This window comes from Pseudochaenichthys georgianus, chromosome 15, assembly GCF_902827115.2.
Source record: "Pseudochaenichthys georgianus chromosome 15, fPseGeo1.2, whole genome shotgun sequence".
NCBI classification, from domain to species: domain Eukaryota; kingdom Metazoa; phylum Chordata; class Actinopteri; order Perciformes; family Channichthyidae; genus Pseudochaenichthys; species Pseudochaenichthys georgianus.
The window spans coordinates 28,534,580-28,606,668 of NC_047517.1; the positions used below are offsets into that span (position 1 = coordinate 28,534,580).

Here is a 72,089-nt window from a genome sequence, read left to right on the forward strand (position 1 = left end):
ACTGAACATACATATGAATATGGATTCATTTTTTACTAATTCTTCAGACTATGGAGTAGAAAGTCCTCATGAATATCCTCTATCATCTTATAAACATGTACATGTAATGGGAGGAGAAAATGGGGATCACATTATGAAAAGCGGGAGTCAAAGAATCTAAAATTAGTAACAGCAAATACAAGTTTTTGTTGCAAAAGAGGAGAAAAATAAACAATTTCTCAAGCATGTCTTGATATGAAATCTAAATTTGCATCATTGTCTTCTGTTTCTCCAGCCCAGTTTGGAAACAGCCATGAGTGTATTTATCTGAATCACAGAGAGCCAGGCTCGGGAATTCACTGTGACAGGAGCACCACCAACTGGTCAAAACATGCCTCCTCAACACTAAATACCTGCCTACTCTCTCCTCTGATGTGCATTGAAAGATTAGTCACATGCATCCAGTTGCAACCTCTACATTTAAACAGTCTTGATTTATTCTTAGTGTGATCTGAAAAACAAGCAAGGTTTTTTTTCCACCTTAAAAACCCCCTCGGAGAGGTTGACTTCATGGTATCCATCATCATGCATCTTTAATGACGTCAGGCCAGGAGCATGGGGTAAAATCACAGTAGTGGCCCGAGGCTAAAACCAGCTAAAATGAGGTTCCTCTTACCCCTTCCCACGCAGAGAGAGCTGCACACAGGCCTTGGAGGGAGGGTACATCGCACCCATCGATCGCTGAGGAGGCTTGGCGGATGGTGGCCACTCGGTGGGGTTGATGGATACATTTGTGCTGTAAAAAAACTCAGAGTTGTAACGCGGTGGGCCAGAGCCACGAGCTGAGAGACATAGGTGTGACAAACGATGGATTCCTTGATTTATAGATCCTTCTGTGAGACCGGGGAAAGGACAATCTCTCACCTAATTTGGTTTAACTGTAAAGGGCCTTTGGAGACCAACCGCACAAAGCCTAAAAGAGTGAAGAAACTTTACTCGATTCAAAACACATGTCAGAAACTGGAGCAGCGGTGTAACACTGTGCTTTTGTCCCAGTCAAAACTCTGTTGCACAAACCTCCACATTTCCCATCATCTATAATTCTATTAGTCACGGCACATCCATGGACTGAACAAATACTGTTTTTCACATTATAGAGATGAGAAATGGACTTGAGCTCAACTCAATTACATACAGTAACCCTCAAACAAATAAGTCAAATATAGCTCAGGGCGAAAATGCATTTTATGTCACAGAGTAAAACAAAAGAGCAAGCAATAAAAAGATCTCAGCATACAGTATTTCTGAGCTATTTCCTGTAGAACTCTATGATGGTCTGAGTGTGGCTTGGAAACATCTTTCAGTTGCCGAGCCCCCAGCCTTGACCTCGGGGGTCAAAGTCAGTCAGGCTCTTCCTGTCTGTGGCTTTTCCCAGGATCCCCTGCCTGTCGGCATGTCAGCACCTCTCCTGTCTCCTCACCAACTCAGGATGTTGCTTTTGCCTTCCAAGAGTTTCCTGAAACCGGAGGAAAAAAAAAAGGATCGGTTTCCATGCAGGGGTCACTTAGTGTGAAAAAGAAAGCCATTAAATATTGCTGTTTTGTATATTTGACTCAATTTTACAAACTCGCTGCCCTTTGACTCGTGCCTATTTGTGGATGTGAGGAAGCCTCAGCCTGTGGGGAATGAAAAGTGCATAGAGAGAATCGTTTTTACGAAGGGTAAATACGAGACCCACCTTCCCCATTTTCCATCAATTTCTTTCCACACAGTAGCAACTCCTTCAGTTATGCTTCAACTCAGCATTATGCATTGCAAATTAATTATTTGCCACCCTTTTTGTTTTCCAGACAAGATGCTTTTGACATTTAATATAGTTTCCTAATAAAGGCAATGCAGAAACTCTAAGTCCAAGGCAGCTTTTATTGCTCTTCACAAAGATAATTAAAACTGGGTCATGTTCTTAATGGTCTGATTAGAGGACATGTTGGACAATTAACCGGTGACGTTGCTTATAAAACGGACTGCTTTTGAGGTGAGGTGACTGGAAATGGGGCACATCATTAAATGGCATGTAGGTGCCTCTCTATTTCTTCCTTTCTTTCTTTCTTTCTCCAGGTACTAAAGGAAAAATGAGCGCTAAATGACAAGGTTGCACCCCTGGCAACAGACGTCCTGATTACTTTTTGTCTCAAGCCTCACAGAAGCCTCAAATAAACTAAATGCTCTCAAGCTATTCACTCAATTAACCGCTATGTTTATGATGCAGAAGTTATATATACGCACCTTTGTCTAAACTTTGGTATTAAGTCTGTCATGGATGCTTAACAATTCTTCCTAGCCTCTGCAGTACCCGTAACTCTTATTCCCTTGTTGAGCAGCCCAAAGAGTATGTGTGTATAAATGGAAGGCCTGTCTTTTCACATTCATTAAAAGTGAAGTTCCAAAATTAATAATGTAAAAATATGGGTTTTAATTAGTCTTCTATTCTGCCCAATGTACTTAAATTGGATCATCTGGTCCCCGATGCCCTTTCACTTAATAAAGAATTAGCCTGTGATGTTCTGAGCTTGACAGGTAGGATAAAGTGGAGAAAATCACTGCTGTTATATAAAGGATATATCCGTTTGTACGTAATTTGCAGCTTAGTCAATTTGACAGGGGGGAGGTTCCCAGCCATGGATCCCGTGCAGGTTTCCATTTAATGCATTTCTATCATGTTATGCCGTGACCACACCATTGCCTTCACTGCTCATTTCTGTCATATAATTAGTGACATTAATACAATTTGATTGGATATCTGCCTCACTTTGGTTCAAGCAATACTTTTGAGTAAAATCTGCACCTACATAGACACGGTATGTGCTACTCTTAGTGTGATCAACTCCACTGGAGTTAATAAGTGTTATTTAAAATGTACATTTCCATTTCTTTTTTTTCATGCTATATAATTACCTGATAATTTAAACTTTCACATGATATGAAATTACATTTGTGTCTAATGTGCGGTGGAGACTTGCACACCACTTTGCATTTGTGCTTTGAACTGGTACAGATAAAACAGCTTTGACTCATGATCGTCCAAAGCTCGAAGCTCGTTCTATCTTAGAGGTTAAATAGGGGGGTTTAAAAGGAGGCTTTAGTTGAAAGCATATGGCATCCATGAGTGATCCTTTACATTCGGTGGCCATATACTGGTGTTTGTGTGCGGTTGAGTGGGTGTTGTCGCACTATTCTCAGGCAACGAGCCCAGACAGCCCTCACCCTCTCCCCTCTCTCACTCTCTCTCTCTCTCTCTCTCTCTCTCTCTCTCTCTCTCTCTCTCTCTCTCTCTCTCTCTCTCTCTCACTCCCTCGCGCGGGACAGGCACAGCTGTCAGATCAAAATCAATCGCATTTTAAAGGACGTGCGAGCTAAATATTTCATTCTTGCCTTGGGAACCAATTAAGTGCTACATATGAAGTCAGAAGGACTGGTTGAGCCGGAGTCGTACTGGTGCGTACCAGCTGCTCCATTGCTTACACCAACCCCCCTTTACTCCATGCAAATGTGTCAGTGTGAACGTTCGAGTTCAATTACCTAGTGATGTTTTAAAAATGCACCAAAGCCAGACTGGCAGTCCGGAATTGGAGGGGATCCACCCCAGGTATGTTGTTTATTTAGTTGTTGTCTGTTGTGCTGGCTGTAACCCATTTGCCCTGATTGCAGATGTAAAGGATCTCAGGGATAGGAGGGACTGGGGCCTTCAAAGCGCCATGTGTCAGAAAACACCTCACACCGGATGGCAGGGACAACTGGCATATATTTCTCAAACTATGACCCCTGATTCCAGCTCTCATTACACTGCATCACTCACACAAAAATAAATGTAAAAAGTTATTTTCAAACTTGATCTTTGAGGATGTTTCCTCTGGGTGTCCTCTCTATTTCTTTTTGCTGAGGCTGGTTTTTGTCCTTTTTATTTGCTCTCTTCTCCATGTCTCTATATCTTTTGCACTTTAATCAGATTCCCTGGGTATGATAAATCACGGTCTATGTATTCCTTTTGGAGTTGGACCCAGGTATCGCATCCTTCTAGCAGCATCTGCTCTGTCAATCTAAAGGACAAGTAAAAAAAAACATTTTATACTCAAAGTATGCTCTTACACTGAAGTGTGTGAAACAAGTTAGAGATTTGAGGAAAGAAAAACAGTCACATTAGGAAGGTTAAAGTCTGTATATACGTATAAGCTGAAGGTGAGTAGAGTGTGCCACTGAAAATGAAAGAACTGGAAGTGGAAAAGAGGATATATGAGGGAGAGAAAAATAAAAAGTGTAGAGAAAACAAAAGCAGAGAATGCCATAAAGTGATAGACAAAAAGGAAACAGTGTGAAAGAGAGAGTGAGAGAAAGAAAAAGTGGGAGAAAAAGAGAGAGAGAGACAGGGAGGGAGTATGATTGATAACGGTGCTGACAGAACCCCTCTGGCCATGCTCTCTGTGGCAGTTTGGGGAGACAGGGCCTCCCCGCGTGAGACCGAGCTGCCCCTCGCCACTGTCCCAGCACACACTCCACATCTGGTGGGATCGCCCACGCTAGGTCAGGGGTCACGGCACCATGGGGCCACTTTCGGACTCACATCCCCAGAATGCTCAGAGAAAAACACAGGCCTGTCGGGGTCCACACAATAATCAGCATTTTGAAAGTACAAGCATGAGCCTAATCACTCCCCGGGAATATTTTCGCTTTACACTGACCTAGGGAAAAGGGAGGAGGAAAAAAGAAAAAGAACATTTGATTTTTTTAGCTAAACGGTGATGACATGGAGTATCAGAAAAACAAAAGCTCTGTTCAAGGTAAGCAGAGATTAATGTGCTGATGTGCAATGTGTGTCCTGTGAGTGTGTTCACAATCAGGGAATGTGTGTGCATTACTGCCCGTGTGCGAGGAGACAACACTGATGAATTAGAGATAAATAATGAAGTAGCTCAGGGACTGATTTGTGATAGCAAGAGGGCCCATCAACAGAGAACACTAATACTTTTGAATGCAATGCTGTTTGATGTTGATCAAGTTCAACTCGGTTGACAGGGCTGTGAAGACTGTAGGGAGCACAGGGACCGTACTAGAGAACCTACTCAGACAGGTGAAAGAGGAGAGGGACAATACCACTCAGACACACTCACGTAGGCAGCCAGTCACACATATGAACACACACTAAATCACACACACACACACTCGCCCAGGAACCCTGATCAAGTCCACAGAGTTATTTAAACATTTTACCTTTAAATGAGAGTAGGTGAAGACTTTGTTTGTATACTCTAAGGTATTTTATTCAATTTAAAAACCAACTTTTTCGATAATGAATTGGGTGGAATTCATAAGAAACAGACATTTAATGACATACTGCCCTTCCAAATTCTGTCTATAGACATTCATGACATGCCTCTGTTCCTCCATTGCTTGGGGCATGGGTCATTTTGAAAGTGTCACCATTTAACCGGGGGGAGGGTTGGGTCTCCATACCTCCAGCATCAGCCATGTGGGCAGAGTTCGGGTGTGTGGAGAGCGTGGCCTCATTATGAAGGAGATAAAGACCGTTAAGGCTGTTTGGTCTTGGGCCGGCTCCAGCCCCTATGGTGAAACACACCTGCTCCCCTCTTTAAAAAGCCCTGCTCCAGTTTAGCTCTTGGCCACGGACGAGTAATGACCTATCCAGGGGGCCGTAACGCCCGCTTCGTTTAGCCTGTCGTTAAGACCCAGAGTCAGCAGCATACTGCGGCACAGTACCGTGCCAAAACTCAGTACAGGGTGTCCTTGCCAAAGATCTAACATCAAGCCTACTATGTTAGAATATGGATAACTAACTAGCTAACCACATTAATGAAATGGCGGAATACATTTGGCAACATTGCTCTCCACTTGAAGAATTTCTTTTAGACATATTGTCAGTTGGGTTTGATACTTTGATAATTCCACTGAATCATCAACATGAATTTATATCAAAAAATAAACCCTTGTATCTCAGCCAATAGGAGCACACTCAAGAATACAGTATCCACTTAGTAATTAGAGAACATAAAGTTGCAGCTTGACACTGCTTGGTTTCCTATTGTTGTCCTGTCTTTGTTGTTACACACACACAAGCACTCACAGACATGTACAGACACACTCAGTGAAGACACCGACACACGCGTGCCTGCACAAACGCGCACGTACGCACCATGCACGTGCGCACGCAAACACATACAGAGGTACGCACACGCATTCACACACACAAACGCTCTCACACACATATAAAGATTTCCCAGTTTCCCAGTTATGTTTTCATCAAAGCTTTTCTTTGGCACTACAGAGCAGCGTCAGTATGGTAATGTGTTGTGCTGCCTGGAAAGCTGTCAAAAAGCTCCCACCTTGGATGAGAGACCACGGTAATTCGACTGGGCTCCTGTCTTCTGTGTGTTCAGGTCTCCTCATTATTCCGCTTTGCAGGGTAATGGCGTCTTGCGCTGTTTTATCTGTCAGCTCACAGCAAACTATAGTTTTTTAGCCCTGTATATTAGATGCTAACATCAAAAGCAGCTGTCTTGACACAGGAGAGAAAGAAAAAAAAATTGTTGCGTAAAAAAATGGAAACACTCCCGGTAGGCGAAAATTGAATCTCTTTACGTCTGGGGTGATGTGTGTATTGAGAATAGATTTGCTGGTTGGCGTCTATGTGTTTGTTCTCGAGTAAACAGCAAGGCTTGTTTGGGTGTAACTGTCAGGTATATGCGTGTGCCCCGTGTGAAAATGGGTTTGTTCGCAAAGTGGGAGTTAGAAAAAAAACAGCAACACAAATTCACTCTAGCTGTCTGATCAATGGGGATTTAAGTTACCAGTGACAACTGCATAGCAGATGTCAAGAGACATAGACCCCTCACACAACGTAGCACTGCTAGCCCCATATTCTATCAGCAGGTTTTAAGACTTGTCTCTTTTTACCCAGCTGAACGCCTCTGAGAAGTGATTTGTACATGCACCAGTTAGTGCATGTGAGTTAGCTTGGAGTTTTTTTCAAGTTGGAAGAAAAGTGTGCTTCCAAAACTAAAGTCTGGCACTATCCAGATCGCCCCTCCCCTGCACTCACCTCTATGTGGGCATGTTGGGTTTCTTCCCCCTTGGGTGGTGTGGTGGCAGATTTGTATACAGTATGAGTGTGTTTATTGTAGGTGTGGGTTTGGAAGGTAAATCTGTGTTTATAGGAGTAGATGAATGTGTGTGTGTGTGTGTGTGTGTTGGGGGGGTTAGGGTTCTTCAGAAGACGCGGGTAGAGCAAATTAAAACTCACCGCAGGAAATGAGCGCCCTTGGCACTCCTCTTCCCAAGCAGCTGCACACACCCCAACCATCATCTGCCATTTTGACACATCCACGGGGCGTAGCAGGCAGCGACAAGGGGGGAGCGAGGGGTGCCAACGCGACACCCACGGCTGCGAGCATCGCCGGGCCGCAGCCTCCAGCCAAACAGGTGTGTGACATCATGCCGCTGGTTCCTCTTCAGGGGCCCGGGGAGCAGGCTGGGGGACTGGAGCAGAGAGGGGGGTGGAGGAGGAAACAAAGGGAGGTTAGGTCTCTACCTGACAAGCTCATTGATAACGTTTGGGACACGAGCCCTGAAGTCGATGGCAAATTGCCTCTAATGTCTCCCGGAGATCACGGGCCAAAGTCAGGTGCTGGGCGCTAAATGGGCTCATTAGTTATGATTTTTTCATTCCTTTTTTGGACTTGCGAGGAGTTTTACACACATAAACACACGCACACGAACAACATGTCAGAGATAGTTGACGCCAGAGGGCTTTTGCAAACTTGGGACGTCATCATAACTCAAGACAGGGTTATAGAGGAGCCCAAGTGTTGAGACCTTTTCCTCCCAGCTCTTGTAGCTCACACAAAACTGGACATATTTGGTTTCTTGTTTGACTATTTCAACAACTGATACGTGCAGAGTTATCAAGGGGATACACAAGTCAAATCGGAATGATCTGAAATCAATCCTAAAACGACAATGAACACTGCAATATTTTTTTCCTCAAACCTGTAACAAGAACTAAACTTAACAGAGAGACAACAAATGAAATAAGCACGTACATATTGAGAATTCTCTGCACGTCTCCCACATACACCCTCTTCACACTTCAGTCGAATCCCCCAGCGACAGATCCTGTAACAGAGGAGAGGGAGGCTGTGAGTAGCCTGGGGGGTTCCTAAAGGCACCCGTCTGGGACCTGCTTCATAATCAGTGGACAGAGAGGATAGTGGTGGTACGGCTTCCCAGAGCCACTCTCTCCCCCTGGCTGCCCGAACTCTGGTAAGCACCCCAGGGCTACCTGTTAAGGTGCTCCCCCCGGTCCAGTCTCTCTTCCTGGGCAAAAAACTCACATGCAGTCTGCCGTCTACACACTGCAGTGAACAAGATCTGGGTGTTGATTGGATGGAGGTGACATGGAGTATGTTTGCGTTTTGTTTATGTGAATTTGTATACAAATTGATGTTGATGCACACATGCTTAAGCACGTGTGGGCACATTATGCATGTGTAAGCAATATGTGTGTACAAATGTTGTTCATTATTTCACATCTTACTAAGAGGAGGTATATTATTGTTAGTTGTCAAGGAGATATTGCTAGGGATCTGGAATTACTCACCCGCATGGACATAATCACATGCCAAGTAACAGCCTGGACAATACGAGTCTCTCTGCAGACCTCTCTGGCCCTTATCAACAATAATGCTTGTTAATAATGTGAAATGCCTCTAATTAGTCTGCAGTGAAATTAACTGCTGTAGCCTAATAAAAATGATCCTCCTGATAATGAAACATTCAAAAGAGAGCAGCCCAGAGACAAGGAACACTCAAGTTGAAATAAGGCAACGGATGTGTGTTGTCGGCTTTTCTGGCTTTTTCGAATAAAATACATTATGACATGTTGTCTAGGATCTGTTTTATCTGTCTGACTTTTTATTGTAGTTACTGTAGGTATATGTAACATCGGCTGTGTTCCTGTTTCCATAGTCAGGAACAATATTCCCTTGACTGCGCCTCGGGGTATATCTCCTCCTTTCCGCTGTTCAACAGCAGACCTCAACATCACCACCGCTCTTGTAGATTCAGGAAACACTGTAGTGGTAAGCAAGGAGGCAGGTTGGGGGCTGCGGTCGTGGACTGTCTAATTCTGGGCCTGGCCGAGGGATCGGGGAGACATAGTAGACTTTAACAAACACACTGGCCATTTCCAAATCTGCCGTGTGCTCAGTCGTCCATGGTTCTCCAAGATATCTGGAGGAGAGGGAGGGTTGGTGGGAGGCTTTGGGGAGGTTGGGGTGTACAAGGCGGAGAGAGCCAGGACTGTGCCGTCTTTCCAGTTTGGTTTGGTCCGAGCACAGAGCCAGCTGGCCTCATTAGGACTTGATGGGAGGCGGGCTGGCATGAGACGTGCACATGCATGCACACATCAACAAATGTAGTGTGAAGCGTGGCCTGATGCCCGTGAAAGACCCACACGAAAGTTATTTTTTTTCTTCATTTTTTTTCTTTTTCTATTGAGTGCACTGTGGCTTATGGGCAGAGGGAGTGTATGATGTGGGAAAACATGATCATTAGTTTATGTCTCTCTTTAAGGTGCTGTCTTTACCTGGCTCACCTGAGCTACTTCAGTGCGCTCGAGTGCTTGTGTGAAGAAAGAGCGAACCATGAACAGGGGCAATGAGGGTCGGGGTTGGTTGGAGTGGAGTGGGTATAAAGGGACGAGAGAATATGATTCATGGTAAGGTGGGTTCATCACGAGAGACGGCCGCTGACCTACAGTCTGAGGGCCATTGGACCGGAACCAAGGCCTTGTTCCGACAGAGCGAGTGTAGCGTGAGCTGTGACGGATGGCGCCGGTCTGTTTGAGAGCCCCTGAGCAGGTGTGTGTCTCGCTCACATCTGCAGGCAAGCACAGTGAACCGAGACCAAATGGCAGACGCACGGGGCCCATCGGGTACCTGTGCACTGAGACACACTAATGATTATGGATGCAGGCCTATTAACGGTCACATCTGTAAGGGAGAACAACAACCAGCGCACTGGGATTGAGTCAGCAGTTTTAACTCCCCTTTGGAACATAGACATGCTGGTGTCAATGTTGGGATAAAAACTCAAGTCAATATGCTGCCTTTCCCCCGGTTCAGGTCCAGCTCTGGAACTCGCCTCTGCTCAGGCTACATGGAAAATTATGAGGTGCTCTGCGCTCATGAAGGGAAGACTTGAGGAAGTTTACTTGTTGAACTTGAAAACCGACACACACTTGTTCTGGATTTCAACACAGAAAGTAAAGGGCACTGAGTGGAGAAACAAAAACCTGCTACACGCTAAATTATCTAATGAATTCATCAACTTAAAAACAGCGTTAAATATTCATTCTAAGAGTATAGGTACTAAATTAAATATTACTCATTGACTTATTATTTAAAAATGCATAATATAATTTGCATAGTTTTATCCTGATAGGAAATAATAATGAGTAGTTGTCTTGTATCGTCTTTCATGACGGATGAAGGCTGTGTCTTTTTGTTCCCTCATCATCCCTCTCTCCTACTTGGTTCTCATTAAAGTTTTAACAGAGGCTGTTTTAATTGTCAATCCTTTGACAGGTTGATAAAAGCAACTTGACAATTAAGTTCATTGGCTCTGCTATGCATATTAATTAGGTCTTATTTGGGTTTCTATTGTTATTGGAAGGAGCACTCATGGTGTAGCAAAATGTCATCCATTAACTTCCCTCTTCTCAGAACTTAATGTAATTAAGCGTGCTATTGTATGACTACGAGAGCAGACTCAAGAGAGAGGAACTTTTAGTATTCATTGTATAAATGAGTAATGCCTGTGACAACGCTACTTCTCTAAAATCAGCCATTCACAACTTTATTATCTGTAACAAGTGCTGCCTTCTCTTGTTTGGTTAACAGACAAAGGAAGCTTGCTTTCATGTCATTGTGTGCACACACATGTGCATTTATGCGTGTTAGTGTGTGTGTGTTTGTGTCTGGGTTTGTTTATGTATGTGTGAAGCAGAGATGAAGCGAGGGAGGGATTGTGGGTCAGAGGGGAACACGAAGCAGGACATAAAAGGTGCAGAGAGACTCTGCATTGGGAGGGAGGGGTAAGAAAAACGAAGGAGTGGTGGGGGTGTTTTAGCAGATTACCCAGTGCACCTTGCTCAACTCTGCAGGCCCACACACTCACATCAAAGTAGTACCCCCTATCTGCCCGAGGCTTAGTCGGCCCCTGTCCACCCCCCATGTCACTCCATACATCCTCCCGTTCATGTTGAATAATTGACAGTTCTGTTTTACATGCTCAGCATTTGCCAGGACATGGAAGTGTGACTCCAAACAGGGCATGACTCTGAGAGGTGCTGTGCGTTGGGTTGACTTCATTATTGTGCCCTACTAATGCTCCGTGCACACCCTGAGCTGAACACCATCAAGCATAATACATGGAGGAATCGCCTGTTGAAACAGAGCGGTGGTTGCGGTAATAAAGATGCTTTTTTGCTGCGGTTTTATCGAAACTTAATTATCCACGTAGTTTAAAGAGTTTCCCTTCCCACATGTGAGCTGACAGCAGGTTGCATTTGCTAGTTGGGTTTATGAAGGGAGCAACAACTCCCTTCATTACAATGAGACTTTTGCAGTTCCTTATTTGAAGACACTACTGTCTGGTGTGCACTTACACTCTGAATCTGCTGAACTTGTTGGATGTCACTCAAGTCTGCCAGAATGGCCGTGCATAGCAAAGGACAATGACTGCCAGGGGTATGTGAAGGGGCTGCAGTGTTTGTGCCAGGGCGATCTCTGAAGTCATATAAGCCATTATCAGTCTGTCACGCCAGGTCTCATTTGAGGTCTCTTAATAACAGTTAGGCAGTTTGGTGAAGACTCCATCTATGCCCCGGTAATAGCTTTTTAGAACTACTGTAGAGAAATTAGACAAATAACTGAAGTGATAAAGTAAGGTTGCAACAGGGTGTTGAGTTTCTCTCATAAAGCACCCTCGGGTATATGCACTTAAATAATTTAAATATCAAAATATGTCTGGTGTCTTTGCATCACACAGGTTTGTATGGATATTTAATCTTTACTGTAGGACGGTATAGTCCTTAACGCAAGGGAAATAAAGGCCTGGCTGTTCATTTGATGGTTTACCTTGACCCCTGAAGTGTGTCGCTCGCACCCTGAGGGCTTGGGCTGGCAAAACCTTTCTCAGTCCCCCCTGGGAATGATAATCTCAACGTGGGCGTTTACTATGGACACCAGACACAACACCATTAGCCACAGCTCCGCTGCTGCTCATTAGGGCCCCCGATCGATATAGGCGGCCACAGAAATCACCAGTGCTGCGGAACCAGCTATCACCCTTCAGAGTTATTATCGTAAACAGCACAGGCCTAGGTTTAGGGCAGTACCACACTTTTGCTGTTTCAACTGGAGATGGAGGGGTGGGAGGGCAATAACTGAATGACTGACTTCAAAGGACGTTATATTGTATCACTTGTTCTGAAACTTTGTGCAGCGTGGAGTCATTGCATTGCTATAACGTTAGACACAGTCAGGAAGCATTACTGTGTATGCGGCTCTGTTCTCTAGGGTTTGGTATTATGACATGGTCGGAGCAGAAAACCCTGACACAGAGGAAGCTTACTCATTACTGTGGAGATATTTGAGCGCTGATGTCTCCCTTATTGAGTGTCAAAAACAAATGAGTAGGTTTAAGCACAACTACAACATGTGCTGAGTTTGCAAAGCTACTCTGTGCACAACAAAATGGTGTAATGGAAAATAATCTAGAAATCTATGAGGTTAAAATGGGAGCAACTAAATGCAGAATGACCACACTGTTTTTAAAACGCCCAGCGCTCTGTGGGACCTCTGCTTGATATCACCATGACAAGATAATTTAATTATTTTCCAATTTTTCCCCTCCAAAACATGAGGTGTGGAGACATAAGTCATAGGAAATTGTAGATGAAAAGACCAAAAAAAAGGATAGTCCATTGGTTTCTGGCAGAGAAGAGAATAATATTGAGGCAAAATTGTGAAAATAAGAAAAAGGGGAGATGTATTGATTTTTGGTGGAGCCGGGGAAAGAAAAGAGAGGGAATAAAGAAGTGCTCTTTGGCCGATGTGTCCAAATGATGTCTCAGGGGAGGTTCTTAATGGTAGGGGGAGGGGTGGAGGGGGGTTAAGGGGGTGAGGTGGGGGTGACGGGGGCAGGTGCCTACCCTGACTAAGGCATGGAACTGCCCTTAGGCTAGGGCTAATGGTATTGGCTGAGCTTACTTTAAGCAGCTCTTTCCTAATGGCCAACTATGAGTGTGCCACAGGATAGACAGGTATTGATTGGTTCAAATGCTCTTGAGTTGACAAGAACTGAAAGTCCCTCAAGCATATACAATCTTGCAGCAAATTATGTCACACGGAAAGGTGATTAAAAACAGAAGCTTGGGGCAGGCACACTCATTAAAAGTGTATATGATATTTCTCTTGTTGTCCTTGTATTGCTCACTACTCTTTGTGTTTACTCCTCTTTCTGCCAAAGCCTTTGTCTCTCTGGTGGTTGTTTGTTTTTTCAGTTTTCTCTGAGTGAGAAATGTCTGTTTATACATTGTGAAATTGTAGCAGCAACACAGCCTTCAAACCTTATTTTCCATAATAAAGATGTGGCGCATTGACTGTTGGGCCTCCATTGCATCACTTAAAGTGGTGCACATGGTGTAGTTATGCACTTCATCAGCGGTGTAGGATTGCCATTTGAATAGAGTCAAATGGTCTGACATTTTTGAAAAATGAATACAGGTGTGATGGTTATATTCTCTTTAAAATAGGTGCAGCATAGGGCTATAGTATACAGAGAACAATGCCATATATTTGCTTTGTTGTCATGCCCCCCTTCCTCATACACACATACAAAAAATGCTGTGTACAAGATTTTCTCTTATTCACATGGGGCGCTTTCTAGACTGCTTGAGGCATCTGCTTTGATTGCATAATTCCCAAGAGACGAACAACACAAAACAAAAATACTGACTGAATTCAGACTTATAATATACCGAACAAATAACATACCAGCTCCACTCTTCAAAACCATAGTTCTCTAAAGAAAAGGAATTGGAGAGTAAATTCAAAGTTGAAAGCTTAGCTGTTTCTCAGTGAATGCAGGGATGCGGGTGAAAGATGAAACAAACTTTTTCCTGGCTGGAAATGTGCAGCATTACTAAAACAAATAGGCAATAGCATACACACTTACGTACACTTTAACTTAAGTGGCACATATCAGAGATACCATAAAACATTTTTTTGCCGTAAATGCTGTAGATATTTCAGGAGTGACTGTGAGGAAACGTTTTATTATGCAGGAGTAATACAACAGGTCCCCCACGTCATCTGCTGCTTTGCCAAGTGTAGCATGACAGTTTCAGGCAAAGTTAACAGTGTTGAACAAATGAAAGTTAAATGAAATGACGGGTCCTTTTTCCTTAGGAAAACTAAAAAACAAAAAGGAGAGAAGAATTTTCTGCATCCAAATGATACGGCTGCACTCAAAGCTCACAGTTTTCTTCTCTTTCGATTAAATGCTCTTTCTCTGGCTGTTTGTGCTTTACAGTGGAGTGTGCTACATCGCTACTTTCTTCTCTACAGGGGCCCCTGGGCTCCCCAAGCAATAGGAGTAAATTAGAGTGCACCTGTTCCAGCTCCAAGATAAGCCATCTCCAGAGGATTTCCTCTGAGTAAAATGAAGTGAGTGAAGAATAAACAGAATATCACAGCATTACTCCGCCAAGGTGAAGTTGCTGCTGCTCAGGGGACACGGTTCGTTTTGCACAACACCCAGCAAAATATCCTCTATAAACCTCTGTATGTGAGACTGTAGGAATGGTCTCTGCTCACAGTGGAGAGAATAGGCGCTGCACTTTGTGTTCAGACCAAGGCAGTGAATCTGCTGCTCGACTGTATCTACTCACAGCCTTGACTTGAAATGCTCCTATTTGTGGTCTGGGTGTTGTGGTTTGTTTCCAGCATGTTTGGACTCTGTGTCAACACATCTGCGATAGTCAAACATCAAACCGCATATTTCCCCTCGTTTTTTCCATTCCTGTACTGCTGCCAAATATTTTTAAAAGTATCTAATTAAGTCAACTAAGAATATTGTCAGTACATTTCTCCCCCTCTTCCCATCGGCTTAGCCACATGAGTAACTCCTTGTATGTTTCTTAGCGGAAATGAAAGGTGCAACCCCAGTGTGATGCCCAAAGACCACTGACCGTAGATGTCTAGAATGCAAAATTCACTCAGTTGGTTTACACATAAAAGGCAAGGATAATTAGAGGAAAAATGTAATTCATCATACGTTTGATAATCAGACTGATTTGGTCTCCTATCTGCACCAGAGCATTCAAATAACCCCCCTACTATTAGCACCCCACTCTCCCTCACACCAGTAGTCTGTTTTACCCTCTCTTTGTTCCCCTACAACACATTATCATTATTGTAGCTAATTGCATGGTTTGCCTTGAAGTTGTGCAGGAGACTCGTGATCTGGGGTTGAAACGTGGACAGGGATCCAGTCTTCTCCACAGCTTGCTTTACACTGCTAATTGCCGTTACCACAGGATAAGGCATGCTCCTCGCTGTGGCCAGCCGGACGAGGCTGGAACAGGCACGGGGCGGGTTGGGTGGGGGGAAACTATCACACAAGGGTGGTAAGACGTGGGAGGGAGAGCCAAGGGTGGCATAACTGAAGTGGGATGGGTAGGCCAGATTGGGGAGGGAAAGGATAGCGGTTGGGGGTAAGCTTGTGGGATGGAACCGGCGTTAGATGTGGGTCAGCGGGAGTGGAGTACCCTAAAGATTACAGTTGGTTAGTGCGACCCCTCTCTGACAGGATCTGAGCCCTTACTCCCAGCAGAGGTGGACCGTGGCATTTGGGAAACCCAGCTATTAGTGAGGCTAATAAAGCCTGGGCAGGAAGTTTTGAACCTTCCGTAGTCAAGAGACATTGTCCTGCCACATGTCCAAACGCTGAATCTTAGTTAATATATGACTGCAGAGGGTCTTTAAATTATAGTTAATAAGACAGAGGAGCTGTGATGGGGTGTAAAAGATATCTATAGGCACCAATTTCCATTTTACAATCTCTCATAATAATTGTGTTTTTATGAGCGTATCTTTTTATTATCTTTGTTTATTAAAGGAGTGTAATGTGAGAGATGAGTTCATCTAACTCTGCAAATCTGAGATTTGTGCGAGCTCTGATAGTTTCTTAATTCAGATGGGAACGTTAGTTTTACACTACAGTATCAACTTCCAACTTCAAAATGAGTCACAGCTCCCCGATGGGGTTTTAGAAAAGGAAATGGAATCACAGACATAACTAGTGACAAAGCCTCCATCACCTCATAGAAGATCTCGCTCCATCTGTGAGAACTTTGGGTCTACCCCAGAAAAATAATAAATATCCTTCTCTCATGGCTGGCGCTTTTCGATCAAAAGGTGGTTTCAAGACCAAACAAAGGAAATGGTGTCATTAATGATATATATTATGAACTAGGGCCTCTTAGAACAGTTTCCTACAAATGCATGGATAAGGGGTTGATCTCTCTCCTAACAAAGGATCTCTAGAATATGAAGTGAAAAGCTACCCAAGATGAAGCTGGTAAAGAAAAGGCGAGGAAGAGCCTATTTCCACAACACAAACAGATTTCCTGGCCTTTAGCAGTCTCTTACTGGGATACTTTGAGACATATCCATCAAAACACAGCTGTATTCATTCATATTTCATACCTCCTCCTTCTCCCAGTGCTTTAACACTGTTCTTTGATCAAAGGAGAGAAGTCGGATCACAACAGGAAGGTTCCCTGCCAGCCAAGACTGTACATGCTACCGTATAGCTGACTTTAACTTCACTCACCAAAAATAATGGAATAATACAAATCAATGCCTTGCACATGCAAAACTAAAAACACTTAAGAAATTCATGAATTTCTACATATCAAATGTTTTAATCTGAATTGTTTCACATTTCACAATGAGCTTGGTTTCAGGCCTGTGCAGTTCTGCTGCAAAATTGTACAAAATACTTATATTATAAGTACTATATAGTTTATACTTTGTTATAAACACAAACTCCATCAGTCAGCGTGCAGGAAAATTAACATTTTGTTTCCCAGAGTTAAAGATGATTGATTGAAGTCTTTGTTAGATTTAGAGGAATAACAGTTTTTGAAAACTTAAATGAAGGAATTGCTGATAGACTCGACAGCCAGAAGCAGATTCAAACCACGCAGCTCAAGAGTGTCACCATGTGGAGACGAGAGGATATGACACAGCAGTTACTGAGCAGCGCTGAGAGAAAACACTTTACATCAGAAAGCAGAAGAGCAGTCCTATTTTGATTTCTTCCCTGACCCTCTACTTAGTTTGTTTTACATATTTTTTCCAATTAAATTTCATGTCAACCGCTTTACATTAAGCCTTCTGCGTCCCTCTTTAGCTCACCTCCACCATATCAATTCCAAGACATAGCTCTTCCAAAGAGTCTGTTCAGTAAGGCTCTGCGATAAAAAGTGTTTGAAGACCTCCCTGACATTTAGACTCTCTCTGAAGATGACTTTGCCTTCTACTATAGCCTGCGGGAACATAGTAAGACCCACACTAAACTTCAATTGATATGCAGGGCCAGATTCCTCCAGGGGAAATTATCATTCTGTTCATAATAAGAGCCACAACAAGCACCTGGAAAATGACTTTATTATACACACTGCTACAATAAAAGTTTCCTATGACCCATCAGAAACACACACATGGCGCACAGAGCATAATCGTGATGAAATGAAAACTATATTATGCATATGATAGAATGCTTATTTGATGGTGGGCTGTGCGAGGATGCACATCTGCTCGCTTCGTTTGATTGGCAGGTGTGTTAACGCAGCGCTGTGGCCTTGGATGGAGGTGCTCGGAGACCCCCTTTTTCCTGAAGTCATTATCCGAATATGTTCTGTTTTTCAAACAAATGAATGGCATAAAAATCAAAGTATCAAATATGTATTGCCCTTCATAATGGAATTCCCTCTGAGCAAGGACACGTAACAATGGGCCATTCTCGGCTTCCTGTGCTTTCCCTCTCTATATGCCAGTGGACGTGACCTCCACAGATTTAACAATGGGGCATCCAGGAGCACGAGCACTTGGCTTCTCGCCACAGCCACTACGTGCACTAAGGTTGCTTTCATCTATTTTGTTATATTTAAGGATGACATCTTAGCCTAGTCGGCCTCTACCATTGTCTTCACCGTGATTATTTTCTACCGTTGTTTAGCCCCAGTTGTGGCTCTTTGATGAAAAGGTCGCCACTCAATTGGAAAACAGTCATTAAAATGCGGTGGGTACTATTCACCAGTGTGCATGGGGGAACCAACTCAACTGAGCTGGTTAATCAAAAGTTAATTATATAATTTTCATGCAGATGAGGGAAACATTCAAATGAATCCCAACTCTACAATCATTACAGAAAATAAATAAATAATTCTAAAATGCTATAAAATGTTCAGGGACCTGGAGGCTGTAAACAATATGAAGTTTAATTTGAGGTAAACAAAGTGAATATCCACCAGGGGGTCCGGGAAGGAGAAAGTGAGGTTAAATCAAATTTGGAAACATAGATACCAGCAGGTTTTGTTGTCCTGATATACGTGCAATTAGGAAGGTCCTTGATGAGGACACTGGGAGGCAGAAAGTTGGCTTTCATAGCAAACACTTAGGGATTATTTAAAGGGAATTCATGGGATGTAATGCTCTATCTGTAAACATTAATTATTCTCACACTCTAGTATACCAAATTGAATTAAAACTATATTTTAAGAAATGTAATAAAAGCACAATTATCCTTTATGAGGATGATGCAATATTGAAAACCCCATTAAGATAAGGAATACATCTATTCCTTTTCACTTTCAGAAGAAAATAACCAAGACAAGATGTTATTCTTCAACTTTGTCAAGTAGAAATATAGTACTTTTAAAAAAAAGTCTTTCCTCATCAAAGGAAATGATTGTGTTATGCAAATTACAACCATGAATATTAAACCAACGATGTGAAGTATCACAAATGAACAAGCATTGTTCTGGAAGTGCAATGGAATGTGGTTTAATTTCTTTTTAATTCTATGTGCTTTTATAATGTTCACCTTTTCCCAGTTGTGCCAGCGGGTTTGGGTTCATTGGCGTGCATTACAACCACGCTCGAACAATGCAGGGCCTCCACGGTGTCAGCACAGTTCATGAATCCTGGCCCCTTATGCACCAGGCGATTAGTATGGTGCTCTGTCTGTGGGGCTTTGCCAGAAAATGAGTTCTCTTTAAAACATATGCCCCCTGCTGATTCCTTTCCTTTCCTGATATGAAATTCCAATTTTTATAATGAACACCAATTTCTTTTACGGAGTGGAGGGAGGGGGAAAAAAGTTCTATTCCCTTTCTGTTTTGGATTGCTGCAGTTCTCCTAAATTATAGAAAGCTGTTGTGGACATCACAAGCCGAACATGTTTTGTCTTTCATGTAGGGGGGGCTAATCAACATTCAGGTAGCAACACAAAAAATCATCTGGTGTAATTTTCCACATCACATATGCACATGACTGGTGTGGCAGAAAATGGAATTAGCAAAACTGTAACAAATTCAATTAAGTCATTGATTTCTAATAAATTGGCCTTAATCACCAGCTGTTGTCATGCTAAGATTGTTGTGTCACAAGTTTGTCATGCTTGTCGGTCGTGCCTGCTTTACAAAGGCAATTTAATCTATTAAAAAGCTCTTTTTTTAAATTGCATTTTATATTTCAATAGCATCATTTCAGTTCTTATGACCAGATATACAGGGTTAGATTACAATGTAAATAAATAGAAAAGATTTGATCATTTCATCAGAGTCCAAAATCTTTATTACAATTTTAAATGTAAATCTTACAGACATAGATTTCAATTCATCTGTGCAATATGTTTTTTTAAAGTCAGTCTCCTGCGATCCTTCACCCGTGTTGATGAAGATGCAAATACAGTCCGTGTTTCTCTTCCCTCTTTTTTTTGTAGCTCTTCAATTATTAGGGAACTTTCTCTTTCGGTCAAAATGACTGTAATCGTCATTCATCTGAAGAGGTTGGAATTAAATCACAGTTAACGGTTTCATCGGCTGCTTAAATATTTAATCCAACAAATGCTTCAATCTTCATTTGTACATAGGACAGCAAACAAGGAAATACGCATCACATCTGCCATCATTCAAAAACATAAAATTAGGCATTCACATTTTCACTCATGCAAAAAGGGGGGAATAAAAACAGTCTTTGGAGCAGTTTGTATATTGTCATTGCTGCTTGGGAACACAATGGCCCACAGTGGTGTACTGTACATTCATATTGTACAATTGAAGTAGACATTGGTGATAAATTATGTATAATAAGCACTTACTACATTGTATGGTCGAAGCCTCTCTTGGGTCTGGGCACTCGCCTCATCGGGAAGAGATACCACTCCTCCTGTACCCATCATCTGAACACAATGAAACCAAGGTGGGTTAGAAATCTGAATCCAAAAGAACATTTACAAAAAAGAAGCTAAACTGAAACATTTTAGAGATGTTCCCTTCAAGACACCACATTTGCTCAAACTGTTAGACTCATCCACATTAAAAACCACTCACCCTGATGGTGGCCTCCAGCTCTCCCACACTCCTCTTTCCACCTGGTAGCCACCCATAGGACCAGTGCTGGGACAGGGTGACCTGCACCACCAACGCCAACATCAACACCTGCACCATCACTCTGCTGCTCGCTTCCATTACAGCTGCAGAGGGACACACATTAGTAATAAAAACAATAATGTCACAGCCGCTTCTCTCAGACCGGGGGTTACAAAGCAATGACCAACATTAGCAAAGAGTACTTCAGACAGTAATTACCAAGAGGAGCGAGTCTAACTTGATAAACATTGAACACACTTCATTGTGGATTGACTCACCTCTGTATTGGCTTTGTTTGCATGTGGCGCATTAGCCAGAGGGGGATTTTTATAGGTGTTGTAGGAGACGCCGTCAGGATTATAATCCCCCTCTCCGCAGGTGTGACACATTTACCGACTAATGGAACACAAAATACTGCTAATGGACCTGGCTAAGTGCTCCAATATGCTGGCGTCACCATGAGGGTTCAGAAAGCATGAAATATATATCAGAAACATCATTGTGTTTGTATCGAACGCCTCTGTGTATGGAGCAGATGAAAAGACAACATTAGGATTAAATCTGGCATTTCTCTCCATCTATAATTTATTGGGATCAGCTTTTATCAAACAAATAGTATCCATACAGATTCAAAAAGGCAGACACATCACTGAAACAAGGTGCCCATGCATTTATGTTTCATCAGCTGCAAGGCCTCACTGTCATTCCCCTTATTTCTTGTTCTTTCAGCATGGACATTTAATACAATGAAGTTAACAATGCAGTTAACATTGGTGATGGATAATAATCACAACGATACATTATGTACAGTAAATAAACAAAACGATCAGTGTTTCATGTATAAACAGTAGAAAGTCGTTCACCCAAACCAAGCTTACTGTTTTATAAAGAAGTAAGCAGAAGCCTTGCAAAAATATATGCTTCTGATTTAGCAGCAATGTTGGGGCTTCCTTAAATACCAAACGTACTACCACTCAAAACATTTTGAGTGGCATCATAATGCCCGTGCATGCATACTTCCTATTTTAGCTCTACACTGGCTCTTTCATTATACTTGTCCAGACAAGGTTCAACTACATCTCTTATTTAAATAAAACTCAAATGTTCTGTTTTTCTTCATATCTTTCACACTTTAACTTAAGCTATGGTACATTTAATTTTCTGAGAAGTGTTTGTACAAATAATGAATTCATGATTCATACAGTAAACCATTATTTGAAAACAATGCATTTTTAAAAGTGTGTCTAATAAAACAAAAATCATCTGGCTTGTTTGTATTAAAATTGCGTCACTTGGTGACAAGTTTTGCATGATTAGAAATGTCTCTCTAATCCATATGGCTTAATGCAAACATGCAAGTGGAAATGTAAATGTGTATAAAAAGGGAAGGATGTCATGATTGGCTGTAAAACATTACGTACGTAGAAAGATACGTTGGGATGTTATAATCCATTTTTTTCTGCCTGTTCCAATGTGGGCTAATTGCATTTTGCAGCGTCAGGCACCGATCCACTAAGTAATATTGCCACGGGCAACACAAGAAAGTTGGTGAAGTTGAATAAAATTGCAACAGGCAGCAGCTGTTTAGTTATTCATAGACAGAAGTGAGAAAATGTGCAGCGTCTAACAGAACGAAATGTATCTTGAGTCTTGTGTTTTTGTTTGAGCTCAAAGTAGATTATAAATATTATTCACACATGTCACACAAGACATTATTTTAGCAAAAGCAGTAATTATATTTACCATACTTATCAAACACACAATGTATTCCCCTCATAGCAATCAAACAACACTAATGTAAAAAACAGGCATTGTTGCCAGCGACAAATTAAGCAGAAATAAAATAAAATGCATGTTTTCCACAACAGATGAGATGCAATTAGGTATTTAGCAATACATATAATATATACAGTATACAATATCTTCATAGATTAAGTGAAATACAATCTTTGAATGTTTCCTTTATTGACCTTCACACTGTTGCAACATATGCAACATAAAACTGAAGCAGAACATACATATCGAAGAACCCAACCGTACCATAAACCACTATAATTACCATATTTTACACTGGAAGCCTGACGATCAAGCATTCCTGACAGAGGCATACTCTCCTGGAGTACAGATGTTTTCCATTATATTACAGTATGTTACAGTTATTGTTTAGATCTGTAATCAAGTGCAAAGTGTAAAAAGAGCTTGCTTTAGAAAACAACATTCAGGAAAGGGAAATGCCTACATTCATTTGACAGGTATTATTTAAAATTGGCGTAGTCAGAGAAAATGTCAACAAAATCCTGAACCACTCTGTAGCAGTAGTCATATTGCTCCTGGAAGAAAAAGCAAAATAAAATAGTGTTATTTTGCATAAACAACACAAATGTGAATAAGCTGACGGATTCTGCACAGTAGGTTTGATAGGATCTCTTTTACTCACCACAGTCTGGACCATGTGTGGTCTCTTCATGCGTAAACTCTTGACGGTCTGGAAAACGTCCAGCAGGCCTTCAGCCTTCACCCTCTCCAGAATGTTACTGAGGGCAATGAAGGTACCGGTCCGACCCGCTCCAGCGCTGAAACATGAAGGACAAAAACATTAGCAACCACATCACATTCTGCACACACTGGACGGCCTTGAAAATGGGTTGCCTTGCTGCAGAAGAACTGCAGAATTTAGAAAAATATAGCTCAGAAGAAGAACATTTTAAATTCTCACTACTTCTACATTTCTTAAAAAGAATGCTGCAATGAATCTCTTGTAATCCTTGCAGCAGATGCTTTTTTTCCCATTTGAATTAAAAAGTTTGCAAGAGAAAAGGTGACCTTTGTGTAATAGTCCTAATAATCATCCCCACTTAAAGAAAGGCTAATCCAAACGCTAACACTAATCAGTTTGGAAGCTCAGTGTTTGACTGAGTCAATGTTTACAAGGATGGTGGGATGGAGAGAGGAAGACACAGAGAGACGGGGAGCGAGTGTGAGAGTGATGTGTGATTCGGAAGCGAAGTGTAGAGAGACTTTGGGGATTGCATCGGGTTAGCCCCGTTTCCCAGGGGCAGAGGAAAAGCTTTAAAAAGCCCTTCTTAGACAAGTGGTGATGAAGGAATAGAAGAGAGTGATGACACCATTTCCTGTCGTTAGCTCATCTTATCAGATTAATCATAGTGGGAGTCAGAGGAGATTTCACTTTGAGAGGTTTTAATTGACTGTGAATCAGTGGATTGGATCAATCCCACAGGGGTGTGCTGCTTTAGAATCACTTCACCTGAAGCTAGGTTCTGATCAAAGCTTTCACAGCTAAGTCTTTATAAGGGATCACATAAGTGGTTTAGGCATAGAACACCAGGTCTACTGAGGCAAACTGCACAATTTATTGTAACAGGCGTTTGAGAGAAAAATGTATCTGTAAAAATGTAATTCCTTCCAATATCCCTCTAAAAGATTCAGCTGATAAAAGAAAAAGGGTTGGAATAAAAAGCACGGGCGGACAGAACCATTTATACCATGTCTGTAAAAATGTTCATCTACAGATACACATGCAGCAAAATTATCAGAAGTGAATTTCCGCACCTGCAGTGCACAATTATGGGACGGTTTCCAGACTGCTGCTGCTGCCTCTGTACAGCGGCAATAATGTCAATCATCCCTCTTCCTTCAGCCGGTATTCCGATCTCAGGCCATCCATGGAAGTGGAAGTGTCGGACGTGTTGCGACTTCTTTTCCTGGTGAGATAGAGTGCTTTCTCTGTTATTTTAATGCAGCTAAAGATGCTAGATATAATGACATGTCATGCATTTTAAACTGATAGAATAAAGTAGACAGGGAGGCATATAGGGGAATTTAAATTCAGCTTTTAAATGTTAGAATAAAACGTTACGCACTGGTCTGTAGGTGAGCACCATGTCTTTGAGAGTGAAGGTTTCACACTCTGTGTCTGCAGTCAGCTCCACAGTATAATCTCCAAATGTTACACTGCCCTCTGATGGCCAATACTGGAAACACTTTTCCTGGTGGAGAAGGTCAGATGGAAATACAATCAGGCTTCATTTGACTGATTAATGTCCTATTCTTTTTTCTGTGTTTTCAGTGTGGACCACAGGAGCAATATAAAACTATTACATACATACACAGACTGTCAGGAATAAGAAATAGGTAGAATAATAAAATGAAATAAAAGAGATTTTCTAAATGTGCAACTCCACTTTCCAGCCTGTACTTTTGCAGGAGCAGCGTACTGTACCTGCTCCCTCTCTTTGAGTTCGGTGAGCATAACGATTGAATGACACCTCCACTCCCACACCATCCTCCAGAAGTCCTCCACTGTGTGAGACAGTGGGCCCTGGGTTGCGATAAAATAGTCCTTCTGCCTGTAGCCCTGGAGGGCAGATCATCCGGTAAACAACACTTGAGAGTGCAGCAAACATCATATTTTGCATTGTTTGTAAAGGCAACAATGAGCTTTATATATACTTCTATGGGAAATCTATACAGGAGGTTGAGAGGGAGTGCTTACATCAATAAAGGAGGCATTGATGTAGTCGGTGAACTCCTGTCCTCTCTTCACTGACAGCATTACTCGGTTGAAATCATCTGCACAAGAAAAAAGGAAAAATAAAAACTTTCCATAAGTGATTCTTAATAAAATAAAAGTTTGAAAAGGCTGATGGAAAACATAACAGCTAAGTTCAAATGTTGCGGTGTTATTAAAGCCAAATGCGCCAGAGCTGATATCAGATTTCACTGTAAAAGAAGTCTTAACCACAATTTCCCTTTCCCACTCTCCGCTCACATTTCAGTCAAGATACAAGCTGTAGTTAAATGCCATTGATCATAGTCATCCTGATTAGCCGGATATCTGTGTATATCTATAAAAATAACCAGCAGTGTGGCACTTTGATGTTACTGGGATGTGATGTATTATGGATTAGTATCAGAGCAGTCCTTACAAGGAATGATCTGAAGCACACGGTTCTTCTTCATGTTGGCGGGAAGGTTTCCAGTTCTCATGTTCTCTTTCATTATGCGGACGTTGGTCAGTTTCTGTCAGGAGAAAGCAGGAGCAGATTGACATGATGAAAGGTTTGTTTTCATCAGTGCAGGGCAGCTCAACGCTTATGAATATGATGACTCGGACAGTTTTAAAAACACAGAAGCTGGACAAAAACATTTTGTATTTTCAGAGATGGAGGAGGAAGAAGAAGAAGAAGAAGAAGAAGAAGAAGAAGAAGAAGAAGAAGAAGAAGAAGAAGAAGAAGAAGAAGAAGAAGAAGAAGAAGAAGAAGAAGAAGAAGAAGAAGAAGAAGAAGAAGAAGAAGAAGAAGAAGAAGAAGAAGAAGAAGAAGAAGAAGAAGAAGAAGAAGAATGTTCGGTGTACGGAACTGTGAGAACAAAAATTTGAATATTTTACGACGTTATATTAAATCCTGTGTGGAAGATGTTGGGATTCTTATAAAGTATTAGTTGATAGAAAGCATTGTTATGTATGTTAGTACCGCTAAGGGGGGCACCCTGGGCAAGTTTTCCTACCATGCAGGGCGCAGGGTGATGGGGACGATTCATTACTGACTGAAATGTCTGAGAGTGAGCCTCTTTCATCCTACCCTGAACTCCTCCTCCAGGCCCAGCCTGTCGTGGGGAGCCCTGGTGTTGTGAAGCCTCTGCAGATGGCCCTCCAGAGAGCACACATCCAGCTCCGTGTCTCCATACAGGTAGTACTCCAGCAGAGCCTGGTAGATAAAGGAATACTGCATCTGAGGGGGAACACAGAGGAAGTCAAGGTGGAAGAAGTAGCTTCAGTTTGCCAAACAAGTAGCTTCAGTTTGCCAAACAATTTTTTACTATTTTCATGTATCATAGAGCAGGTTGTTTTTCTGTGTCCTCTCTTGTTTGTGCCTCCAACACTAGAGAGAGAGTGGAGCTGTCAGTCCGGGTACCACAGGCCGGAGAGGGTCAACACTTACATCTGTCTGGATGAGCTGACAGCGCTGCTCTCGTATTCTGCTCACAGAGCCGAAGACATCCAGCCTCTGTTCCATGTGCATCATGTCGATCATGCTGTCAATGACAATGAACGTCCCAGTCCTCCCCACCCCCGCACTGAGGAAACACAAACAAGGGGAAGGCACAAGGTCGGACAAAAGTGAAACTATGAAAGAAAATGTGTCGGATAAGAACTTGAAACAATATTGTTTCTGTATAGCACACATAGAACCTTAGCAACAGAGGAACATTACATGTACCAAATGGTTGAAACAAATGTATTTCTACTTTTATTTTAAGCTTCTATTAGGGTTTTCGAATGAAGGCAAAACTCATATTTTATGACATTATAACCCTACTTAAAATTTAAATTCCTGAAACTAAAATCCTCAATTTATATAAAGTGATTAGTTGGACAAATCAAGTTGATCTTTTTTCTTTGTCAAGTCATCTTTTCTTTAATAAAACTAACTTAGGAAGTAGGAAAGCAAACTTTTGGAAAAGGCTTAACACCAAAAATAACAAGCTAAACAACAAATTAAGATAACGACATGCATTTTGGAAAAGATTAACTATAAATAAATAACTGGTTTGAAAAGAAATAAAACAATGGAAAAAACAAAATAGAAACATTTGACGGTGAATTTAGAACTTCGATATCAACATTATGAATGAAGCTTCAAACTATTCTGAATATAACTACTGACAACACAACATAACTAAATAGAAATATAAAAATGCTTCTGCTTTCTTCTAATATATTGCCAAGCTATCCCTGTTCTCTTAACATAGACGTCAATTGTGGACAGCCTGGAGCATGAGCATGTGTAAAAGTGCTTCACCTCTGAAGCACACTCCTAATAGATTTACTGAGGTCGTTTGAGCAGACGGCTCCGCGGGGAGCAGAGCTGCCGTCCACAGCGGGCGAGGGGCTCCTCAATGGGCCCCATTCAAGAACAACAGGCCCTCTCCCCCAGCACCTGTTGCTGCAGTTGCTCTCTGAGCTGCTGATTTCTTTTGTGAGGCTTTGCACTGATTGGCCAGGCAAACATAACATATGCACTCTTCAGTATATATTTATTTATGCTTCAATTCAGTTGTTATACTCTTGACCTACAGTTAAGTTGAGCTCTACAGTAACATTACCAAACCTAACATGATACAAATACAAAATAAGTTTATCTTTAGTGTTTTATACCTCAAAAGACAGGAAATATCCCAACAGGTCTGTGTTGAAGGTTTTAAGAACTGTTGATTTGTTCACATACCAAATTTCAGTTTTGCGAATAGATTTTCTTGCAAAGAGAGAAATTCATCATTCGCAAAGTATTTTCTTGTCTCTTATAATGAAATGAAGCAGCTCTTTTTATTAACTTCTCTTCACTGTATTTAATTACATTTTTGTTCCTCGCTTAGAACATTTGAAGCAAAGGTCTCTTTCCTATAGAGAGAATAAATCATCTAAATGCACTCCTTATGGTACAACATCAACTTTCTATTACAGGACAACAATTCTGCTGTCAACTTTTAAAAGCGGATTAAAACACTTTTATCTCACTAAGTTTTAGTTAAGTTTAAAGTGTAGGGCTATTGGTAAGATCCTTACTTTCGAATCAGTATTATCATTCCGATTATAATAATGTGAACATTCCTTCTTAACTTGTTTTTATTGTAATACCTTGTTGACTCATATTTCTTTATATTATATATGTTTTTGTCAGAAATGATCTGCGCCTATTTCTACTTTTTCTCTTAAGCACATGGGGTCCACGCCTGCTGTATAAAATGTGCTCGATAAAAACCTTAGCTGATTGATTATTGTCATATATTGTTTTCTGGCTTTTGTTTTACAACACATTTTACCTGCAGTGCACAACAATGGGTCCAGCATACGTTGGATTGACAGTCTTGACCTTCTTGAGGAATTTCAGCATGCCGATGGGCGAGAACGGCACCCCGAAGTCTGGCCAGCTGGTGAAGTGGAGCTGGGTGACGAGGCGCGGAGCTCGGGGGCCGTCGCTGCCCTGCTGCGAAGCACAGAAACAAACCTGAGCATGAAGCATGTTCACTGTGCAGACACACATCAGTCAAATATACTATGCTACCTACTGGAAAATTACCCTCAAATGTACTGAATCATTTGTCTTTTTTTGTCATTTCGCTACTTGTGACGGAATACAATTATTAAACATGTGTACTGGTTTGCCTCTGCCTCGCTCTCCTCGGCTACTCATGAATGCTCTCTCAAGAGAACACAACTTCATGCTCTGTGTTCAGAGGATGTAAAAGCTCTCAGTGTGCCAGCTCGTGCTGCAGCGCTATACCACAGTTTTCACAGAGTCAGAGAGGATATCTGCGCTTCTCCTGCTTCAAATGGATAGGGAACAAAGTGAATTTTGCAATCTGAAGGCTTGGCTGAGATGGCAGCATCAAAAACACACGGAGAGAACTACAGACACTGAGAGCGCTGTATAAACCTCTAAAGATGAGACATTTGTAGTGTTTACTGTATGTTAAATACACCTACATGCTGGGCCCATAACATACATCCTTTAATATTCTTTAATTTGTTTCCATTTTCCATGTATTTATTATATTTTGCATCTCATAATAGTTTACTAAAATGTCTCCATGGGGAACTACACCATCTCAATGTAGCTTTGTTTCATGTTTAATTTTTAATAAGAATCTAGCTATTATGATAATAGGTTTTTTTATAGCAATTAAGGAGTATATTAAGAACAATATTGAAAAAGCACACTATTATTTTAATAGCATGTGTATGTCTAAATAAAGGCTTAATCTTTGGTTGTTTTTATTGTGTCCTTATTTCTGCTGCACAGTATAATCACTTTTTTGCTGACGTGCTGTGAAATCAGCTGAAGTCCATGCTGCTAACTGAGACACAGTTTTCTGTTTAACAATAATACAAAAAGGGGATTTCATGTTCAAAATTAGCTTTTTCAAAATGATAAACATACTGATATGTAGATCCACACATTTGACTTACATATTGAACACAGAACTTTCTAATGGTGTAGTCCACCAGTACAGTGACGTCCTCCATCGCCACTCTGATGTTCCCGTACATCCAGCAGCCTTTCTCGGGCCAATACTGATAACATTTGTCCTGGTAACATAATAAGAACAAGAAAGAGGTCAGTCTTTAATAACTATAAGAAAAATATACACCTTAAAAGGAAAAAAAAAACTGTATTTTCATTGTAACTTACTTAACTCAAATGGATGGAGATCAGCGTATGTTGTGTATCTTATTGGTGTGCGTACAGAAATGTGTATTTGACGTATTTTTCCCAATCCAATCCAAAGGCAATCACAAGGACTTTGTGCGACTCTGTCAGTCAATACGATCTTCACACTGACGTTTCAACTCATTAACTACAATCTCAGACTAATTATCATGGAGCCTCTTAGGATCTTATCAACAATTATTCCGTCATTGATCCCCATTGCCTCCATTCTGCCCTATCAAACCCGCATTTGAGCTCTCAATTGATCATCCCTTCGAGGCTAAATGTAATGCGATGCTAAGTAATCTGCTGGGTGACACTTTGTATGGATCCTCAGTTGGAAAAGGGGTCAAATAAATTATGCCCATGACTTTGGGTCATGTGAATACAAAAGGGTTTCATTAATGGTGAATTGAAGCCATATCGATCGAATAGGTTAAATCTATACACACCCTATTTCAAATTAGAAAAGTGCATTGCAGAGGAAGAATACTTTTAGACCGACCTCTTTCCTTTCTTTCAGATTTGTCAGCATTACTATAGTTGCTGTTTTCTGCTCCCATATCATCCGCCAGAAGTCGGCCAGCGTCTCAAGCTTTGGACCTGAAGCAACGTCAAGAAAAGTATTAAAATAAGGTGCAAATGGTTATAACTAGAATGCTTGCATGCTCAACATTCATTAAAAACTCAAGCAAACTGAAAAATGTACCTTGAGCTGCAATGAATCTGTTCTTCTCTTTAAAACCCTGTGTGAATGGACATGGTATTAATGAGAATGTGTCAAGAATCTTCCATATTACACGCTTAATTGCTACCAAGACTCACATCTATGTAGGATGCATTTATGTAGTCTGAACACAGATGTCCATCAAGATGACTCAACAGCACTCTTGAATGATCATCTGTGGAAGAGAGATGAAAAAAGATACTGTAAGTAATAGGCTTATTTTTCATTCAGCCCACATCACCCTACGATTTAGAGATCAATACAACTGCAGTCTAAAGGTTACATTAATATTGTGTGCTGCAGAACACATCCTGACACTCACATGGTAAAATGTTTGGGTATCTGTTTTTCTCTCTGTTGTGCTCTCGGCTCGCCTCCTCAAAAGACCCGTGGTGGTAGTAACATGGCAGCGACTATAAAGAAAGAACCCCCAATACTCATGAGATCAAAATAAAGCCAGGGGTCGACAGCCTACCAACATAACATTTTATTACTATTTTCTGTATTTGTTCTGTGCTTGCAGGACAAAGATCTTAGTCAGACCACACAAACTCACATTGAACTCCTCTCTGAAGAGCTTGCCGTCGTCTGCCGAGCGTATCCGGTACTCCTCCTCCAGCGAGTCCAGAGGGATGGGGAAGTACCTCTTGGAGGGCGAGGGGGATCTGGGAAGGAGGACCACTGTCTGCTCTCCTGTGTTTTAGGGAATATATGGCCATACAACTAATGGTTCCCAACAGAGAACATTACAAGCTCTCATAGCACCTGCAAAAACAAGCCTGATGGCCATTAAGATTTCCTACTTTTGTGGGTACATGACAGAAATGATTTCTCCGGTCATAAACATGGTGCCGCTGCTGCTGCTGCTGCTGCTGCTGCTGCTGCAAGGAACTGTCTTAACTCAGAATTTGGCCTTTCCCCTAATTTATGAACTTTCTACTTGAAGTGAAAGTTTATATGACTCCCTACGTGCTGGGAAAGCCAAGGGCCTTCCAAGACCTTTCCAGCTTCCTTGGACTTCAGATCGTAAAACTTTCCTAGTCCATAAAGAATGTAAAGCTACACTTAAAACTAAAAAGAAATAAAAAAAGTAAAAGGCTGTATTATATTTTCAAGCACTTGGTGGTTATATTGAGTACAACACAATGTTACCTTGTTCCTCCAAGAAGCCATTTGGTATTTTTTTGTCCACCGAGGTAACGAGAGCTTTCCTGTGGTTTTTGAACCTGTAGTAATCACACAGAGAGAAGCAGGGAAAGAAAAAAGCCTCAGAGAAGATAAAGGGCAGACATCTCTATTAGGAAAGCAAAAACAAGTGAACCCCAATTACTGGAACATAGCTGGTGAGCACATAAAGTAAGCAAACAACAAATACTAAAACCAATATCAACCACGTGAGAGAGGCAAAGCTGTTCCTCCTCATGTCTCCGTCAGGAAAAGAGCTCTGAGCCGGCTGATCAGTGAATGAGTCTGACCCGACCTGACCTAGCTGTTGTTGTTCGCTGGCTTACTTGAGAAGCAGCTGTTTACCCATAAGCCAATGCTCACCGCATGTTCCCCAACCACCCCCGTCCTGAAGTTTTAACCCGGCACACTCTCACACAGACATGCTTAAAGGGACAGAGAGAGAGGAGAGAAGGCACAGACTAACTCCAAACTAAAATAGCCAGATCTGTTTCTTTACTCACCTGAGACAGTAGATAGTCAGCAGGACAACGATGATAAGAAGCAGGGATATGATGAGTGTCGAGGGCAGCACATGAGCCCCCTGGTGGGTGGGGTTTTCTGGATAGAACACTAAGTCGTCAGTATAATTTAATGAAAGACAGTGTAAACTTGTTGATATGCAAAGGATACGTTTGATGGGAAGTACATATACTGTTTTTTTCTTGCTACACTGTATCTGTACATTCAATTTGAAGCATTTTTATTTCGTGAGATCTAGAGGTGCTGAGAAGTAGATGTTCTCCCTACGCAGTAAGGCTAACCGTGTCCCCTGTTTCCAATCTCCGTGCTAAGCTAACTTGCGGTTATCTATTTATACATTGTTTTCAGTCTTTGCTTTCTTGCAAAGACTGAGATGAAAAAAATGTATAAATGGATTTCCCAAAATGGAAACTATTCATTTGAAGCAATACTTTGTAATTGTACTGAATTACAGTACACTGTAACCACATGTGAAAGGATAATATTATAAAGTAAAATGTAGTGTCGCAGCAGAATGAGTAGCAAAGAGTCAGCAAACTGACTTTTTAATTTTAATTGCACTCCAATAATCGTGTAAAGTTTGCCAAAATGTATTACCGTACCATAAGGAACTGGTCATACTAGACCAAGTAAGGCGGTATCAGCAGTTTTCCTGTGTATTTAAATGAGCCATATTAATGCTTATAAATTAGCTTTGTATATGTATGCAGAATAAAAACGTTATTTATTCTTCATAAGTACATACTGAAGTCTCTCTTTAATATCTGACCATTTCCATGTGCAACACATGGAAATGGTCAGATATACCGCCTTACTTCATGCAACATGAATGCAAAGAAAAAGACAAACACATTTCTACAGTTACCTGCAGTTTGATTCTCATGAGATGAATTATTCACAGCAATAGAGATCCCAATCAGAAACAACACCATTGTCACTGTGGATGGAAAAGAACCACAGTCACTTGAAACATAAAATCAGATTCAACATTGTAATTCTTTCCACCTCCCACTAGAAGGCGCCACATCTCTACGAAAAGCCTCTGCAGCTGTGAGAAAGATGCAGAGGGCAGAGAGGAGAGCTGCTCGGCTTTGATGCGGCTGGAGAGTGATGTCTGTCTCTCTGCTGAGCAGTTACAGTCCTTGTGGGAAATCTGTCGGCAGTCTGGTCCTGCCAGGCTGACTTGAAAGAGCTGCAGCATATCAAATAGCCTAATATTCAGACATCAAACCAGAGAGGAGGCTTTAACCCTCAGGTGACAGTAACCATATCCCCCGTAGACTGTGGATTTGACACTTGAGTTGAGCTCAATGTAGTATTTGTTAGAAGCCATCTCATTTTGCAGCGTTGTCTTTGATGTACAGCACCGTTCAGCCTGGGAAAGCATCCGGCATGGTCACAATAAGACACTGTTCATCAATGATTTGAAATATGGAGGACATCATTTAGGTGTGATCTTCCTTGTTTCCTCTTCTACTGCAGCTTCTCTTTTTATACCTCACTTTATACTCTCCCTCTTTGTCCCTGAACCATCATTATATTCTAAACCACATTCTCACTTTTCCCTTTTTGCTTCATGACTGGGAGCTATTTGAGATTTATTTTGGGAAGAGCTCTGCAAGTGTCTTTCCAAAATGAAAAGTATATATCAAGTTACTCAGAACTACACCGGAATTAAATAGATTTTGACACGTTATCCTTGTGTCTTATTATCTCCAATCCAAGTTGTAGAAGCCAATTTCTTCAAACTCACATCCATGTTCCTCTTTTCTCCCCCATTGTTATAATGAGAGGGTAAGAAATCATAGAATACATTGGGCAAACGGGCAAATCTGCCTAAATGGCTTTGATGGAATAAATGAGAGAAGCAAGAACTCAGTGTCCTAATTTATCCTCTGTACCAAGTCCCCTTCTCGTTATAGAGGCCACAAGACAGCATGGAATAATTCATTGTGTCAATTTAGTTATTCTAGAAATGGGTCATCTAGGGGCCTAATTTGTGATGTTTGAGAGAATTTCTTCCACATAACCCTAGGGGGGCTTCACATAACTGTATCTTCCCAGGCTTATGTAGAAAACGGAGCCACATGATAACGCTCTAACAATGTGCTCAAAAACAAATGTATGCCAAAACTTATAAAAGTATAATTGGACAACAAATTAGGGGCTTTGTGTTTTGCACATTACACAGTCTCTGCTGTTATAAACAGTACAGCACACAGGATGCTGACAAGATTACACACGTACCATCTGCACAAAACTGCTATATTTCATGTATTTAATCTTCTCAGTGCAGTCAGATCTGTATTTTTTAATAATAATCACTGGACAACCACATCAAATTCCCCTAACACCCATTTAATGTCCCAGAATCATCGCTGCGTGCAAATAACAGATACACACACCGCCATTTCTCACTTCAGAGATGTATGAATGCCTGCACATACGTCCCACAGCCAAAGGCTATGTGTTGCATATGTGCCGCACTCTGCTGGAGAAGCCAGTGTTAACAAGCTGACAGTGTTGGCACCTGTTCCCCACTCTACCCCACTGGGCAAGTCACATTCACTCACACAGAGCCATCCTACAGCTCTATGCTGCAAGGCATGCTGGGTGTACGGGTCAGTGCGCAGGTCGCAGCATATCTGTCATCTGCTGGCAGCTTCAGTATATACAGCAACAAGCCAAGCCAGGAAATCAAAGAACAGAAGGGGCATATAAAGACATGTCAAATGCACTGTCACTTTAAATGACTCCATTAAATGAAGAAATTATGAGTCAAATCTAGATCAAATATCTTCCAGTTAAAAGAAAAATTGAATAGAATTGAGTCCTATGTGATGAATCATTATGTGTTGCAGTGTGGCCCTCTGGCCAACAGAGGGGATTGATGACACACATTGAGAGAACACTAGGGGAAGGCAATGTACTGCCATTACTCGAGCGGTCATTTATTAGTTTATCTATAGGATGCACTGTGTGAGTCACTTTATAAAAAAGATTTGGCCAAATGATAACATACATATTTCACTTATTTTTCAGACCAAAAGGAACAAGGGTTTTTGTGTTGCTCATTAAAGCATTTAGTAAAACATGGTGATTATAGGTCCTACAAAGATGCTCATCATTCTCCTTCTTTCAAGGCTTCGAAAATGTAGTCCTTGATTACAAACACAATTTTTATATCTTCAGTTTAGCCTTAAAGGGCCTGATATTTATCATGTAAACAAGACTTTAATGAGAATTCGGTAAAGTCATGGCGACTGAAAGGACATTACTTAAACATTCTGTGAGAATTAATGATGTACATTTCTTCATATTCCTGTTTCAATCTACATTTATCTTTAAATAACTTGCCATGACTCATTATGACACATTATTCACTATGGCTAATGCCATTTACAATGCACTATTTATATATCTTAATTAGCATATGACATCATGTGACCCTCATTTGAAAGGGGATTTGCTGGAGAGACCCACTTTAAATGAGGAAAAACACGCTTTGGTATAATTGGCCTCGCCATCCCCACCAGCTATTTCATCATTTATTCCAGATCCCTGCCTCTGTCTGTTTAATGAAAGACTAACAGCAAGGTGATACCTTCAACCTCTTGCACCTGCTTGACATAAATGTTTGCAGGCTATTAAATGATACTGCATCAGTTGAGTTGGGAGACCAGAAGGAATCCATCCCATCCATGCATGATGCAATGCTAACATTTAAAATGCATCACAGGGTGGCTGAACCTTAATATGAATCATTCAACATTGATCCGCTTTGATGTTGTGAACAGAGATAACATGAAGATAAGCATGACAGTGCATTAAATGTGAGACAGCTAGATAAACTTAAAAAAACCCAAGTGAAAAATAATAAATAGTTACTATACGTCTCTCACATTTCGAGGCACCCTAAAATGTGCCCTAGTGAATCTGTTCTGCTTCACTTCCACATTTTCCTCACCTTGGCTCCCAAACCATAAAAAATAAAAAACACCAACCACAGAAATATGAATTCTCCTTTTGCCCGACCTGCAGCGGGTTCACTCAAGTATATCAATAATTCAAAGCAAACTGCTGGGGAAGGCGATGTGTTATCTATTTCCAACCAGTTTCAACAGTTTTTCCCCATGATGTTTTAAAATGACTGTATTTACAAATATAACCTTACCGATATAAACAGAATATTTTATTTTCCAATTCCATGAAAATCAGTTGAATTCAGAAATGTGTTTCTGCGAACACTTAAGCAGATTATAAATACCTAAAGCATAACAATATGATTTTATGCTGACCTCCAGCCATGTGTTTGTGGGGAATCTATTTGAGCTTTGCAGCCACAAATCTAAGTGAAAGTTTTCCCTACAATTATCCTTGTGATTGTTTTGCTAAAAGCATGTGGATTAAACATGTAAAATGCAATGTTTACAAGTTTACTGCCGCGCTGCAATGAGGTGCTAATGGGAAACAGCTGTCAATTATTATGGACATTTTTAATGGTAGTCTTATAATCTACAAATCAGAAAAAAATTGCACACTGCCAATCATACATGTTTTACATTACTACTGGTCACCATTAAAAGACACCAGCACTAAATCAGTCGGTTACTTTTAATTATAATAATGATGTAAACTTTATTAATCTCACTAAGAATTTCAATTTAGTTTATGTTACACATATAAATGCATTTGCTCTGTTGACATGTCATCACATTTAAATCTAACTCAACTCTACAGATAATCCCTACCTGCTTTAATCTGTTTTTACATTTATAATCTATCCATTATCCATACCTTAGGGTCATAGTGCATGTAGCTTATCCCATCATGCACTGGGAGGCTGGGTACACCCTGGACAGCTATCTAGTGAAATCAAAATGGGTTTTATATTGAACAGTTATGAGTATCCAAAGGGTCTATAAAACCAGATCGAGCAATAAAAGTCAACCGTTGAGCTTAATGTCATCTAAAATATATGAATACTGTTTGTTGTGAACGTTTGGAAAATAGTCTTACGTGCAATAACCTTTATACACAGTTTAACAGGATGCTCAGCAAAGTGCAATAAAGCAAGACTGGTGTCTACAGCCACGCTGAGGCTAAATTCAGGCACAGCTAAATGCTAACTTCAGCCAGCATGCTAATATTGTCACAATGACAATGATTTGTAGCTGGTAAAATGTACAGTTAACAGTATTTCCTATTAGTTTAGCATTATAGACTACTTGAAATAGCAAGTTACAAATAAGGCTTTTATTTAGCAAATATCTGGTCATAATCTGATTTTGGATACATTAAAATATTGACTTGATGATAGACACCAAATGTATTATAATGAATCCCTAGGTCTACATTCATTTCAGTAAAAAAAGGCATGGCAATGCATAAAATAGTTCAATGTTTCAGTCTGGATTAAAGTGGTGAATCGACCGACAGACAGACAGACCAACATTGTTTATCCACTTTACTAAATGATGCACTACTGCATCACCACACGACACTAACATTACATTTATATTAATTGGAATGCACAACAGTACTAGGCTATGGAAAACGCTGCACGATATGTAAACAAAAAGGAGCTTCACTGACCTGACCCTGCTAAAAGCTTACAGCAATTGAAACCTCCATTCCCTTGAAAAATATATGATTTCTAAATAATTCAATGTGTTCCACATTGTAGAAAGTACATTCATGGATATTTGCCTGATGTGATGGCTATCGAACTATGGTTTCTAATCTGGAACTATCAGAGCGATATTTTGAGGTTTGCTTGACTACAAATGTGTAATGAGGCATACAAAACACTGCTAAAAAATATAGATGTCATTAGTATTGCAGGAAGGTATTTTGCATTATAAAAAGGTTAATAATGTTCTGTTCACAGGGGAACTAATAATACAATACAATAATAATACAAAAATATATACAATTGATAGCTAATGATGACATCTAATGTTTTAGTTTCTTCACAAATCAATACAGGCCCAAAGACAGACCCATATTGTGTGCTTGGCAAAGAATAGATGGCATGTCTTGTACACAACAAGATTTTTTTTTAGTTTCCAGGGAGAGTGGAAACAAAGGCAGGGCAAAAAAGAAAGGAAAACCAGAAACAGCCATTGTCAAGTGCCAAGGAAACGATGGGACGAGAGCACAAACACATGTCAGGGTAGTGTGGCAGCATGAAGGAGTGGAGAGATGAGAGAGGAGATGAGACGAGAGGAGAGGGGAGAGGAGATGGATTCTGGGTTGGGAGATAACAGCTACAATGGAAGACATACTTGGTACAGAGAGGAAGTAAAAAGGATGAAGCGGTACATCGCTGATATATCTTTAAATGCAGTTCACTCTGAGGCTTTGCAACATGATTTCCTTTCAAAATACACATAAAAAAAACTAATTTCGCTACAAATCCTCACAAAACCTTATACCCTGCTATACTAGGACTGCTATTGTATCAATCTTGTTTACATGTCTCCGATCACCTTCTGCTGCATTGTTAAGGTCAAAATAATCAATCTAGAAAGGAGACACTGTAATTATTAGATTATTTCTCATTAATGGATAGAATTACAATTGATTCCCTGAAACGTAGTTGACCTGTTCGTCGGTCAGATGGATTAATAAAAGACTTACACTTCCAAGCAAAGCCAGTGTGATCTGGTTTCAGTTGACCCGTCAGTCCATAGCAGCCATGTGATCCCACTTCCTGTCTTGGTCGGACTTATTGAGGTCTCCTACCCTCAGTCCTTCTCCTACTCACATCCTCTCCGAGATATTGATGATAGTACCGGATGAAAGATGACTCAGTGGGTTCAGTGGTGGAGCCTGAGGTCCTTGTGAGAGCTTTAGATTGGGATCAAATCACAGGGGAACCTGGGAAATAAAAGCAAAAGACAATAGTTAGAAATGTTAACCCAACCCAAATGTCTTCTTTATTTTATATTCTCAAGAAACAAAAGAGGCAGGCCTTCTTTGAAACACTATTTGAGGCCAGGGTAAAAATACCCCTAAGATGCATGATTACAGAACAAACAGATGTGAAATGAGTGGGAGTTTGCATCTGCACACAGTATGTCTGAGAGAATGACTAGGTACTGCATTTAATCAAATGGGTGAGGATGTAAATGGCTAGTGTTGGTGTACTGTTTACTTCAACACCCTTTGTTGCAATTCCCTGAACCCACTGTCGCAAAGCAAAAATAACAACAAGCTATTTATCTCCAACCATGCAGATCTAATGATCCCCAAATTAGTCTTCCCAAACAGTGTCTGTGGTACACATGAGGAGTTCACACATATACAACTTGCTTCTAACAATATAACCTTTGAATATAATCACATTGATTAAGAGTGATGTTCACAGACAATTTAGTCCAATTAAAGCTACACGCAGTGGAAAATCTCTACATGAATTTGACTGTACAGTGATGTTATACTATTGCAGTGCTCGAGTCTGATAAAAAAAGCGTGCCCCTCTTGCCCCTGCACTCTTACTCTCCGAGTCCCTCTGCCCACAGGTGTGAGACACAAAGCTATATTGTTAACACTTGGCCGCTGTGACGCAGAGAGGCTGAAAGCAGAGGAGAAGAGGTGAATTAGTCACTAAACCCAGCAGGACGGCCCACTCAGTCTCAGTCTGGGTGAGGAGAATGAATGAACAATGTTTTAAAACACCTCTTTTCACAAGTGCTGTAGTAGCTCTGCTCAACTTTTCCAAATGTTGCATAGTGTTTGGCATTTGAACGTAAACCTGTTTGACATTAAAAGCACCAACTTTACCCTGAGGACTAAACCTGGTCAATAGATCTCTTATAAATGAGACTTTAGAAGCTCTTAAACGTCATTGTTAGAAACACAGCCAGATTGTGAGAATAGGTGACAGTATTTGTCACCTATTCTCACAATCTGGCTGTGTTTCTAACAATGACGTTGCCACCTTGATTGTATTTATCAAGGTGGCAAAATCTAGCTAAAATGTTTTATTATATGTCGATAGTTAATATAACTAAGCTGAGTGACAGCTGTTACTGATGAGCTCATGAATTTAGTCACCCATTTAGAAAAAATAAACTCTCACAAACACTGGCGCATCTTCATTAAGGCTTGATTTATGGACCTACATACATTTTTTTCATAAACTTAGTTTGGTAACCTTTGAAATGGGAAATTGTTTCCTTGGTTCGTTATTGGCTAATGGTTACACAAGCCAAAAAATCATCATAAAGTGGTACAATGAGGTAAATCTGATCAACTCATTTCCATACAGGTTTTTATATAAATGGATCAGGACAAAAAGTGAGCGAATCTTTTTTCCTGAAACTTTCAGAATCTCTTTACACAGAGCGGACACATATTTATGTATAAAGACATTGCATAATAGGTGACCTTTAAGATATAGAACAGAAAGATCCAAACTAATCCAGTAGAGTAATCCTGACTTTTTTGTCTGTTCATCTTCCATAATGTTATTAATTGTAATAATTGGCATCTATTATAGAAAGTACTTTTTCCTGGCTCCTCCTTAACCACAGAATATATTATATAACGGTTTTCAGAGGCCATGTAGCTAATTAATGAAGGTTTTCTTCAAGGTAACATGTCTCAAAACAGGGATGGTATGGCGCCAATTTCTCTGATTCATCCAGCAGAGAAATCTCCTGTGAATTTTTTCTATATGTGGAGCTAGTGAATGTACAAATGATACAACAAGGTCATGCTTAAAACATATACTAAAGAAAAACTGTCAGGAAACAGCTAATGCGACATTTGACCTGACCTAAAAACATAAATCTCATCACTAAATCTGTCAATCAAAAATGAATCACAGAGTAACCAGGCAGACATGGGTCTGTCCTCTGAATTTGAACACATTTCCGCTCCCAAGTTGAACTCCCTAGTTTATATTCAGAAGGTTTTTAGAAAAGTTTAGTTATCGAGCAGCGCTAAAACAATTGTAATAATAGATACAATAGGTTATGCGCTACACTCAAGTTACATCATGCTTAAAATGGGTAGGCCTTTTGCTATGGTAATATATAATCATTAATGTTAAGAAGCCTCGGCTAAATGATAATAGGTATAAAAAATGTATATAATATGCTAAGTCATTTGGGAGACTTTATAAAGCCATCTTCATCTTTTCAGACGGATTATTGTTCCCTTTCTGCATCACACATGCAGTCAAAATAATAAGGAGACATGCTCGCTGCTTACGATTACTGCAAGCACAAGAGCTTCCTTTCTGTGCCACTCTGCCCATTGACTAAGAGGGGAAACATGCAGGCAGGCCATTAAAGTTTTATGGAGTGCAGTCATCACCCAGCACTCTGTGGTTCAATCATTAATTCATACCAAAACAGACAACACTAAGTACTGTAGCTAAGCGCTGCTGCAGGGTAAAGTTGTCTCTATATAATATGTAATAAAGGATTAGATATAACTATTGTAGTCTTTTGGGATTATTGTTTTAATCGTTATTTGCTTGGTCAAAATAATTAAAAATCCTATATCTGATGACGCTATTCAAACAACTTTAATAATGAATGAGTGTAATGAATAGCTATTCATGCTATTCAAATATTGCCTTCCTGACACATAATCCAATATTGATGGCTTCTGCCCCGGAGGCACACATAATTTTCCTGAGATGATGAATCCACAGTTTTATATACAATGAGGTAAACTACTGAGGGTTTGCAGAGAGTTCAAATGCATGCAGGAACCTTCATTGTATGATGCTCAACATGGAGAGCAAGCAGAGACTGCGGTTTGTCAGTCAGGCTGCTAAATTTGATTTCACACGTGCACAAATTCAGATTGTGGGGACTGAGTATCATCAGTAAATTCAATTGTTGAGGTTGCCTACTGAAAACGTGCCTGGAGAACAAGAACAAATGCTGCTTTTTACAGTAGACAATAAAGACATACAATACAAAACTATGAAACAATCGTGTTTTTTCGGAGAAAAAAAACATTAAAAGACATGTCTTAATGTTCATGAAATCTGCCAATTTCACAACACTAGAGAAAAAAGATCCAACATACACATTTAGGTGGCCATTTGGGTGTATAGCTATCTCTTTAATTAACCAACAGTTAACACTAGATAATGCCTTATTTGAATATTTAATCAAAGGATTTCATAAAACGAAAACAAAAGAATGGTCTGTTAGTAATCACCTGGAGATGTTTATGGAGATTTGTTTGAGATTAAATGTTCCCCTAAAATGAATGAGCACATCAGAGCCTGAGCATCGAACCCCCACGCTTAGAAATAAGTGGCTATCACCGGGGGAAATAGATAAAGAATATTTTTTTCTGCATTCATATTAGATGATGAGTAGAGTAATCTCCAGCCTCAAGTTGAGGAATCTGAAAATGACACTTCTGGGACACAGCGTAGGTGAATCCAGGGACACGAGATAATGATTATCACAATTACAGCTCCACCATTCGTTCTGCTGCAGCTCAGCCAAGAGGGACAAGTGTGTTCCTTTCACTAGAGTCCAGCATAAGTGAATAGAAGATGCAAGAACTGTGAATCAAACTGTGTTACAGCAGTCCAGTCTGATGATTATGTTTTACTTGACTATATGGTATAAATACAATGTTATTTGTGATATTTTAAACTATTTTTAAGGCTTAAATTGGACAGAGCAGCAGCTTTATTCTCTGACTCTTTCACACCTCATGGTCAGACGGAGTGACAACATGAGTACTTCCTCTTCCCACAGCAAGTCACACCACAAGTCAAGGTTAATTTATAAAACACTGGCCTCTAAACAGATGCTGTATTAATAAGATGATAATCAAGTCTCGAGTGGGGGGCATAATGCACCTTTTTAAATAGGGTTGTGATGATGCCAACCCGGTATCACGGCAAGACGTGAACATGTGACGATTTACCATGCTGGGAGACGTGAAGATGTCACGATTTCGTCCCTTCAAACGTGACAGTTACACGGTATTGTTAACCAGTGGAGAAATACCCGGAAATGCCAAGCAAATGCTACCCCGACGGTCGGTTGTTATTGTTAATATTATTATAATAATGATTTATTTTTTAATAGTCACACTGGATTACGCCGATTTTCTTGTTGCCCCAGCTGGTCGACACCTCTTTTAGCAGAAACAAAGGCTACATTAATGTATTAAATTGATGTTAATCCATGCGTGTGGATGTGGAATTGACGGACGTGACGTTGTGCGATTGCGTTGCCAGGCAACAGCTTCGGTTCATGTTAATTTACAAACTATTCAACTACAACCGTAGTTATATTTAAAAACATGTTAGAAGGCCTCACGAAATACTTTAATGTAAATTTAAATTTAAAATGTGAAGGAATGTGTGTATAACAAAATACATCCGTCATAAAGGAAACCGGAAACAGACGTAGGCAAGGTCCTCAGCTCGATGATTGGATGGTTTAGCCGCAATGCACGCTGGGATTTGGTGTTTATGCGATGTGAAATCCCAACAAAAAATTCAATAAAATAATACTTTATTCTGAGTGTGCTTGCTTTTCTCTTTTGAAAGTCATCACATAACGGCATTGTAATATACGGTTCGGCTGCATTAAATATTACATATCTGCCGTAGTTCTCTATTTATAGAGCCCTGCTGAGAAGACTTCGAGACAAACATGAAGAATTGCGGCCAAAACTGAAAACGTGACATGGATCATAAATATATATAATATATATATAGCAATTAAACAACATCTTACATTTCTTTTCACACAATACAGTACGTCTCCTTGCAGTATCAACACTAATTCGGCTGACTTTTATATTTGATCCAATTGGTAGATAGGCTGTATTTACACCATAACGGTGCACAGCTGATAGAAAGGGACACCTAGTGGTTAAAGCACGTTATTGATTTTTATTATTAGATATGAATAGGAGGATGTGCAAAACAGACAAACTAATAAGGCTTAATTTAAACATTAAAGAATACTTTAGGTTAAGGTTTTCTTGTGAATAAGAAAAAAGCTTTGGGGGTATAGAAGAAGAATATGGAGGGATGAAACCCTCTTTAATGGTCACAGATGCAGAGCACACAGCACACACAGTGACATTTGTATCTACAGATACATATTAAGCCTGACAAAGTACTTAACGTCTAATATATTGCTTTCCTGCAATGTTAACTATGTTTAAGCACTTATTTTAACTGATATTATACATATGTATTATACTCTTATAAGATGTATGTAAATAGTATAAGAAATGTGCAGAATATGACGGTTTAATGGTGGAGGTATACACACATATTGATAGATGTCTTGTAATGCACTGTTGAGGAACCTGTGACCCAAGTTTTTCATTCATTGCATTACTACACCGTAATTGTGTATAATATGATATGTCAATAAACCTTAGAAAATCTTGAAATCTTGAAAGGGATGTGCAAAATAGTCATAATATACAGTCTTTAATTAACTATTAGTAGAGAATAACGAGTAATGAATATACTTTATAGCAGTGCTTCTCAAAGTGTGGTCCGCGGACCACTGGTGGTCCGTGAGCGCCCCCTAGTGGTCCGTGAGTATATTGGTAACATTTCAAATTTGAAATAAATAAATACATTTAAGTTTCCTCACTCTCGCGGGAATATCTCCGCAATGGAGCGAGCTTAAGTTTCACTTTCGATTGCATGATATAGCCCAGGGCAACACCTTCGTCACACATGTTGCCACCTGTTTGTACCATTTTCAGGCGATTTGTAATCTGTTCTAGAAAAACCACGGATGTATTTTGTTATACACACATTCCTTCACATTTAAATTTAAATGTACATTAAAGTATTTTGTGAGGCCTTCTAACATGTTTTTAAATATAACTACGGTTGTAGTTGAAGAGTTTGAAAATTGACACGAACCGAAGCTGTTGCCTAGCAACGCAATCGCACAACGTCACGTCCGTTAATTCCACATCCACACGCATGGATTAACATCAATTTAATACATTAATGTAGCCTTTGTTTCTGCTAAAAGAGGTGTCGACCAGCTGGGGCAACAAGAAAATCGGCGTAATCGAGTGTGACTATTAAAAAATAAATCATTATTATAATAATATTAACAATAACAACCGACTGTCGGGGTAGCATTTGCTTGGCATTTCCGGGTATTTCTCCACTGGTTAACAATACCGTGTAACTGTCACGTTTGAAGGGACGAAATCGTGACATCTTCACGTCTCCCAGCATGGTAAATCGTCACATGTTCACGTCTTGCCGTGATACCGGGTTGGATGATGCAGTGGAGCGTGTTGTTTCTTATAAAATGTATGGATGTAGTGCAACACATTTGAAGAGTATCCCTGGTTTACATCAAGTTGCAAACATAACACAGCAGAACACACTTTATCATAATCAAGAGTGCAGTCTAATGAAAAAATGTACTGAGGTGCTTCACAAGGTTATGTGAAGCACTATACTCTACATATGCAGAGTCCATACAGTTAATAATAATCAGCATCTACAAGGCCATTCCACTTGTTTCAATGACAAACTGTTACAAGGGTGTCAACAGCAGAGAAAGAAGGCCACTTAGACAAAAGTCAGACAGTTCAGTTTAGCAGATTATGAAGGATAATTAACAAGACACCTAATGGAAAATGTATATGGTTAATTAACCTTTCATTAGCCCACATGACTGAATATGCCAGGCACGATTAAGATGGGTTAAAACATGAATCAGTCTGTATAAAGTTACTTGTCTTAACACATTTTACAAGTCATCTCCAGTTAAAATAGTTCAGCAATAAGCAAAACATTTACAAAAATGACTTAATCTGTGAAATAATCTACTGTATACAACAAACCAATCACATTTCCATTGCATACTAAACTGATTATGAATGTGGAGATGCGTAATAAAACCTATGAGTACAGAAAAACAAGGATGGAAAAAGGACTTTCCATGACTGAAAATCAAGATACTGCAGTTGAGAGGGCATCATTTAAATCACACATAAATCTTTAACCATTCTTCTTTCGGACCAGGTGTTCAACACTCACCTCATACAAGAGGACACCAGTGAAGCATTGAATAAGGTGTTATGACTGTCATCTGATATAGCATCTATGGCAACCACTGAATTACCCTCAAGCAGATGGACCACATATTATGTAAAATAAATGCATCATGTTGACTCGGCAATGACTCATGTCTTTCTACACAGGATGTTGTTATATCAATGTCCTGTTATCATTCATGCTCACGGCTATGCTCAATGACACCATTGTGGATGATTTCAACACATTAGGGTTATTCTCATTTTAGGATATTTAAAAGGCAGCATCAAGAAATGAAACCTCAAATTAGCATGTGTCTAACTATAGCTCATGTATTCCCAAGGAGAAAGAGATGTGGGCCATGTGTCCCAATATTCAGACCACAGATGAGAAAACTGAAGAAATTCTAAGATTAACATCAGCGTTTTGAGGCCATTTAATTAGGGATGGAATGGAAGTTGTTGTGAATGAGGTTATGGTGAGTGAGGGACATTTATAATTCATATCATGTGAACACATGGCATTTCCACCAGTTTCCTATACTGCAACAATTATGACATCTTATTGTCCCATTAATGTTGTGTTCCAGATGTATGGGCCAGTCATTGTCATAGTGCCACAAAGAAATGGAGAAATGAGGGAGACTGAGCGTGTCTGAGATAAGGATGTGTATTTTATTTTGAAATCAGACATTTGACCTGGATATGCCCTTGCTTCAAAATAAAATAAACTGGCACATTATTATATTTATACAAGAAAACAAACTATAGTGTGTAAAATACAGTGTGTGAATGTTTAGTATGCAGCGTAGGCCTGTCTACATATGTAGCCTACTACGTGTACTCGCCCCCTTGCGTTTTCAGTCTAGACCAGTGAAGATGCTGCATATCGAGTGCGCCCCTTCCCTATAACATCTGCTCGCAATTTCGATCCAAAATAACACATTTTTCAGATGACACCACAATGAATGTAAAAAAAAACAATTTTTACAGGCAAAAATGTTCTCATGGGGCATCCTGGTGGTCACAGGGCGTGTGGATTTGCTCCACTAACCCATATTTACTGTAGTGCATGTTGTGTGTTGAGGAATGCTATAGCAGCTACAGCATTTTCTGCTTGTAGCGTAATGCAGTGTGGACTAATTAAGATAAATGCACGGAGGCTAATACTGAGCACCGGTGAGAGGTTTAAGAAAACGAGATAGAAGACCCACAGAAAACAGGGTGTTTGCGCAAAAACATGCAAATGGCAAGTAGCCCGGCTGGTTTAAAAGAGCTCTGTTTTTTCCCCCTCTTACCGTAGTACTCTGCGGTGACCTCGCCTCACACAGTGCAGCAGCTCCTCGGCTGGTGTCTTCCCTGCTTGCCTCTCCTGCTATGTCCTTAGGATGACAGCACAAAAAACATCAAGTTGTCGAATCATGTGACCGGAGACGAATAACGCATTTAGGTTCCCCTGATGGTCATATTTCCAGCAGATCTCTCCGAGGATGCGCTTCCCCCTCCTGCCTGAGCCGAGCTTGTTATGGCAGCCGGCGAGAGGAGCGGAGCGTGGAGACCCTCCCCCGGGCAGAGAGTGGATCAGGTGGACACTCAGCATCCCTCACATTCCTGCATCACTCCACGATATAGGGCAGGCCTGTGCATAAAAAAAGCTCAGTTTGTTCTCCTTCCTGATACATGGTGACATTTTAGCATGTGACGTTTGTTCAATAGGCCTTACATTCCTGTAGTGTCCCTCTGGGGTTTGCATTACAACTTCACATTGACCTTATCAAACTTTATGGTATTTGTTCATGATGTTACAAACTTGCATGTCCTGTGGCATATTTGTTGACAAACAGGCTTTTGTTTTTGTATTTTTTATTTAAGTTGTCATGAGCTCTAAATCATAGTGTTAGTTCCTTAGGTCAGTAGAATACATCACACAATGAAATGGATTACCTTCGGAGTAAAATAATAATGTATGGCTAATGGTTTTAGAGCATAGGGTATGGACACAAAGTACTACAGCCTAATGGTTATGATATACATGCTTCCTCAATGTGCTAGCAAAAAGTTGTATTGAGCAAAAAGTAAAAAATGGTTATACTTTTATATATTAAGAACATGAAATGTAATGTCAACAGTTCAAGGGAAAATGTGTTTGCCTTGTTTGTAAGTTTGGTATACAATGCATTTTTGTCCATCTTTAGTAAATTATACAGATTATACAGAAATTGCATGCATGTCTTTATTCAGCTGCTGCATCACAGTGGATGAGAACAGTCACATTGTGTTACCATTAGATACTCGTGCACAGCAAGTGGCATTTACATGTGTGACTAATGTTTCAGAAGACAAATGAGCTCTGAAGAAAAAGAGCGCATTTTTGTTAAAGGGCAGCTGAGCAAAAGCTTCTCTGTTCCCAGGATGTGCAGCCATACAGGCAAAGCAAATGTTATGTCTACAGGGGCTGTAAAGTATCACAAGGAAACACTTTTTTTTGTGTATTGTTTATTATAATTAGAACATGTACAGTGTATGAGATAATCCTTTGGGGGTTTTATTGACTTTACAGAGACATGAAAACAACTAATCAAGTGTAATTGGGAGGCTTTTGCTGACCTCTTGTGGAAGCTATGGAGATAATAGAAAGTTGTCAAAGTTGTCTATATACATTCAGGGAATTAAAGCTATATGAACATTTCTGCAAATTATTCCATGTTTGATGTCTTGTCATAAGGAACATTCTTTGCTGTTTAGGAGCAATTTTTACTTTTGACCAATCATCTGTTCAAATTTCGACAGTCACTGACAACTCCCTAGTCCTGAAAAAGAGAAAAATTGACAAATGATATTCCTTTAGCACATATTTCCAGTGTGACTGAATAATACTTCTACAAACTAGGAGTTAGGGCTGAGCAATTTGAAAACGAAATAGTTAACATTTTGAAATGACAAAAAATATATTATAATTGCTCAACAATACAATATTCATAGCAGAATTTTCAGTCCATTTATTGCATTATTTAATCATTAGTGGTGAGTTATACGCTAAAACTCACATTTTCAGAGCGAATAATTCTAGGGTGTTTGGGTCTGTAACACATGCACATGTTTGTATATTTGCAGCATTTATTCCATGTAGCACCAGCAGCTCAGCTATATTTCAGCTGGGGGCAGTGTTGCTCTATAAATTACATAAACATCAACCAATGCTTACATTGCTTGGTGGTTCATAAAGTTGTGTGCTTGTGTGTGGGTGCGTGCATGCAACAACAACTCAATCACCAACCTAATTTACCTCATCATATTATTGAATTGTTTTAGTTTCAATATTGAAGTCAAAAAGAGATCCAACCGCCATGCTCGGCTCTAATTAACCGAAATGCATCGTGAGTGAATCAGATTGCTCGCCCATCTGAAGTTAATTGCCATAAAAGAAACACTTAAGTCTGCTGGAAAAAAAGAAAGAAATAATTTCTGAAATAGACCACCATCATAGAGCATCTCTGTTCACATCAGTAAAGAAAGATTATTGTGTTGTCATTGTTTGAGGTTCAAATCATCAGTGCTTAATGCAAAATACAAATTTAAATTCACAAGAAGCACCGGTGTGTAAACACTACACGTGAATTATTTGGTACTGGAAAAAAAAGAACACTGTGAATTTGAGTGAAGGGCATTTCATGGATGGACAATGAGGCACTATGTGTTAGTGCGTTCTCTTCCCCAAGGCCCCCGAGACCTTTAGTGAGGAAATGTTTTCCTATACCTGCATGTCAAAAACACTCTGACCTTCATCACTTCATTTTATTAGATCTGTGAGAGATTTCTTCAAGTGGATTTCACCATTTTATACATTTCTATGTTCTTCATATATCATACTTACACTGATTTGATTTATGAATGCTTACACGCAGCAGAAGCATACTGTCGAGGACCAATGAAAAACTTTAACTACACATCTTAAGCTGTGCCCTTGTACTTGAAGCATCTAAAGCTCTAGCGGGTATATTGTTCCGAAATAGGCCATGATGATAAGTATTCACTCGTGACCGCCTCCTGTGATATAAATGTCGCTTTCTATCCTGTCTTTTGGCTCTGATGCCGGACCGAGAGAAAAGGTGCTGCTGTGAGCTTTATGACAAAATGCTTTATCCCCCATTAACCTTCAGGGTGGGTATCAGGAGGGGATTTCAGGTGGAATAAAGCACCGTTGTCAATAAGCAGGTGTGTCACCAAGCTCAAAGGAGACGACACATGCTAGCATGAGGCGCACTCCGTCCTTCATTTCTCCTCCTTCTTCTTCTTTTGGGGTCATTCCTTAGCTGGGCTCCGACAGCAACCCCTGATAAGAAAATGATTAAGTATCATGGACTCGACCACATTCCAATTCAAGTCTCTGGTGCAGACTACACATAAAAAATCTTGTGATTTTGTTTCTAATCAGGAAGTTATAATAGCTTTTTGGATTACTCTTCATACAAACCATATGTGTGAAAGACTGCCTGAATTACATCCGGAAATCCATTTACAGTACATTGCGTTCCTGAATGACACAGAGCAGTGTGAATCTAGATCAAATTATCTCAATGGCACAAATCAGGCTGGACTCAACTCTGTATCTGAAATGGATCATCGTGAGTTGACAATGACATACTCTAACACCAGCTTTGGAAACACGGAAACACGGAAACACACACACACACACACACACACACACACACACACACACACACACACACACACACACACACACACACACACACACACACACACACACACACACACACACACACACACACACACACACACACACACACACACACACACACACACACACACACACACACACACACACACACACGGTACATACCCTGTACTGTATCAAAGGCAGATTCAGTCCACAGGGATCAACAATCAGCCGTGAAATTCAAACCGTGCATCTGGGTACCCATGAAAATGGACATGGCAGCGGCTGATCTGTCGATGGAGACCAATCTGCCTCCTCATCAGGGCTCTTTATTAAAGTCGAGCACTGTCCATTAGAGCCTGTAATCCTCTTCACCCGGTGCCACACACGACCTTGAGGTGATACAGTACAAATCGTTTTAACAGTTCTCAAAGGGGTATAGTCAGAGGTGCTTTCTCTGCTGCTTTTTCTGAGTGACAGTGGTTTAGAAACAGGATTTAAAGAGGTAACTCTACAGTTTCTTACAGAGTCATCAGTCACATTACTGCTAATCATAACCAGCAGTTTAACTCATCCTCATCACGCTGGCATCGCAGTGTGACTGTTTTCACTGTCTGCTACAGGATTGTGATCGTTCCTTGCTCACCATAGTAGCTGCTTAATTGAGCTGGGTGCGCGTCAATGATTTTACTTAGAGGGGTTCGTCAAGATTCAGACAAGCACCTGGTCCTTTATGCGCCTGTAGAAGCCTGGCAGGAAAAACGATTACCGGCCTCATTTGTTCTCTATAGACAGTTGTGACCTTTCCAATTGGCACATCCTCTTACGAATATGACAGCTTTTCTTTCCTAAAACCAGGAGTGATCTTGCATTTAATATGCACATAAATTGCATATTTGTTTATTGGGGAGCTCGGAGCGAGAATGTACTGTACAATCAGTACGCCGTTGATTTTTGACATTGTATGCGTCAGTTGTCCCTGGAAGTTAATGCTAGTTTCATTGTGCTCGTCTTTCTCCATTCTCATGGCTCTCCGGAATAAAATGCTCCCTCTAGCAGCACATTTACATGCCTGGCATATGCTGAAATATGGCCTCATTTACTGTCCAGTGTGATGAATAAACAACGGCAAAAGTCATGTAATATTCACATGAGATTGTGGCTCCAGTGTGATCATTTGCAGCCATGCACAGCTATTAACAGCTGTATTATTATGGATGACCAGCAAATAAGCCTTTTTTGGGCATTATTATATAGTTTGCCAATTCAACAAGAGGCAGAAAGATAGAGACATTCCTCCAGGGCTCTCTTAACACTTTGAGACCCAGCGAGAACTATTGGCCTGTACGACTTGGTTGCTGGACCGTTAAGTCAAGGCAAAATACACACATGGGAAATACGGAGCAGAACAGAAGCTTGTACCGTACATACCAATAAAATCCCCAGTCTCCCTTTGTACAATGTGGTTAGATTGTATCATAAAATGGATTTCTGCTGAGGGGTTTGAGATAGAAGCACAGGGAATGATTGCCAAAATCATTGTTTACTTGAATGGATTACCTCACGGTGGAACTGTTAGGATGTGCAATCAGCAGGAAATATCAGAGCAGAATGAACTAGCAGGACTATCAAAACAAAAAGCTCAAATAACGAGCGGATGTTTGGTTTAGAACTGTTATCTTCACTAGGATCCACAGGATATTCACTTAACGAGTTTTCTGTGTTTACGTGTGGCTTTACGGTTCAAGTCCACTTGTTTATCAAATAAACCACTACTGCTTTTAATTTATTTATTTCCATTTATTTTAGTTCCAATACAATTCACCTTTCATTTGTTAATTCTTACAGTTTTAGTTGACAAGGCATTGTGTAGTTCAAGTATTCAAATAATTGGGCATTCGTGGAGAACAGCAAATTAAACTGAAAAGGGAAAAAAAGGTTCAAATACTTCCATATAAAAAAATGGTTCATAGGTGAATGGGAAAAAACTATGAATTCAGTCCAGACAGGAGAATGCGGTGACCTACGGACCACAGCTGACAGCTCGAATTACAAGCATGATGAAAAAGCAAAGAAGTGATGAAATGTTCTCTCATTGCTGCATGACGCAAAAGGGAAGAATTTAATTTGAGCGTGTTAAAGAGGTATTCATCTTTTGAGTGTGAAGACACATGAAGAGAAAAGGCAGATAAATACATTCAAGCAATTTTCTCTCTCTCTTCCTCTCTCCATGGGAGTGTTTATGCTTTTTGTTGTTACCTCCGTTTGTTGCGCAGTGTCGGGGTCGATCAGTGTCTGCCGCTCTTATTGTCTGCGGAGGCCATCTCAAGTGATGAGATCGTACAGACTGTGTCTCAAATGCCCAAACATTCGAGCACCAGAATTCCCACACATACACACAACAAATAGTTAATGGAGACTGAAAAGGACACTCTTAAAAACATATACACACTGTGTTTACTCACTCTCCTTTGCGTCACGGCTTCTTTTTCAAGGTTTGAGCCAAAGGCCGTTTAGCTCGTTTTCTATCCAGAGGCTCTTCTTGTCCATCACTGCTTTCAAAACTTCCAACAGGATTGGAAGCCAGTCCAAACCTGGGCCTAAGTAATGATGACCACAGGCACAACAACCATCTGTAAAGCGTCCACTCTTCCCTTCAGGGAGCTGGAGAAGGATCTGCTGTCACTCTAGCAGGGGAAACATCTGTTCCCATTAAATTACTGCGGTCCTGCATGCAAGTTATCTCTACGGCACTCCATTTTACCGCCTGAGTCCTGCGCCTGTCGACAAGGGGATAAAACAAGATTAGTTAAATGACTGGGAATGGGGAAGTGGTAAGGGAAGGATGGAGGGGAGTGGAGAGAGAGTCAGGGAGACGTCTCTCCCCTTGTCATCTGCTCTCTTACCAATTAGGAACTGGGGACTGTCCTCGAGTGAAGCAAACGAGCGATATAATCACCTCATCCATCAGCTAAGTTGTCAATGAACAGCCTAAACACATTATATGAGTAACACTCCGAGTGGCCCGTTAGAAAAAGCTCGTCCATTTTTTCAGAATTTGTTTATGTATAGACGTGGTTATGACATTTACTTGTTTTAATGCTGAAGTTTTGGTCAGGACTTGAACTTGAACCTGTTTGGAGGTTGGATTTCGAGTTAGTTCATCCTGGACAAGGTAGAAACTTGCAGATGGGACATATGGCACGTAAACCACATTCAGCAACATCTGGTATCATTTGATTGTAGATGAAAGGGCTGCAACTGTGTCCCATCCAGTGTTGTTATTTTTCTGTCAAAGTACGCATAAATAAACAAAGTGCAGCATCATTTGGACAGTCTGTTCAATCAGCATGAATTAAATATAGCAGAGAAAAAAGTTTTCCATGCGTGTGAGTGTGTGTTCATGTGTGGCTAAGTGCTTTCTGTGACTCTAACCTTTGTAGCGCATTTCATTGAAGTTTTGACATTCTCATCTGACATCGACAAAAAAGGCAGAACAGTCTTTGATTTGTATGCAACTATAACAGATGCTGCTTCAACTGATGCAAAACAGAATATATTTTAGTAATGCTTCTTTTTAACCTGTATTCTAATTCTTCACAAAATATGTCTCAGCTATTCAATAATTAAGATGAAGCTAAATTAAATGCTGCTGTAGTCTACACATCTCTGAATAACATTTACTTTGTTACATGTATTTGAGTTTGTTTAGCAAAATAGTTTCTACCAGTTCTGGATATATTATGTATAATTATTAGGGCTGTCTGTCGATTAAAATATGTAATCGCGATTAATCGCATGATTGTCCATAGTTAACATTTTTTAACTGCTCTAAATGTACCTTAGAAGAATATTTTTCAAGTTTTTAATACTCTTATCAACATATGAGTGGACAAATATGCTTTATGCAAATGTTTATTATCATTTGAAAATGTAAAAATTCAAGTTAAAAAAATTCGAATGTAAAGAATTTGGTGTATAAAATTCGACGTCAAAAATTGCGATGCAGCATCATCCGGGCTACTCAGACAGGATAAGTAATCGAGTCCGAATGCAATCAAACCGACTTCTGGCCTATCAGAGCCAAGCGGCAAACCCCGGGACAGTGTGGTGAAGCCCAATGCTGCAAACTGTAGGCGATGGATGCAGATGGGAGCAATTCCCGTAGACCCTATGTTAAAATGTCCAACTTAAAATCAGAAAATGAACATGTTTCTAGCCTGGATCCACAAAAACATATTCTGTATATAGTTAGATTCCCCCTTCATGACAACGGGACTGCTGCTCCTAGCTCCTCTCTGCTAGCTCCGTTAGCTCCATGATGCTACAGCGGCTCAGCTCATGAGGAGAACACTACTTGAACTCGGCCGTGTTTATTGTGTTGGCTCCTGGTGGACAATCGTCATGCAAATATAGGATTTATCTGCGGTTAAAACAGACCGTCCATGAATGCAGTTTCTTCGCTAAGTCAACCCTGCATACTTTATGTTATGTTACTGGTGTTTTTATTAAGCTAACGTTAATGAATGTTTAGAGTTGGATTAGCATTTGAGCAATCGTAGCTCCATCTGTGCTAACGATGCTATGCATAGCATCCAAGAGTATAACACATTAAAGGTGGGGTAGGTAAGTTTCAGAAACCGGCTCGAGTGCACTAACATTTGAAAGTATGCAGCCGAAAAGAATCCGCCCCTTCCTTCAGACTTCCTTACAGAGCACCTCCTCCAACACACATGAACGCACACATAACGTCAGCAGACTGGTGAAAGTGGCCAACTGTGGCTGGCGAGTCATTGAATTACTGCTGCAATGCACGCCCAATGAGGGCACGAGATACATTTGTGCGTGCACGAGATGGAAGGCTGACAGACAGGGCGGCAATCCAATCGATTGGTTGTACTTTTTACAGTATTACGGCTTCCACAGATGACATTTTTTAATGGATTTTATGTCAAAGCACTTAAGATATTCATTGCTATCGGGATGTTAAGAGCATTCCATGGAATATAACAAAAAGTGTATCTCGAGCCGGTTTCTGAAACTTACCTACCCCACCTTTAAGTGGGATGCTACTGTATACCAAAAGGCTTCTGTGCGAGGTTGCTAAAATAAGGTCATCCTTGTACGTTAGATAGTTAGTTTGCTAGTTAGGTTACTGTATGCATTGTTAAGGTTAATTTAAATTCGCTATGCTCTACTATAGCATAAAATAGACTAGCTAACGTCAACGTATTGTTGAAGAGAGGCTTAGTGTATATTAAATCAACCTCACAATGAAATGTGTGTATCTTTAAAATATGAACGTCACATTTCAAGATAATAACGCTCCCTTAGATATTGTAATATGGTTTGTTGAACTGGAGTTATTTATTGCAGCTAACCGTCTATCCGACGAACAAGCCAAACATTGTTGTTTTTAATATTATTACCAATGCCTCTTAATTGTATTATCCTCACACTTGAGAAACAGCCTTATCGTGGCTGTAGAACGGAACATGTAACTTAATGCCTGCATTTAAGGACGATGAATAGCGTAGTCAATGCTTTAGTAACAAGGAAATGATTTGTTTAAATATTAGATGCAGTATGACGTTATCTGTGACTTTAGTCAAAATGAAGCTTATCCATTGCATTGCATTTGTTAAATAGGTTTGTGTCTTACCCTTACGTGTGTGATACATATGAATATGGCATATGAAAACAAATTAATTTGACTGACTCATGAAAACCTCATCCAAAGTAACAGTAAAATAAAAAGGACCTACACAATAATACTCAAACTGATACTGTATAAGGACTGTGATATCCAGCCATTTCTTAAGTATAACAATAAGATTATGACCTGTTTTTAAAAGAAGATAAAAAGTTGTTTGCATGTAAAGAAGTCTGTAAGCCACGCATGTAACTTTACATCTGTTTGTTCAAAGTGTCCTCAAGGTGATCCAGACAGGCTGGACCAGAGGAGGAGAGACAGATCTGGACTCCTAACGGCAGAGAACTTCAGCCCGGATTCCAAGGTACACCTTTTTCATACTGTACAAAGAATGCATAAAGTAATGACTCAAATACATGCCATTAAACATGACTAAATACTAGACCACCTGCACATCAGTGATGTTGAGTGTACTACTACTACTACTCTTAGAAAAAGGTTACATTTACATTTTACCAAGCAACATCGATTTTTTGTTCAACTTTCACATTTCAATGTATTTAAGGCAAATATTATTGAACATAGTGAGAACTGCGACCCTTTGTCTCTGCATACTGACTGTAAAACAACATGTTAAAAGTGATTCTTTCAGTCAGACAACCGAACAGAGCAAGCTTCTACAGTTGCACTAAGTTTTGATAACAGTTAAATATTATTTTAATAAAACATTTATTTCAATGTGGATGAATTTAGAACGGTTTATTCATAATCCGATTATCTTTGTAGTACACTGTTGGATTTAAAAAACACATTCAAATAAAAAAATCATTATATTTATAGCCCCTGAACAAACAAACACACCTCTTTCTTAAATAACACACTTGCTCTGCAATAATATGTTTTTTGATATTTCTGTTAGGAAAGGACACGCCTGAGAGACAGGACTGCTTCACGGTTTTCTCTTTCTCTGAGGGTCCAGAAGAACATCCAAGAGGGAAAGGAGAAGCTGATGTGATGAGATTTAAGAGCAGTACAGGACATTCAGACACTTATATTGTAACACAAAGACCTGCACACTGAATAGTTTTGTAGTCTAACAGGAACTTCATTTGTGTATTGTTTTGTGTTTTACGTTGCACCTCAGAGACAGTGTGATTATTGTCAGGCCTATAAAGTTTGTCAGCTGATCAAATGCATTTGCCTCACTTTATGAGCTTCACAATACTTGTGCCTTGTACCTCCGAGTTTGCAACGTCATAAATAAATGGTGCTAATCTTCAGTCAGATGTGAATGTGTAATCTAACATTTTCAGTAAGAATAACAGACAAAAGGAATGCAAATACAATGTATTGAAATGTGAACTAAAAGTTATCAAGCATGAACCATCACCATTTCTTTTACACTAAATGTTACACTAAATGTTAATCTGTTAATTGACAGGCTAGGCCTGTGCAGGTGGTAACAGCTATGCCCAGCATGGGCTAAATTCTGTAGGTGCAGCTGGTGCAGGTCCTCCTCCATCAGGTCTGGTCCTCCTCCCTCAGGCCTGATCCTCCTCCCTCAGGCCTGGTCCTCCTCCCTCAGACCCTCAGCCCTCTCCGGCCAAACCAACAGACAGGACGTTCATAAAGCTGAGGTTTCCCCAAAGTCTCTAATCATCCATCCTGTGAATATGAGAGGGGAAAAAATAGTGTAATAGATGCTTTGGACAATAAGAAATATAAAGTTAACTGTTGAGTTGCTCAGTTTTTTAGATTGAAAGGGTTTAATAATACAAACAAAAGGAGAGGCACCGTAAAATAAAGATTGGTCTTTCAATAAATTGTGTTGATTTTGTCTTTTGAATTCTTTGTCTAAAGTCAAGTAGCTAGAACTGTTACTTATAGTTTGAATGATACAGTCTGGTTATAATGTTTGGAGGAGGCATCACAGGTAAGATCACCATTTGTTGTGTTCCATCCACAACAAATGCACACAGATTGATGTGTGTATTTATTTATCTACTATTTATTGAATCATTACTGTCAGTCCAAAACAAGAGATTTTGTTTTAGTAAAATTTAAAAAAAAACATTATCTCTTTTCCACTACACTATCTTGAATACTTTAGTTTTTACATCACTACATTTACCTAACAGCTTTAACATTGTAAAGGTGTCACTTCGGACTCTGGGTAATTATGACAGCATGTCCTACTATTTTGAGACTTTGAACAAACCAGACCTTCATCTATTAATGTAGAAAATAGTCAGCACATTAAACCATTATGAAAGTAATAATTAGTTAGCTCATTGTTCAAAATGAGCTCCAACTACAACAGTTAAGTCAACTCGTGCATCGGTAATAACAATAAATCAAATGATATAATATAACTTGTGTCTACTTTAAATACTTTAACAACACTTTCCTAATTATACTAGCATAATTTTACTAAAGTAACATTAACATGTTTAAATGCAGGGCTTTTGTAAGAGAGTATTTCGTATAGTGTAGCATGGTCTACTTGACTTATCTAACCGAAGTGATCGTTACTTTGCAAACCGTCAACCCCCACACACACACAAAAGGACACAGTAACGTTGTGATTCACCTCAATTAATGATAACTACGGAGCTTGCTAACAGCAAGGCACAGGGCTACTTCACTCATTTAGCTAGCTAATGTAAGATACAAATGCTGTCGAGCCCTCACTGCTTGTAAAATAAAGAGCACAAACTGACTACTTACCCGAGCGGCGAGCCCCACTGTTCTCCGTCATTTTTCTCTTCCGGGTTGTTGTGATCACATGACTGACAAAGCCGTGCTCTGATAGGCCAGAAGTCGGTTTTATTGCATTAGGGCTCGATTGCTTATCCTGTCTGAGTAGCCCGGATGATGCTGCATCGCAATTTTTGACGTCGAATTTTTTTCACTTGAATTTTTGGGATCTGAATTTGAACATTCGAATTTTTTTCACTTGAATTTTTACATTTTTATTTTACATAGCTAAATTCGGAGCAAAAACATTCAGTTACATGATTTTCAAAGTAATTATTTTCAATGCTGTAAATTCGGTGTCTAATAAAATTCAAATACTTCTGTCTCTTGTTTGCTTCCATAGAGCGCCCCTCCCTACAGGCAGATCACGCAGACTGCTAAAGTTTCAAATGTTCTCTTTAGTTCAGTTTCCATTGTCGCATAAGACTGATCCAGATCCTGAATGTTTTCCTATCTGACCATGGCTGTCCTCTGTCTCCTGCTATCTGTATTTTGCGCAGTATATCTCTGCTCACGCTGTTGCGTCGGCGTGTTCTCCTGCGTCTTGCCCATGGTCTTGCCATGTGTCGCACTGGAACACACCGCAAAGACTTCAGCCAAGCACGTACGAACTGCGCATGCGTGAGTGGCAATAACTCTCCTTACCAGCAGGCGGCAGTAGTGTGTATTCGTCATTCAAAACAGGCAACAACCGGAAGACAGAGAAGAAGAACAGACTACATGGGTTGCGTTCCGATAATCCAAAAATCAGCTCCTAAATTCTAACCCTATCTCCTATCTCTTATTCCTTGACCTCTGAGTGAAACGTCACGGGGTTAAGGGATAGTGGATAGGAGAATTCAAAAGGACTTAGGAGAAGAGACTGCTGTACTTTAGACTAGAGAATCCGAATGCACTTTCACTATCCGACGTGTTTATGATGCGCCAGCGGACGTCATGAATGTGCGTCTGCTGCTGTGGGGAAACTACAGTTTTCTATACAGCGGACTACAACATGGATGTTCAATAAGAACCACGGACTACTGTAAACTCATCTAGAGACTCTGCACCGTGCTCTGATGCTGTTGTTTTATGCTTTATGAACGTGGACAACAGAGAAACATATTCTTCATGACCAAAGTTGGAATTGAAATAAAAAAGGAAAGTGAAACTTATGCTCGTCACCCTCTCCCTCCGGTCCACATTAATACAAATGATCCCAATACGTATGATTGTATGAAAATATCTTAAAATCAATACAAATGTATTTATTATAAACGTTAGTCCTTACCATCTATCACTGTGTATATCACCATTCAAACATCTTTTAAAAGTTGAACAAACCCCACACAGCTCAGTAAAGACTGAAATGTCGACTTTATTTGATCATTTCAGTAAAAACTAACGTTCATATTTCTCTTTTTGATTATAATACTGATGAATGTTCAGAACAAAGCACTTTGGCAACTTACCACATAAGTTTTAAAATGCTTAATAAGCACCATAACTTTCATGATATCATTTCTCGGTCATAATCGGTTGTTTCCGACTGTTGAGTGACGGCAAATGCTGCGGCTGCAATGCATTGTGGGGCAGCATTTTCTCCTCTCCTTTCGGTTAGGGAGGTCCAGTGGTTCCTAAGCTAAAGGAGGTTATAAAGGAAGTTTGAAACCTCCTTTCCTTTCATTTGGATAATTGGCACAGCCCCACCTAGTGTCAGCAGAAAGTATTAAAAATAATGATTACAAAAAAATGCAAAAAATTAATTAAAAAATATTAAATATATTTTAAGATCATGTTTAATCATCTGATTCGTCTGTACATTGCTGTTTTAGTCTGTGTTCTTCTAATTAGTGTCTACAGTGTGTGCCTATTGAGCTGTTTAGAGCCATGTGGGACAAAACCCGATCCTGCCCCTCTCTCTTACTGTCTAAGACTAAGTCAATGGTGACTGTAAAAACTACACTGCGCATGCTCAGAATATTTTCCTATTTAATGTGTGTGGCAAAAAAATAATGACCATAGGGGCAAAGTGCTGCCATCCCCACCATACATCATCTCACATCATTCAGAGCTGATTGGCTGTAAGTACGTGTGCCGAGAAAAGTGTGGTGTGTGAAGAGGAGACAAGAGAGCTGCAGTGAGGCGTCCTAAAACCCGGAAGTAAGCTGCGCATGGCTTCCCTCGACAAAAAAGCAATGATATTTCTCCATAGGATTTTAGAAATAGCTCCAAATAAGGTCTGTGGGAAACAAACCTGTTAGATAAATGAACGTTTTGTTCAGCCGGATAATATCCACATGTCTACCCTACTTTTATAATTTTCGAATCATAAATCTATTGATTAGATTAGATTTATGATAGACTTTTGAAACTACAAAAACATAAGGAGGACTTTTACAAAAAAGTAATAGCGATTTTTGTCCAGGATAGGCAAATTGACTTAATCTTCACGTCAAGGTAAGACCGCAATTTTATTGAAAATGGGATCTTACTAAGAGAGAACAATTCAATATTTAAATGATAAAATTACATTTTTTGGGTATCCTTCTGTTGAACTGTCTGTTTAAAATTAATTGAAGCATCAGACAAAAAAAGCTTTTGAAAATAATATTATATTTTGATTTAGGTCAAAATATAATATTTGTAAACCTGAAGAGTCAGTGCCAGTGCCTCACTAGCCATGAACCTCACTGCAGAAGCTTATATATAGACATCTAAGTTTGTTGTGCCCCACCACTTTTGTACATATAGAAATGCCACTGGCCCTGACACACCAAGCAGTCACCAGAGGACTCACCGACGCCGGCTGTTGCGTCGCCGTGTTCTCCTGCGTCTTGGCCATGTGTCGCACGGGAACACACCGCAAAGACTTCAGTGCGTGAGTGGCAATAACTCTCCTTACCAGCAGGCGGCGGTAGTGTGTATTAGTCATTCAAAAGAGGCAACAACCGGAAAACAGAGAAGAAGAACAGACCGTGATATAAACAAACAACAAATAGCGTGTGCGTTCCATTTTCACTCTCGTCCATCGAAAACATGTTTCGTGCGGCACTGGAGCTAGATTTGGGTTCTGCCCGTTCTGTATTAATGTCATGTTGACAGGTTATCATCATGTAGGCGTTGATAAAAGCTCATTCTAATGTTGTGTTATGTGTGTATGAAGGTGCGAAATAAAGTGTTGCATTGCCTATCCTGCTATTTGTGTTCTTTTAATCACACAGCGATAAGAAACAATAACAATGTGCCTACATAACTGAGGTTACCTAACTGTAACCCAGCTTCTATGAGTATTGGCGCAGCCCTCTAAGGCTATCGCTATTGGGTTTACCCTTCTGCGCCCCCGCGCAGTACTGAAAACACTTGTAGTCCACGCCCACCCGCTAGGTGGGCCCCACCCGCTAGGTGGGCCCCACCCTCGGGCCACCTTCCGGTATAAATAGGGAGGTTGCCCGGTGATCTGCTCCCATACAATATAACTTTTCTTCAGCTATTCGTAGAGCCAGTGGGGCCCGGCGCTTAGAGGGCTGCGCCAATACTCATAGAAGCTGGGTTACAGTTAGGTAACCTCAGTTCTATTTCGTAGATGGCTTCGCCCTCTAAGGCTATTGCTATTGGGTTAAGGGCGAAGCATGATGTAGTCTGCGCCCCACTGGGTCCGTCCAGCACTAGAAGCACAGACACACCTGCTCAATAACACATCCCTGCCTGTTGTGCCATGCGTAATGACACCTCCCCATCCCTGGAACATAGCAAACATACCTGTTTTCCTGACGGGGTGAAGGCTGGGAACAATACATACCAACCGCTGTGAGAAGTAGAGACGAAGGTCCCACCTTATCCTGCGATCATAGAGGGGGAACAGCCGCTCTCTCCGTGCCAGCCAGGTAGAAGAGCGCTCAGCTGGATCCCTGACGTTACTCACTCTAATCAGACACTTCGTACGAAGTGTATTAGAGGAAGGGGAACATCCCTCTCCTACGAGGGGAAAAGGCTGCTCTCTGTGTGCCGAGAGGCAGGAGAGAGGCGCTCAGCTGGCTCCCTGACGTCACTCACTCTGACAGGACACCCAGTACAGGGTGCATCATAGAGGAAAGGGAAACATCCCTCAAATACAATTGAATAAATGAGGGGGAAGACCAAGATGCAGCCGTGCAAATACCTTCCACTGACATTCCTCCGCTCAACGCCGTGGAGGAGGAAATTCCTCTGGTTGAGTGCGCTTTGATATTCTCCGGGGGAGACATACGCCTGCGCCACCGCCTCACACAGCCAGTGTGACAGCCGTTGTGTAGACAGAGGTTGCCCGATAGAGCGCTCTCTGTAATGCACAAACAGGCGCTGAGAACGGCGCACTGCCGCTGTGCGCACCACATAGCAGGCCAGCGCGCGCACCAGGCAGAGGAGATGAGATGTGGCTTCTTCCTCCGATTTATGAGGAGGCGGAAAAAACCCATCCAAGGTGATCACTCTTGATCTAAAAGAGCTAGTGATGACCTTTGGCATAAAGGCTGGGTTAGGACGTAACACAGCCGAACTGCCATCCCCCTGGATCCGGAGGCATGACGGTGCCACAGAGAGAGCGGATAAATCACTCACCCTTTTCGCCGATGTTAGAGCTAAAAGCAGTACTACTTTGGCTGATAACATGTTGAGGGGAACATCCTCTAAAGGTTCAAATGGGGCTTTGCATAGTGCTCGTAACACCAAAGCCAAATCCCACTGAGGCGCCAGTGCGCGTGACACCGGTCTGAGTCTTCGTACCCCTTGCAGAAACCATTTCGTCAGGGGGTGACTGAACAACGTCCCTGTTCCGAAACCCACATGACAAGATGATATGGCAGCCGCATACACCTTGATTGTGCTGAACGCCAAATTCCTGTCCAACAACAGCTGGAGGAATGACAGCACGTGAGGCAGGGGGCACGTAATGGGGTCCAGGCTTCTCCCTACACACCAACGCTGGAACGCTGCCCACTTGGCTGTGTAGGACGCTCTGGTAGACGCGGCCCTGGCTCCATGAATGGTGCGTACAACATCTTGAGAGAGACCCCAGCCCTCTAAGTGTTCCCGCTCAGGGGCCATGCCCATAAGGGCTGGCCTATCAAAGGGTGACTGCAGATCGCTCCCTCCACCTGTGAGAGAGCGTCCCCCCGCCACGGAATCTCCCACGGCCTGCCTGACAGCGTACGCTGTAGGCATGGAAACCAGGAAGCTCCCGTGCGTTCCGGGGCTATCAGGATCACTGACAGCCGCTCTTCCTGCACTCGGTCCAGGAGCCGAGGAATCAGCGGGACTGGTGGGAAGGCGTACAGCAGTCCCCTGGGCCATGGCCGATGTGCGAACGCGTCCAACCCCAGGGGTGGGTGGTCCCGTGCTGACAGGGAGAACCAGAGCTTGCATTGCGCGTTCCCGCGTGCAGCGAACAGATCCACCTCCACTTTCCCGAACCGGCTCCAAACCTGGGCAATCAGTTCGGGATGGAGGCTCCAGTCCCCCTGGCGAGGACCTCCTCTGGACATGAGGTCTGCCCCTTTGTTCAGCTCTCCAGGCACATACAGTGCTCTGATGGAGAGCACGTGTGCGCGCGCCCAGATCAACAGCCGTCTGGCTGTGTTCAGGAGCTGCACTGAGCGTACACGCCCCTGGCGATTGATGTAGGCCGCCGCGGCTTTGTTGTCTGTGCGAATCAACACATGCTGATTCCGCAGCAACGGGGCAAAATGCTGAACTACTCTCCGTACAGAGATCAATTCCAGCACATTTATGTGGAAAGACATGTGAGCCGGCCACTGTCCTCCCACTGCCTGCGACATGCACGTTCCTCCCCACCCTGAGAGAGATGCGTCTGTGAACACCGAGATGTGTGACGTAACTCTGCCCAGGGGAACCCCCTCTGACAGGTATGTTAAGTCTGAACCCACGGAGAGAGGGATGACCACCATGCGCATCTTCTGTCGTATGGGGTCGATGCGGAGGCTGATGAACCACCTCTGCAGTCTCCTCATGTGTAGGAGACCCAGGGGCATCACCACGTGACCTGCTGCCATCATGCAGAGCAGCCGCATCACGGAGAGTGACGTCACCACGCTGCGTGGTATGACACGTTGAAGGAGAGCTGTCAGCGTTTCCACTCTCTGCCGTGAGAGTCGTGCTCTCATGCGGGCTGAGTTCAATTCCACCCCCAGGTAAACAATACTCTGGGCTGGAACAGGACAGCTCTTTTTTCAGTTGATCATGAAACCCAGCTTTGACAGATGCGATATGAGTTGTACCGTCTGTAAAGCCGCTTCCTCCCTGGAGCGAGCCAGCAGCAGCAGGTCGTCCAGGTAAAATAGTACTCTCATTCCTCCTCTGTGTAGCGGCTGCAGCGCCGTCTCTACACACTTTGAAAAAGTACGAGGAGCCAGGGAATAGCCGAACGGCAGACGGTTGTACTGGTACGCTATTCCCTGGAATGAAAACCTCAGGAATTTCCTGTGTTTCGAAATGATGGGCACATGGAAGTAAGCATCCTTCAGGTCTATAGAAGTGAACCAATCTCCCTGGTGAACACACTCTAGCACCTTTTTGACCGTCAGCATGTGAAAAGGTCTTTTCATTATTGCCTCGTTGAAAACTGACAGGTCGAGGATGGGTCTCATTCCCCCTGTCTTTTTCGAGATAAGAAAATAGCGGGAGTAATACCCCTGATTTTATTCCTCCTGGGGAACCCTGGAAATAGCCTCTTTCAACAGGAGTTCCCGTAGCTCTGCTTGGAGCGCAAGACACTGTTCTCGGGATGTTAGGCATGTCACCTGTATCCCGTTGAACTGTGGGGGGGTGGAGGCGAACTGCAGGGTGTACCCTCTGCTGATCAGCCTGTGCATCCATCCATCAAACACAGGCGCTGCCATGCCGAGAAACACTCTGACAGCGGGCGTGCCTGTTCGAGATGTGTTGTGGTTGTCATGACGACGAGCCACTCCAAAGCCCTCGCCGCCGCTGCCCGTGAGGCAACCCAAGGTGGGCCTAGAGCGAAAGGGCTGTGCGGAGGCCTCCACACGCTGTGTATCACTCCGCCTCGCATCATGAGACGTGTACACGCTCAGAGGATGGGTGGAGGTGTGTGCAGTAATATCCACGAGGCGTTAACACTGCTCTCATGGGCTTATTATGACCGTGTATAGGTGGCGTATCTCGGACAGCAGAATGCCGCGAGGTCTGTGGTTTAATAACCGAAGAGTCATAACCATCAGAAATCTGTCGCGAACCATACTAATCATCAGATTGGAGGCAGTTGGTGTAATTATTGTGCTCCGCAGTTTATTAATCGATAGATTAAATAGCGCAGGCTTTTGTACCGAACCCGGCTGGCTATTAACCGACAGGTCATAGGCAGCTCCCAGGGTGGGGGATATGTGACACACATTTGTAACTGATGACTCAGAGTCAGACCACATGTTAGGAAATAAACAACTTTTATTTCGATCACACTCCCCCCCAAACCGTCAAGGTCGGCTTTGTTTTTTCGGCGGCTCTCGTGGAGTAGATGCCGAACGGGAGTACCTCACTCCCTTCTTACCCCCCCTCTCTGGTGGGGGCCCGTCGGTGCGGGACGGTGCCCTGGAGGTGCGGGTCGGTGCCCCAGCCGCCGCTGACGGGCGATTCTGACGCCTCGGCTGCTGTTGCTGCTGGTGTCTGTCCGTCTGCCGCTGTGGCCGGGTTGGCTGCTGCTGCTGCCGCTGGTGTCGCTGCTGCTTCACCGCTGACTGGAGCCAGCCGACGTGCTGGCGGATGTCCTCCGCCTGCTCCGAAGCCGCCTTCATGGAATCAACCATGGCCAGGAACTGGGGCCCGAACAGCCCGTCCGAGCTGATCGGAGCGTCCAGTAAGACCTTCTTGGCTGGCTCTGTGACCGCTGCCTGCTGTAACCAGAGGTGACGCTGGATCTGTGTCATCCATGCCGTAATCCTCGCCTGGGCAACACAGTCTCACTCCCTAAGCGTCCAATAGCGACGTTTGGTCAGTGTCCGTGGCGTCCAATTTTGACGCTCCTAGTCTCCTTCAGCGTCATAAAGGGACGCAAATAGCTTTCAACTGATTGCAATGTATTCCCATCTGCGTCGGGATTTGACACTCATGGAAGCACGGCATTCGTTTATGCCGGCTGCCCTTAAAGGCAATGTGAGCATCCATTCCCATTGGATAATGGAGAATTTTACACCCGGAAGTAAGTACTCCTCTTACTGTCGATTGATTTTACAGTGATATCTGCACTACTCATCGACTAAAAAACACCAGATTATCCTTGTTAATTACACAACATTGATTGGTTTAAATTGTGTGCAATGCTTTTGTATTTTTCCCCTTCGATTCGGAGAAACAAATATGTTTTCTGAGTAAAGGATGGCAGACCCAGAATCCCCAGCTATCGTTTGGCCTACACCATGTGCTCTGTTTGACAAACCCCGTTTTTTTCACCATTCATTCCGATGGCACGTGATCTTCACATTTCTCCCTGCAGAAAAAGAAAACATGGCCGAAATTCGTTTTATTGTCGGTAGAAAATGCCTATTTTAAAGTTAGTTTGGCCATCAAAATGCGTTTTGATGTCATTTGATGCGAGTAGGGTGACCAGATCCCAACAAACCAAATGTGGGACAAGGAGTATGGTTGTGTGGGACAATGTGGGACACCCTCTCAACAGCAACCCCCGGGAAAAAAAACGTAACAAATATATAACAGAACAGAAAGTGAAGTCAAAATGCAGTTTTTTAATAAAGAAAAGTAAACTAAGGCTAACCAAGGCAGCAAGCATTATTCACTTCAAGTGTTTAGAAATGCATCTTCTTAATTCAACTAGTGTATTACCTGTACAAGTAGGCACAACATAAATTAATAGATAAAATAAAACCAACACTGGCCAGGAGGGAACAGAAACATAATAATACATAAAATAAAATAGCTTTCAGTTTTGTCCATCACAGCAACAGAAGGTGGGCCTCCACACAGTGTGTGGGCTATTTTGTCACCTAGAACCACTGGTGTCTTTGACTCTGTCAAACAACTCTTCACAGAGGCAGGGGCAAGCACATCTGTTATTATGGACGCTGCTTTTGTACGACCAAATGACATTTTCTTTACTATTTCAGAGTCTGGAAAAATGGTCGGCGCTAGCTTGTTACCAGTCATTTGACCGGTATGAATGGGAGTGTTGCACTATATGGTAAACACTGGTTATTTCTGCTGCTGTTACCTTGTCTGAGTGGCCATCGTTTTTTGGTTTGAGTAGGAATGTCTCCATAGAGTGGGGTGTCTCTTTTTGAGCGACACGTTTCTTGTGAGAATTGCATTCTCTGTGTCTTTTGACGTCGTATTCACTGCCATGTGAAATTTAAAAATTACTCTTGCAAAGATTGCAAAAAACTCTCTGAGAGTCGCCCTGCACTGGCTGCACCCACGGGTAAGTGTCTTCCCAGTCTTTGTTGTATGTGCATCTTCTTTTCTTCTTAGCTGTAGTTTCAGTTTCCTCCATTTTCCATAACCTGCTGCGTCGCCTGCGTTCGTTGTTGTTGTTTGGCGGGGGTGTGTGAGTGAGTTACTCTCATTGGTTAACACTTGACCAGCACCCGCCGTGTGTTACAGTTTGATTGACAGCAAACACAGCCCCCTGATGATAGCCTTCCCTGCTTTCTCAACAGCCATTGGATGAATCTGATTTTAAAGAAAAGCGTTTTAGCCAATCAAAATGAAATATGCGGGACATCGTCTCAATTTGCGGGACGCCCCAAAAGTCGTGAAAATGCTGTGCAGTCCCGCGCAAAGCGGGACATCTGGTCACCCTAGATGCGAGAAATATGAGTTGTTATTTCAGATTATGTGTGCAGTGGATGTACATGATCTTTAGTTTGCTAGTTATTACGAAGATTACTTCAGGAAATCGCGCCGTTTTCATTGTTACCAAGGTTGTTGCTAGGGACGCTGCTATTGATATTATTTCTGTTATGTTGTGTAACTGTTTAATGGTGTTATCTTTATTGCTACCCCCTTCCCCGTCAATGTATAGTGTTGGTCCACAGCCTAAACATATTAGTTTAACAAAATCCGCATCTAAAGATAGCCTACGTTATTTCCCCCCTGTGCAATTCCAGTCTCACATCTCAGAGCACATCGTCATTAACAAATACCGGAAACAGACCAAAATAATAATAATACCTTATTCCGAGTGTGCTTGCTTTTCTCTTTGAAAGTCATCACATAACGGCATTGTAATATACGGTTCGGCTGCATTACATATTACATATCTGCCGTAGTTCTGTATTTATAGAGCCCTGATGAGAAGACAAACATGAGGAACTGAAAACGTGACGTGGATCATAAATATATCAGCCATTAAACAACATCTTACATTTCTTTTCACACAATACGTCTCCTTGCAGTATCAACACTAATTCGGCTCACTTTTATATTTGATCCAATTGGTAGATAGGCTGTATTTACACCATAAAGGTGCACAGCTGATATCAAGGGACACCTGGTGGTTAAAGCATGTTATTGAATTTCAATATTTTTATTATTAGATATTAATACGATCCCTATAAAGTATATTCATTACTCGTTATTCTCTACTAATTGTTAATTAAAGACTGTATGTAATGACTATTTTGCACATCCCGTTCAAGATTTCAAGATTTTCTAAGGTTTATTGACATATCATATAGGCCTAGACAACTTTGGTGTAGTTCTGCACTGAATGAAAAACTTGGGTCGCAGGTTCCTCAATAGTGCATTACAAGACAGCTATCAATATTTGTGCATACCTCCAGCAATGTTAACTATGTTGAAGCACTTATTTTAACTGATATTATACATAATGTATTACTCTTATAAGATGTATGTAGATATTTCATCTCCGGCCTTGTCAGGTATTGAACAATCAATAAATAAAGAACACAGAATTGTTGAATATAAAACACAGAATTTATGTGATTATACTAAATGATTTTCAAATAAACACAACTGCATATTTAACTGTTACACATGTTGATGTAACGCAAATGTTCCAACTTGGGATCAATAAAGTATATCTTATCTTAAGCTGATCGATGGCTACTGCCATATTTGCAAAATGTGCCTGTGAACCTTGACAAGTGCATGTTTCAGGCTTATCAATTAATGTAATGTAATGTTATCACAGGGGTCACACACATAAGACCAGCTGTTAAATAAAGCTCTTCTGACCTTAGCTGGCATGTGGGTATATTAATACTGCCCATATTGGGCACAAGCAATTTTCACCCATTTATTAATTATATGTTTTAAATGTGAGTGTTTCCTGTCCCCTAAACCTCCAGGGATGTACACAGTTTAATACTGGCAACTTCTTATTATGGGAAATACGAAAACGTCTTTTAAAACTACAACTCCCAGTAGAGACGTGCCATAGATAGAGAACATGTTGCGAAACAGAATAGCCAGCATGTGTAGTTCTGGGGAGGGGGAGACGCGGTGGACCCGTTCAAATCCAGTTTTGGACAGTCTGCCTGGTTCCATCCCATTTCAAGTGCTGTTCGAGAATCGGCTTAACCCTCGGAGCACACTCTCCAGCAGTGTTGGGACTAACGCGTTACAAGTAACGCGTTACTGTAACGCCGTTATTTTTGGCAGTAACTAGTACTCTAACGCATTACTTTTTAAATTCAGTAACTCAGTTACCGTTACTACATGGTGCGTACTCCGTTACTGCGTTAGTTTTTTTATATAGTCAACAGCCAGGCGAACAGAGATGAGAACTGTACTTAAGTACAGTACTTGAGTAAATGTACTTAAATACTTCCTGTGTCACATGCGGAGACGGGCTGTGGGCGTGTTTGTGTTGTTTACTAACAAGACTATCATGGTGGCGGCGGCGGAGCTCAAGTCTAGTTTCTCCACCTGGAGATATTCTCACTATTTCACTTTTGTCGAGCACAAAGAAAAGAACGTTTTAGTTAAATGTAAGTTGTGTCCCGGCGGGTCAAAGAGCCTATCTACTGCCCAAACCAGTCATTCAAATCTCTTAAAACATCTGCAGAAACAACATGCTGGGACGAAGCTAGTAGCTAAGACCACAGAGACTCAGCCGACGCCACTCCACCTGCACCTAAGCAACAGCGGCTGGATTTTAACCGAGGGACTGCTAGCCAGGGACAGGTCGATAAAGCCATTGCACGGTATGTTGTAGAACACATGCAGGCTATTGCTACAGTGGAGTCACCCGCTTTCAGGGAGCTAGTTAGCATGATAGCATGTCCGGGCGGCACACGGCATATGGGACGGAAAACTTTTTCCAACTACCTGGAGAAAGAATATACAAAAATGTAAAGCCAGCTAATATCGATGCTATCCAGATTGCATATAATGCATGTCAAGTTGATCAACAGATTGTATTATTCTCCAATGCAATAACAGTACTGAAATGAAGGCTATAAGGGCATTAATATAATGGGAGCCCTTTTTTTAAGTAACTAAAACGTTACTTTTCACAGTAACGCATTACTTTCTGGTGTAAGTAATCAGTAAAGTAACTGAGT

General features: G+C 41.2%; 2 protein-coding genes across 5 annotated transcripts; both read right to left on the reverse strand.

Annotated features, from left to right (window-relative positions):
• Positions 1-19,981: 19,981 nt before the first annotated feature.
• gnrh3 (gonadotropin-releasing hormone 3) lies at positions 19,982-21,064 on the reverse strand. Its single transcript, XM_034101235.2, has 4 exons — positions 21,055-21,064; positions 20,738-20,880; positions 20,506-20,586; positions 19,982-20,185 (listed from the first exon to the last, which is right to left on the reverse strand). The coding sequence occupies exons 2-4, from the start codon at positions 20,873-20,875 to the stop codon at positions 20,132-20,134; spliced, it is 273 nt and encodes a 90-aa protein (XP_033957126.1). The 5' UTR covers positions 20,876-20,880; positions 21,055-21,064; the 3' UTR covers positions 19,982-20,131.
• Positions 21,065-21,353: 289 nt separating this feature from the next.
• Positions 21,354-47,965, reverse strand: LOC117459284 (receptor-type tyrosine-protein phosphatase epsilon-like). 4 transcript variants are annotated; one of them, XM_034100022.1, is made up of 21 exons: positions 47,767-47,965; positions 39,083-39,322; positions 33,306-33,377; positions 32,422-32,518; positions 31,886-31,959; positions 31,290-31,426; positions 31,056-31,146; positions 30,832-30,908; positions 30,716-30,752; positions 30,512-30,609; positions 29,766-29,885; positions 28,619-28,782; positions 26,737-26,872; positions 26,377-26,526; positions 25,723-25,816; positions 25,290-25,366; positions 25,017-25,151; positions 24,658-24,783; positions 24,347-24,498; positions 23,214-23,349; positions 21,354-23,106 (listed from the first exon to the last, which is right to left on the reverse strand). In XM_034100022.1, the coding sequence occupies exons 3-21, from the start codon at positions 33,370-33,372 to the stop codon at positions 23,032-23,034; spliced, it is 2,043 nt and encodes a 680-aa protein (XP_033955913.1). In that variant the 5' UTR covers positions 33,373-33,377; positions 39,083-39,322; positions 47,767-47,965; the 3' UTR covers positions 21,354-23,031. The 4 variants fall into 4 exon arrangements, with proteins under 4 accessions (XP_033955913.1, XP_033955914.1, XP_033955912.1 ...); XM_034100023.1 differs by having other exon boundaries at positions 26,377-26,502; positions 32,422-32,530; XM_034100021.1 differs by having other exon boundaries at positions 32,422-32,530.
• Positions 47,966-72,089: the final 24,124 nt, after the last annotated feature.

Bases quoted from the DNA above. Each gene is read 5' to 3' on its own strand.
- gnrh3 (XM_034101235.2), bottom strand. From the start codon at position 20,875: ATGGAAGCGAGCAGCAGAGTGATGGTGCAGGTGTTGATGTTGGCGTTG. The intron at 20,587-20,737 runs GTGAGTGGTTTT...CATTGTGTTCAG, and splicing joins AGCTGGAGGCCACCATCAGG to ATGATGGGTACAGGAGGAGT. The intron at 20,186-20,505 runs GTAAGTGCTTAT...CAACCTCTTCAG, and splicing joins GGCTTCGACCATACAATGTA to ATGAATGACGATTACAGTCA.
- LOC117459284 (XM_034100021.1), bottom strand. From the start codon at position 33,372: ATGGTGTTGTTTCTGATTGGGATCTCTATTGCTGTGAATAATTCATCT. The intron at 28,783-29,765 runs GTAAGTCAAATG...TGTGCTTCGCAG, and splicing joins GAAAGTTCTGTGTTCAATAT to CAGGGCAGCGACGGCCCCCG. The intron at 26,873-28,618 runs GTAAAATGTGTT...GTGTTTCCTCAG, and splicing joins CCCATTGTTGTGCACTGCAG to TGCGGGGGTGGGGAGGACTG.